At 36.0% G+C, this 59,511-nt stretch overlaps 8 protein-coding genes and 1 long non-coding RNA gene across 23 annotated transcripts; all 9 read left to right on the top strand.

Annotated features, from left to right (window-relative positions):
- The first annotated feature begins 3,956 nt into the window (after positions 1-3,956).
- Positions 3,957-6,922, top strand: LOC104727808 (putative cysteine-rich receptor-like protein kinase 16). Of its 2 annotated transcripts, none has more exons than XR_015572690.1 (8): positions 3,957-4,791; positions 4,875-4,976; positions 5,103-5,144; positions 5,221-5,345; positions 5,456-5,665; positions 5,750-5,987; positions 6,074-6,227; positions 6,328-6,922. XR_015572690.1 is itself a non-coding variant. In XM_087475741.1 (8 exons), the coding sequence occupies exons 1-8, from the start codon at positions 3,966-3,968 to the stop codon at positions 6,658-6,660; spliced, it is 1,932 nt and encodes a 643-aa protein (XP_087331867.1). In that variant the 5' UTR covers positions 3,962-3,965; the 3' UTR covers positions 6,661-6,922. The 2 variants fall into 2 exon arrangements, 1 of the variants encoding a protein (XP_087331867.1); XM_087475741.1 differs by having other exon boundaries at positions 3,962-4,791; positions 5,221-5,247.
- Positions 6,923-9,560: 2,638 nt separating this feature from the next.
- Positions 9,561-12,520, top strand: LOC104727809 (putative cysteine-rich receptor-like protein kinase 16). Of its 4 annotated transcripts, XM_087475743.1 has the most exons (9): positions 9,561-10,027; positions 10,147-10,406; positions 10,482-10,583; positions 10,705-10,746; positions 10,822-10,848; positions 11,057-11,266; positions 11,351-11,588; positions 11,675-11,828; positions 11,929-12,520. In XM_087475743.1, exons 1-9 carry the CDS (start codon positions 10,005-10,007, stop codon positions 12,259-12,261), a joined length of 1,389 nt encoding a protein of 462 aa, XP_087331869.1. In that variant the 5' UTR covers positions 9,561-10,004; the 3' UTR covers positions 12,262-12,520. The 4 variants fall into 4 exon arrangements, 3 of the variants coding, with proteins under 3 accessions (XP_087331869.1, XP_087331868.1, XP_087331870.1); XR_015572692.1 differs by having other exon boundaries at positions 9,567-10,406; positions 10,822-10,946; XM_087475742.1 differs by lacking the exon at positions 10,822-10,848 and having other exon boundaries at positions 9,567-10,406.
- A 3,007-nt stretch (positions 12,521-15,527) lies between these two features.
- LOC104722691 (uncharacterized) lies at positions 15,528-16,796 on the top strand. The gene is made up of 3 exons (XR_757237.2): positions 15,528-15,711; positions 15,863-15,975; positions 16,099-16,796. It is a non-coding gene; the product is annotated as an uncharacterized LOC104722691 (long non-coding RNA).
- Positions 16,797-22,318: 5,522 nt separating this feature from the next.
- LOC104727810 (putative cysteine-rich receptor-like protein kinase 16) lies at positions 22,319-25,355 on the top strand. Of its 2 annotated transcripts, XM_087475747.1 has the most exons (9): positions 22,401-22,860; positions 22,980-23,230; positions 23,316-23,417; positions 23,540-23,581; positions 23,666-23,790; positions 23,900-24,110; positions 24,195-24,432; positions 24,521-24,674; positions 24,776-25,355. In XM_087475747.1, the coding sequence occupies exons 1-9, from the start codon at positions 22,757-22,759 to the stop codon at positions 25,106-25,108; spliced, it is 1,560 nt and encodes a 519-aa protein (XP_087331873.1). In that variant the 5' UTR covers positions 22,401-22,756; the 3' UTR covers positions 25,109-25,355. The 2 variants fall into 2 exon arrangements, with proteins under 2 accessions (XP_087331872.1, XP_087331873.1); XM_087475746.1 differs by having other exon boundaries at positions 22,319-23,230.
- A 1,008-nt stretch (positions 25,356-26,363) lies between these two features.
- Positions 26,364-29,246, top strand: LOC104722695 (cysteine-rich receptor-like protein kinase 11). 2 transcript variants are annotated; one of them, XM_087475745.1, is made up of 6 exons: positions 26,364-27,581; positions 27,674-27,786; positions 27,875-28,085; positions 28,177-28,414; positions 28,500-28,653; positions 28,759-29,246. In XM_087475745.1, the coding sequence occupies exons 1-6, from the start codon at positions 26,612-26,614 to the stop codon at positions 29,089-29,091; spliced, it is 2,019 nt and encodes a 672-aa protein (XP_087331871.1). In that variant the 5' UTR covers positions 26,364-26,611; the 3' UTR covers positions 29,092-29,246. The 2 variants fall into 2 exon arrangements, with proteins under 2 accessions (XP_087331871.1, XP_010439199.2); XM_010440897.3 differs by lacking the exon at positions 28,500-28,653.
- A 221-nt stretch (positions 29,247-29,467) lies between these two features.
- LOC104722693 (cysteine-rich receptor-like protein kinase 15) lies at positions 29,468-32,411 on the top strand. Of its 9 annotated transcripts, none has more exons than XM_087475754.1 (7): positions 29,468-30,458; positions 30,549-30,686; positions 30,803-30,921; positions 31,026-31,236; positions 31,357-31,594; positions 31,678-31,835; positions 31,915-32,411. In XM_087475754.1, exons 1-6 carry the CDS (start codon positions 29,693-29,695, stop codon positions 31,832-31,834), a joined length of 1,629 nt encoding a protein of 542 aa, XP_087331880.1. In that variant the 5' UTR covers positions 29,468-29,692; the 3' UTR covers position 31,835; positions 31,915-32,411. The 9 variants fall into 9 exon arrangements, 5 of the variants coding, with proteins under 5 accessions (XP_087331880.1, XP_087331878.1, XP_010439195.1 ...); XM_087475752.1 differs by having other exon boundaries at positions 31,678-31,819; XR_015572695.1 differs by having other exon boundaries at positions 29,552-30,458; positions 31,026-31,198; positions 31,678-31,819.
- A 1,226-nt stretch (positions 32,412-33,637) lies between these two features.
- LOC104722692 (cysteine-rich receptor-like protein kinase 11) lies at positions 33,638-36,294 on the top strand. Its single transcript, XM_087475756.1, is given in 7 exon segments — positions 33,638-34,401; positions 34,403-34,616; positions 34,786-34,895; positions 34,981-35,191; positions 35,264-35,501; positions 35,595-35,748; positions 35,866-36,294. Coding segments are annotated over 7 exon segments (1,944 nt in total). The 5' UTR covers positions 33,638-33,675; the 3' UTR covers positions 36,157-36,294.
- A 7,028-nt stretch (positions 36,295-43,322) lies between these two features.
- LOC104722696 (cysteine-rich receptor-like protein kinase 15) lies at positions 43,323-46,206 on the top strand. The gene is made up of 7 exons (XM_010440899.3): positions 43,323-44,218; positions 44,312-44,452; positions 44,550-44,668; positions 44,760-44,970; positions 45,068-45,305; positions 45,393-45,543; positions 45,639-46,206. The coding sequence occupies exons 1-7, from the start codon at positions 43,408-43,410 to the stop codon at positions 45,930-45,932; spliced, it is 1,965 nt and encodes a 654-aa protein (XP_010439201.1). The 5' UTR covers positions 43,323-43,407; the 3' UTR covers positions 45,933-46,206.
- Positions 46,207-51,963: 5,757 nt separating this feature from the next.
- LOC104722697 (cysteine-rich receptor-like protein kinase 14) lies at positions 51,964-55,053 on the top strand. The gene is made up of 6 exons (XM_010440901.3): positions 51,964-53,056; positions 53,185-53,300; positions 53,407-53,617; positions 53,727-53,964; positions 54,070-54,223; positions 54,346-55,053. The coding sequence occupies exons 1-6, from the start codon at positions 52,111-52,113 to the stop codon at positions 54,670-54,672; spliced, it is 1,992 nt and encodes a 663-aa protein (XP_010439203.1). The 5' UTR covers positions 51,964-52,110; the 3' UTR covers positions 54,673-55,053.
- Positions 55,054-59,511: the final 4,458 nt, after the last annotated feature.

Here is a 59,511-nt window from a genome sequence, read left to right on the forward strand (position 1 = left end):
CTCCTCTGGCACTACAGAGATAGATTTCCCTGAGCCACCACAGCCTTCTACTACTATGAGTCGGGGAGCCTACGAGGAGTACCAGACATCCACCATGCGTGCCATCTGGAACGCGATTGCTCGATTGTCTCGTTGTGGCTGTGTCCGTCCCACTAGGCGCAGATCACGTTCTCCTCCCCTTGGTGGAGCGAGCGGTAGTGATGCAGATCTTGCTGATGGTGATGCTGATTCTGAGGATTGATCCTATTTCTGTTTACGGTTTCTTTTATCCTTTTTCTCTTTCACTTGGAGTCATTTTTATTTTTCCTTGAGTCAGTTTATCATTCGTTTCAGATTGAACTTGTATTGCATTATGAACCATTATTTATCATGTTTCATTTAATGTTGTGTTTGAGTGATTCTTAACAGAGCTGACTTTCATGAGAAACACACAACTAACATGCAACTAAGAAGGATTCGGAGTCGGACATGAATGATGTTGCATCGATCGATGCAATATTTGCATCGGTCGACACAACGGCTAACACTTCGGTAACATGTATTTGGTTCATTATTTCACTACTTTTTCAATTTGATTTTTCTTTCTTAGTCAATCTCAGGCTTGATAACACTGGGGACAGTGTTCTTTAAGTCTGGGGGAGGCTAGTTACTAACTAAATACTTTTTCTTTCTTAGTTTCTGTTGTGTGTCTGTCAAAACCATATTTTGAGTCAAATTTTAAAAATTTTTCTTTTTGGAATTAGGATCTCTAACTAATGGTTTCCGTTCTTTAGCTAACACTCTTATGAATCTTGATTATGCTTGATCTCAGAACTGAAGTTTAGAAAAGACTATGAGCTGTATCAACAATCCTGAAAGCCCTTATCCAAAGGATATCTGGTTTAACTAACGTTGTCTCAACTTTTATCAGGATTTTAACTGGACTTAATCTCTTACTTTGGGGTTGGAAATCAGTGGATTAGACTTCTTCTTCGGGCCATACAAGACAGTGCAATTTTTCAAAGTATGTCTCCCCTCTCTCTTCCCTTCAGTATTCAAAAAAAAAAAAAAAAAAAGAAAAAGATGAGATGATTTTGATCAGTTTAGAGAAGTAGGTAAATTACCTGTGACCTCATTATTCTATTCTTGAGTCAAATGATCACACAAAGCTTGGAAGCAAGGGGTAGGTAAATTACCGATGATCCCGGTATTTGCTTACACCTTTGATTTAAAAAAAAAAGAGAAAGAAGTAAAAAAATTTGGAAGTGAGAAAAGGGAGAGGAAAGGAGATGTATGAAGAATGTCTTGGCCTGAAGAGAGTCCATATGCCACTGATCGATACACCAAGGTAAGAACTCACATGTATTTGTTTTAATTTATGTAATGAGATGACAATGGTGAGACTAGAGATTCCTAAGGATTGTGGGATTTGAGTAAGGAATGTTGATGCTTCTCAATTGACAAAGTATATGAAGTAAGTTCTGAAGATCAAGGCGATGAAGAGTGCGAAAAATGGTTACCTGCAGTTGAGTGAATTCCATGTTTTCAAACCTCTTTCACAGGTCTAAGTTTCTGTTTTGCTTGAGGGCAAACAAAGGCTAAGTCTGGGGGAGTTGATATATCATGGTTTTTGTGGTTTTTAACCATGGTATAAGTGTGTTTGTCTTTTGATTTCTTTTCTATGTTGTTTTTGAGTCTTTATAGGTTTAGGTACTCATTGGCATGGATGGAGCACTAAGGAGCTAAAAGAGGATGATTTGGAGCATAATCAAAGCATGAAGGCTGATCAACGAAGCTAGGAGACGAGATCAAGAATATGCATCGACCGATGCACTCTCAGCATCGATCGATGCAGTTGCCACAAACCAAATGGAAGTTGTTTCCACAAGCTTTAGAAGATTCAAAATTTGCCCAAGTTTCCTTTATTTGCAATTAAGACCCAAGACGTGTTTTAGAGTATTTATAGGATTTTTATGGTCATTGTTTAGACCTAAGTTTTATTCGGCAACCAAAAAGAGATATTGGGAGCTTTGGGAGAGACAGATCTGATTTCATCTGTAGAGAGAAGATTCTTGAACTCCTTTCTTACTTCTTAATATCAATTGCTTATTATTCAGAAAAGATGTTTTGTTCTACATTGAATATGTCTGAGTAGGTTGTTTGTTAGGTTTAGGGTTTTTCATAGGAATTTTATGGTGCATTAGCTCTGATATTTTAGGATTCATTATCTTGTGTGATCTTCATCTTAGGTTGTTCTTCATATTGATTCTTGATTGATCACCTAGAATTAATATCTTAGGAAAATAAATTGATATGAGAGTATAATTGATTTTCCTGATAAAACCTTTTGATGAGCAAAATTATTTCCTGCAAAGAGATTTGATTTAATAATTTTGTGAACTTATCTAAAACCTTTTCTTAAAGCTGATTTTTAACCTTGAATTATACAAAGAGATTTGGATATTCTGGTTTTAAATTTAGATAATATTTGCAGTGAGAACTGATTTATTTTACCAAAAGTTTAGAGTTCTAGATCTGATCTTAATTGCTTGAATCCCATTAATTCATTGATTTGATATTCCATAATTTCCTGAAAAATTCCCTATGCCTAGCTCTTTGATCCTTTGAATTTACAACACTCTTTTTAATTTTGTTTCTGCATTGTTTTTAATTCAATATTTTGATTTAGCATAACTAAAAGATTGATAAGTCTATTGTGTGATCTAGAGTCTCTGTGGATTCGACCCCTAGAGTATTACAACTGCAAGGCTGTTAGTACCATTAGGGTATTACAATTTGAACATATCACATAGGAACCTAATGACTGAAATTAAATAATAATGACTATAAATATCTTTTAAAGTGAGAGTAATTAGGACTGAAATTTAATTTTATGGAAAACGGGTTGAATTCTATTATTATGGAAAACGAATTGGTAAGATGTAATGAGAAATAAATGAGTAAGCAATTATAAAATTACTTACATAAAACATCCCACCATTAGATTATATAAGATTAAAGGCCAGAAACTAAATCCAGGAATGGAAACCCATAATTTACATTTTAAGTAAAAAATTTATGAATTTATAAGAGAATTTTGGGAACACGTAAACATCTTACAATCTAACATAATTTATATTCCTTTCTTGCCTATGAATCATTTATAAGATTGAAACTCATAAATAATTTTTATACATAATTTAGAATCCGTTTTTGCCCGCGAATCATACATAAGATTGAAGCCCATTTTTATAATTTCAATATAAATTATAATCAGATTGTTCCTAAGATGAAACTACAAACTGATAAATGGTGGGTTTAGATTGGAAGGGGACTAATTGATGAAGAGAAAAAGGAAATGTTGAGAGTCTTTTTTTTTGTTTTTTGTTTTATGGGCTTTTAGTGTATTAGAAAATCCAAAGTATAAATGAATTTAGTTAATTAGGTCCAAACAACGAAAGTGTACACGCCAAGTGTCATCCCCTTAGCAAAAGTTGAGAAAAACTTTCTCATATTATATAAGATTATTTTAGTTCCACTGAAACTGTGTTAGGTATGTTACATATATAATCGATGAGAGAGAAAACTTAATCAAAGTTAACAAAACAAAGTCTTTATCATTGCTATACATATTGTAATTTTAGCTCTCTGTTTTGTAACACAAACTGGTTAATTTAGTAAACTGATTTCATATAAACAGGAAACTGATTTGTGTTTTGCTCTACGTTGAAAATTCAAAATTGGTTTCATCAAAATAAAATAAGAATTGTCAACGCAGCTATTGAGTCTTTGTTTTTTTTTTCTCTGTCTTTACCTCTTCGTCTTCTCTAGACGTTGCTCTGAAGTTTTTTGGACGATTTTTCCAATTTGTCGACTAAGGGACCAACGGGTCAAGGACAAAGTTGGAATTGTTCGACAATGCGTCATGGACGTGAATATATGCATATACAAACACACTAGCTTGCTCTCCTAAACCCAAACAACATATGATTATAAAAATGAAACACAAAAATCTATTGGCAATCTTTTGTTTTCTTCTTGTTGGTTTTCCTGTTGTGTTTGCACCATGCGGGGAAACTGGTTTCTTTAGACCCGGTGATAAGTATGATACAAACCGTCGCCTTCTCCTCTCTACTCTAGCTTCTAATGCCTCAGCTCGAGGCGACTTCTACAGTAATTTTATTGGCCAAGGCTATGATCGGGTGTATATTCTCGGGATGTGCATCATAGGTGTTGAACCAAAGGTTTGCTCCGACTGTATCGACCTTGCTTCTAAAGAGGTGATAGAAGAATGTACCAACCAGAAAGAAGGCCTCGCTTGGCCCCAAAATGGGAGTTTTTGTATGTTTCGTTACTCCAACCGTTCTTTTACTGGATCACTCGAGATGGAACCAAAGTATACCAAGTACAATGTTGGAGATATCAGATCCACGGTAACAAACTTTGATAAAGTGTGGGACGACTTAACAAGTCGTATGATAGATAGAGCAACTTCATGGTCATCTGAACGCATGAGCTATGCAGCTGAAGCAGTTACTTTGACGTCTTTCAGGAATTTATACGCAATAGTGCAATGCACACCGATCATATCTTTAACGGATTGCAACATCTGTTTAATTGTAAGTGTCAGAGAATCCCATTATTGTTGCAGTGGGAGACAGGGTGGGGTTGTTTTTCGTCCTAGCTGTGTTTTCAGGTGGGAAATATATCCCTTTTCTTCGGCCTTTAACAACCTTACTTCGGCATCTCCAGCTCAACCCCCAATATCACTCCCACCTTCAGTAGGCAACAGGACCACCAGAAGCAAGGGAGGTACGTTTCACTACTGTTTCCCCATGATTTAAAGAAGGCTTGAATCATACTTAGACAGCTGCCTGCTAATCTGTTTTTTGCAGGAATTATCGGAATCGTTATTGGTCTCGCCTTTGTGATCAGTGTGATGCTTGCTCTAGGGTTTGCTCTTCATAGGAGGAGAAGAACGTATCAAGGATTTGCTAGTGAGTTCTCCATGGTTTGGCGCTATGTTAAATTATGAGTTTTAGGATTACAAACGTTTTCAATTAGTTGTTCCTCACTTTCTCTGTTCTTACTTATCATACGGTTTTATTTCTCTTTAATTTCAGGGAGCTCAAGGACGACTTATGATACTCCATTACCAGATGATGGTAAGATGATATACACCACTCTTTCCTCTAAACCTGTTAATGTCTCCAGCATAACACTATATATGTATGCTTTCAGCTGCTGCAGATGATATTACAACTTCAGGTTCACTTCAATTCGAATTTAAAACTATTGAAGCTGCAACAAGTAATTTTCAAATGACTAACAAGTTAGGTCATGGTGGATTTGGCGAAGTCTACAAGGCATATGTTCTTAAGCTTTCTCAACTACTAGTTTGTGTTATAAACTTATACGTTGCCAAGAAAAAATATAAGAAATTCTGATAATGAGTGAAGATCATATGAATTGACAGGAACGTTCCCCAATGGAACAGAAGTTGCTGTGAAGAGGCTCTCTAAAAATTCAGGTCAAGGTGAACAAGAGTTTAAGAACGAGGTGCTTCTTGTAGCTAAGCTTCAACATAGAAATCTGGTTAGACTTGTCGGGTTTGTTGTCGAAAAAGAAGAAAGGATACTTGTGTATGAGTATGTGCCCAATAAAAGTCTTGATTACTTTCTCTTTGGTATGAAAAAAAATTCATAGGCGTATAATATCTAAAGCTTAGTTATCAATATCTATCTATTGACATTATATATCATATTTACAGACCATAAAAAGAGGGTTCAGCTGGATTGGAAAAAACGATGCAACATTATCAGGGGAATCACTCGTGGAATTTTATATCTTCATCAAGATTCACGGCTCACAATCATACATCGTGACCTCAAAGCGAGTAATATTCTCTTAGATGCTGAAATGAACCCAAAAATCGCGGATTTTGGAATGGCAAGAAATTTTAGAGTGAACCAGACAGAAGAAAATACAAGAAGAGTAGTTGGAACATTGTAAATAACTGACCACTTCAGTTATAATATGTCTGTCTTTTTTGTTTCTGATAAAACTAAAAGTGATGTGTGCTTGTGCTTTGCAGCGGTTACATGCCTCCCGAGTATGTGGCGAATGGGCAGTACTCGATGAAATCTGATGTCTATAGTTTCGGAGTATTGGTTCTGGAGATAATTGCTGGCAGAAAGAGTAGTAGCTTCCACCAAATAGATGGTTCAGTAGGCAACTTGGTAACATATGTTAGTACTAAAAAAGCCAATGCAATCATGAATATTTTTCACTTCCTATGACCAGTGGTCTTGGCCCTAAACATTGGTTTCTTGTCAAATGACTCAACAGGTTTGGAGGCTTTGGACCAACGAATCATTCTTAGAACTCGTAGACCCGGCCATGGGAGAGAATTATGATAAAGATGAAGTTATTAGATGCATCCATATCGGGTTATTGTGCGTTCAAGAAAATCCTACAGATCGTCCAACCATGTCTACAATATTTCAGATGTTCACTAATATTTCAATTATTCTGCCTGTGCCTCAACCACCTGGATTTGTCTTCAGGGCCAGATCCGAGCCAAACCAATTAGCGGAGAGATTGCAGCCTGGTCCGTCCATCACCATGTCGTTTGCTTGTTCCATTGATGATGCATCGATCACAAGTGTTAATCCTCGTTGAAAGTAGAGGTTAACAAAAATATGTATATTCTTTTGTAAGCCAAAACTCTAAGTAGTCACTCATTATTAATGTGCATAGAAATTCACTTTGGTTGGCTAAGACGGGAACTTATTCTTGAAATCATCTAAAGAAAAGGGGAAATGGGAAAGAAGTGTTGTGTATCAGTCCTCTGTTTCTGGTTTTAATGGAACTAAATGAAGAAAATAAATATTTTTGTATTTGTCAAAAAAAAAATAATAATAATAAAACAGAATTTTTATTTTTTTGTATTTTAAATTTATTGAGAACTTAATAAATAGAGATTCAAAATTTAAATCTATAATCGTCTCATATTTTTTTCACCAATCAAATAATTTATTCAAAAAGACTGTTATTATATGAGTACGTAAGATTAACGTATGTGTTTTTGTAACTATAAAAATATTAAAGTAAAGAGATATATCATAGGTTATTTAATGTGTTCATAAATAAAATTTGTTGGTTGTAGTAAAGACTAAAGAGTATATTTTACAAGTAAAATATTTTTGTGTGTACAAATACATTTTTAGTGGTAGTGTAGATAGTATATTTGTAAATGGATATATATTAGTGTATTATAGCAAAAAAAAAACAATTATTTTCTATAACTAAAATTTTATCTCTTTACTTTTATACATTGTTTTTACTTACGAAAGAATTAAATATATATTCTTTGTTAAATTTCATTTTATTTTAATCTATATTAACATTTTTGAAGTATATTTTGGTTTATGCCCTTTAAGTTTTAATTATTTAATTTTTTTTTACAACATTAACCCCTAAAACAATTCCATAAATAACATTACAGAGAAACTCAAACACTAAACTTTCTTAAATTGACCAACATATGTTACATTTATTGCCATAAAATCTTTACAACATCTATACATTCTGATTTTTCCAAAAACAACTCTACCCATTAAAGTTTTAACCCATTAAATATCCAAAACTATTTTTATGGATGCTAGAATCTCTCATATTTAAATGATATACAACAGATTTTTCATAACAAAAGTTTACAATATCCATAATTATATTAACATTAATAAATTTCCTAAACCGAAAAACCAATTATAAAATGTCACATTAAATATGTTGAAAACCCCCATATAATTTGGTTTATTTTTTATTTTTTGAGGAATTACCAAAAAAAATAAAATTCTATTAATTATCATAAACTATATATATTGACATGGAAAAATTATAAACTATATAAGTATGCTAATTTGGTAAAACAATTAACATAATTAAACTTGATAAAAAAACTTTTTTTGATTATTTTTTTTTACACAAAAATTTATTTTGATTTTGGTGAGACGGGTTGGCATTAATCCTATATTGGGAGTTAAGTGGAATTATTTTTTTTTTTAAACACTTTTGAATGTGTACCAGGAGATAAATGTATTACTGGACTATACATATACCACACGGGTTAAAACCTTGAAAACACTACAAAAATTTTATAGTTTGAATACTTATATCAAATACCTGTAAAATTTTATATTTTTAAAATTAATAAAACAATAATAAAATAACAAATAAATACAATGTAAATTTTAAATTTTTAAAATTAAAAATATTGTCCCGCTGTGTACCGCGGGTTAAATCCTAGTAACTTTGAATTCATCTACAACTATTTTCTTTAACTAAGAGGGTATCTATTTACTTTTTTTTCAACCAAACAATAAATTAAAAGGAAATTCCTCAGTTAGTTGCCCAAACTGGAGGGAAGGGGTTTATTAAAGAAACTTCAGAGATAAGAGAACGCGAAACACATGTAAGATACTCCGCCTTCGTATTTTCTGCACGCGGTATCCAGGAGATGAAGAATAATAGGAAGGACTCCAGCGAGTTAAACTCATCGATGACAAGTGATTAACTCATCGATATCGAGCAGGTTGGAGAAAGACGGGCAATCATGGACTGCACCATAGTGACTAGCTCAGCACAATCAGTCTCAAAATGTTGACAAGTGATTCCTACAGCACGTATCCGCTCCATGGCCCACAACAACTCTTCTAACTCCAAATGCAGGGGAGAGGCTCCGTCTTAGACACGAGGTAAAATACATGGACATGCGAAGATGGAGATGGAGCTGACATGACCACCGTAAAAGAGAGCGCCTCTTCCCTGGCTAACTTATCGCCCAAAGCCTTAGCAATTTTATCATTTGCCTCAATCTCTAAACCTTGAAAAACTTTTTTGTTTATGGCTTTCCAGATTACCTATAAAATTCATGGTAATTAAAGAAGTTTATCAGGATCACCCTTTTGAGAGGCACCCTTCTAGAAAAAAAATCTAAATTCGATTACACCGACTCATATGTAAAACTCTCTGACGAGACCAGAGTCGGAGATAAATCCCAAACTTCACACGAGCGAGGACATTCAAAGAAAACGTGATTAATAGTCTCAACCGTAGAGTCGCACCTTTTACACCAAATATCACATTGGATACTTCGGTGTATCTATTTACTTTTATAGATAGATTACTAAAATATTTACTTTATATTCTTTTAAATTTAATTTAATTTTTAAAAATTTAAACCCGCACATCGGGCAGGTCCTAATCTAGTTTCATATAAACAGGAATCTGATTTGTGTTTTGCTCTAGATCGAAAACTCAAAATTGGTTTCATCAAAATAAAATAATTCAATTTCTTAACAGTCTAAGAGATAAGAATTGTCAACGCAGCTATTGAGTCTTTGTTTTTTTTTCTCTGTCTTTACCTCTTCGTCTTCTCTAGACGTTGCTCTGATTTTTTTTTGGACGATTTTTCCAATTTGTCGACTAAGGGACCAACGGGTCAAGGACAAAGTTGGAATTGTTTGACAATGCGTTTTTGACGTGAATATATGCATATACAAACACACTAGCTTCCTGTCCTAAACCCAAAAAACATATGATTTTAAAAATGAAACTCAAAAATCTATTGGCAATCTTTTGTTTTCTTCTTGTAGGCTTTCCTGTTGTGTTTGCACTATGCGGGAAAACTGGTTCCTTTACACCCGGTGATAAGTATGATACAAACCGTCGCCTTCTCCTCTCTACTCTAGCTTCTAATGTCTCAGCTCGAGGCGACTTCTACAGTAATTTTATTGGCCAAGGCTATGATCGGGTATATATTCTCGGGATGTGCATCATAGGTGTTGAATCAAAGGTTTGCTCCGACTGTATCGACCTTGCTTCTAAAGAAGTGATAGAAGAATGTACCAACCAGACAGATGGCCTCGCTTGGCCCCAAAATGGGAGATTTTGTATAGTGCGTTACTCCAACCGTTCTTTTACTGGATCATTCGAGATCGAACCAAAGTATACCATGTACAATGTTGGCGATATCAGATCCTCGGTAACGAACTTTGCTGAACTGTGGGACGACTTAACAAGTCGTATGATAGATAGAGCTAGTTCATGGTCATCTGAACGAATGAACTACGCAGCTGAAGCAGTTACTTTAACGTCTTTCAGGAATTTATACGCGTTAATGCAATGCACACCGATCATATCTTTATCGGATTGCAACATCTGTTTAACTGTAAGTGTCAGAGAATCCCTAGAATGTTGCAGTGGGAGACAGGGTGGGGTTGTTTTTCGTCCTAACTGTGTTTTCAGGTGGGAAATATATCCCTTTTCTTCGGCCTTTAACAACCTTACTTCGGCATCTCCAGCTCAACCCCCAATATCACTCCCACCTTCAGTAGGCAACAGGAACACCAGAACCAAGGGAGGTAGGTTGCACTACTGTTGCCCCATGATTTAAAGAATCATACTTAGACAGCTGCTTGCTAATCTGTTTTTTGCAGGAATTATCGGAATCGTTATTGGTCTCGCCTTTGTGATCAGTGTGATGCTTGCTCTAGGGTTTGCTCTTCATAGGAGGAGAAGAACGTATCAAGGATTTGCTAGTGAGTTCTCCATGGTTTGGCGCTATGTTAAATTATGAGTTTTAGGATTACAAACGTTTTCAATTAGTTGTTCATCACTTTCTCTGTTCTTACTTATCATATGGTTTTATTTCTCTTTCAGGGAGGTCAAGGACGACTTATGATACTGCATTACCAGATGATGGTAAGATGATATACACCACTCTTTCCTCTAAACCTGTTAATGATACTGCATAACACTATATATGTATGCTTTCAGCTGCTGCAGGTGATATTACAACTTCAGGTTCACTTCAATTCGAATTTAAAACTATTGAAGCTGCAACAAGTAATTTTCAAATGACTAACAAGTTAGGTCATGGTGGATTTGGCGAAGTCTACAAGGCATATGTTCTTAAGCTTTCTCAACTACTAGTTTGTGTTATAAACTTATACGTTGCCAAGAAAAAATATAAGAAATTCTGATAATGAGTGAAGATCATATGAATTGACAGGAACGTTCCCCAATGGAACAGAAGTTGCTGTGAAGAGGCTCTCTAAAAATTCAGGTCAAGGTGAACAAGAGTTTAAGAACGAGGTGCTTCTTGTAGCTAAGCTCCAACATAAAAATCTGGTTAGACTTGTCGGGTTTGTTGTCGAAAGAGAAGAAAGGATACTTGTGTACGAGTTTGTGCCCAATAAAAGTCTCGATTACTTTCTCTTTGGTATGAAAAAAATTTGATAGGCGTATAATATCTAAAGCTTAGTTATCAATCTCTATCTACTGACACTATATATCATATTTATAGACCATAAAAAGAGGGTTCAGCTGGATTGGAAAAAACAATGCAACATTATCTGGGGAATCACTCGTGGCATTTTATATCTTCATCAAGATTCACGGCTCACAATCATACATCGTGACCTCAAAGCGAGTAACATTCTCTTAGATGCTGAAATGAACCCAAAAATCGCGGATTTTGGAATGGCAAGAAATTTTAGAGTGGACCAGACTGAAGAAAATACAGGAAGAGTAGTTGGAACATTGTAAATAACTGACCACTTCAGTTATAATATTTCTGTCCTTTTTGTTTCTGATAAAACTGAAAGTGATGTGTGCTTGTGCTTTGCAGCGGTTACATGCCTCCCGAGTATGTGGCGAATGGACAGTTCTCGATGAAAGCTGATGTCTATAGTTTCGGAGTATTGGTTCTGGAGATAATTGCTGGCAGAAAGAGTAGTAGCTTCCACCAAATAGATGGTTCAGTAAGCAACTTGGTCACATATGTAAGTACTAAAAAAGCCAATGCAATCATGAATTTTTTTCACTTCCTATAAACAGTGGTCTTGGCCCTAAACATTGGTTTCTTGTCAAATGACTCAACAGGTTTGGAGGCTTTGGAACAACGAATCATTCTTGGAGCTCGTAGACCCGGCCATGGGAGAGAATTATGATAAAGATGAAGTTATTAGATGCATCCATATCGGGTTATTGTGCGTTCAAGAAAATCCTACAGATCGTCCAACCATGTCTACAATATTTCAGATGTTCACTAATATTTCAATTATTCTGCCTGTGCCTCAACCACCTGGATATGTCTTCAGGGCCAGATCCGAGCCAAACCCATTAGCGGAGAGATTGCAGCCTGGTCCGTTCACCACCGTGTCGTTTGCTTGTTCCATTGATGATGCATCGATCACAAGTGTTAATCCTCGTTGAAAGTAGAGGTTAACAAAAATATGTATATTCTTTAGTAAGCCAAAACTCTAAGTAGTCACTCATTATTAATGTGCATAGAGATTTCACTTTGATTGGCTAAGACGCGAACATATACTTGAAATCATCTAAAGAAAAGGGGAAATGGGAAAGAAGTGTTGTGTATCAGTCCTCTGTTTCTGGTTTTAATGGAACTAAATGAAGAAAATAAATATTTTTGTATTTGTCCAAAAAAAAATAATAATATTTTTGTATTTTTGTATATTTGTATCAGTCCTCTGTTTTTGTATTTGTATCAGTCCTCTGTTTTTTTTGTATTTTAAATTTATTGTAGTATACAATTTAAAATGTTTTAAAGCATGATTCTGTTATCTTGTATATCAACATTCTATAAAATGATTTACTATGCAAGAGATACAAATATAACTATTTTTTTGAAAAATCTTTAATATACAAATACAAAATAAAGGTTAGAGATTGCTCTGCCTTAATGTTGACAAAAAAAAAAAAAAAAAGAAAAAAAAAATCGCTCTGGCTTAAAATTGGTTAAATGTAGATAATTAGATCTAGACCCTCATTTCTTATTCTCCAAATTTTTACCATCATGAATTTTCAAGTGTGTTCGTGAATTGGAATAATAATAATAGTCTATATATAATAACAATCCGAATAAATGCCACCAAAAGTTGTGTTGTTTCAATTATACTTTTTGGATATTTTTCTTAAAAAAAATCTGTAGAAAATTTTAATTGTGTATTTTACGAAAAGTTGCAATTATTCATTATAACAGTTTTTTTGTAAAGTTGAAACTGTTAATTGTAGATTTGTGTTTATTCGAATATTCGTATCTTTTAAAATCTATATATATTTGTCTATTTGAACTGTTTTCATTTTTTTGCCATTACACAAAATAATATAAATTTTCAATCTCAACGGTTTTTACAACTTTCTAAATTATTCTCTAGCATTCATTCTCAACGATTTAATAAAAGATTTTTGGAATGATGAATCTTTACAACTTTTAGTTAATTTTAAATATAAAAATTTAATAAAAATACCTAGAGTTTTTTTCCCAACAGTTAGATGGATTATATAGTGAGTTTAAATTTGACTTTTCAATATGGTAATAAAAATGTCTTCAGCTTATATGGGTTATTAGGTATAATCAAGTGAAGGCAATTGCGATTTTTCGTAGTACCTTTTCGTAAAATTTTTGTTTTAAAAAACAAAATCAAACGGTTGTATCTGTTCATTGTAGAGTTGTGTCTTTTCACTATATTTTATTTATATTTTTTCATCCCAACTTATCATTCTAATAGGTGTGTGACATCACTGACATGTGTCTATTTAAATATTCATGTCTTTTGAACTCTCTATATATTTGTCTTAGGGGTGGGCATTCGGGTAACCCGTTCGGGTTCGGGTATTACCCGTTCGGGTTCGGGTAAACAGTTTTAGAAAAATAGAACCCATTAGGTATTTTTAGATATATTGGTTCGGTTCGGTTTGGGTACTATCAGGTTCGGGTCGGTTTGGGTTACAAATTTTAGAACCCGATTAGTACCCGAACTATTAGGTACCCAAAAAAATATAATAAAAATTAAATTAAATTTAGTTAAATTTTGACTTATGTGTCAAAATATTTAAGATATTTTGATTATTTTTTATATTTAGATATAAAACTAAATGAAATATTCAAAATTATAATCATAATTTTAGGGTAATTTCATTATATTAATAATAAATATTATAAATATATTTATGTGTTCGGGATTAATGGGTACCCAAACAGGTATCGGGTATTATCCGACCCTAACCCGAACCCACGGGTATTAGAAAATAGAATCCAATAGAGTAGGCAAACCCGTACCCAATCCGAACCCGGTTTTTCGGGTCGGGTTCTGGATTGGGTATTCGGGTACGGTTTTTATGCCCATGCCTAATTTGTCTCTTCAACAGTAACTAACAAGTTCGTTGAAACAAAATTTTCATTTTAGGTTGAATCTAAATAATTAAATATTAATATCTAATATTCAACGTTATATTCTATAATCTAACTAAAATTTTAGAAATGATTATAGCAACAGAGAAATTTAATACAACTTAATATATAATCTACAGTTGCGTCTATTAATCGTAACTTTTCGTTAAAAAAATATTTTATATTTAAAAATAATAATAACTATTTGAATAAATGCGAACAATAGTTGCGACTTTTTGTAGTATTTTTTGTGAAAAAGTTGTTTTTATTTGTTCTTTTTAACTCAAATAGTTGTATTTGTTCATTGTAGAGTTATGTCATTTCACTATATTTTACTAATATTTTTTCATCACAACTTTTAACTCTAATAGGTGTGTTTTTTTTAATATTCATGTCTTTTGTACTTTCTATATATTTGTCTCTTCATCAATAAATAACAAATCATTGTTCGTTGAAACAAATTTTCCGTTTTATGTTAAATCTAAGTAATTTGAATATTAATATCTAATATTCAACGTTATTCTATAATTTAACTAAAATTTTAGAAATTTTAGAAATTTAATAAAACTTACTGTAGAATTTACAGTTGCATCTATTTCTCGTAACTTTTCGTTAAAAACTATTTTAATATTTAAAATTTCTTTTATGTTGTTTTTAAAAGTTGTGTATTTTAAATTTAATATTTCTCTGATATAGTTTCACTCATTATTAGATATTTTTTAATTATATTTATTTAATAGAAAATTACATTTACCGTTAGTTCAATATTCTTAATTAGGATCACTTGTCATAAAGATTTTTTTAATTGTAGCTCTTTATTATAATTCTTTATAAATATCTTATATATTTATAATATCAATACTTTTTGCAAAGTTGTGTCTATTTTTTGTTCTATAAGTTTTCATTTTGATGGTTGTGTTTTTAGTAACAGGTTATGTTTAATGTTTACGTATTTAAACTATTCTATTATATTCAAATGATTTCATAATGTATAATTTATTTTCTTTTTTCTAAAATACTTCCCACGCGACATCGCGGGGGGTCTGAATCCTAGTAATAATAAAGACTTTACCGAAAATACCAAACTAATAAGAGAAAGAGATCGTTTACTTTAGGTTTTTAACTTTTGAGTCTCGTTTTACAACCGCATATGTGCAATGATGATGTTTAGGGACCAAAGGTGATGTATCTGTTCCATTGATAATGATTAGTCTATTGACATGGAAATGTTCATGGACTGAGAATTGTATTGTATGCATATTTACTCGACAGGATTGCCCTTGTTGATATGGACAGAATTGAAAGTTAGGCATATTTACATTTGTTTCCGCTTCGTTTTCCAGAAAGCATTTGATAATCATGTCAAATGGAAATCTTCTCACCGATTGAGCCAGCCTTTATCATCATCATCTTAGTGCTTGCTCGACGATTTGCTCTACTTTGTTGGAGTCAAGAACTTGATTTTGATTAATGTGAGTGTTGTTCATATGCTTTTCTTTGGCCACTTAACTTTTCACATGTATATAGCTAGTCTATGGGAGTAGTTAAGAACATATATCGATTACAAAACTCTTAGTTAGTGATATGATATCAAGAGAGTGTGCATTTTATTTGATTTTGCAGCTGGTATTACAACTCGACACTTTCTCCAATTCGACTTGAAGACGATTGAAGCTGCAAATAAATTTGCAATGACTAAAAAGCTAGGTCAAGGTGGATTCGGCGAAGTTTTCTAGGTGTCATTTTTGTGGCAACTTGGTTTATTACTTCTCTTGAAAAAAATTGGAATTAAATTATCAAAGTAAGCTAATAGTGATCATATTTTCTTACTGACGTCATTTACATGGTATGTTGCCTAGTGGAACAGAAGTTGCAGTGAAGAGGCTATCAAAAACATCAGAGCAAGGCGCAGACAAGGTCAAGAACGAGGTTGTTGTTGTTGCAAAACTTCATCATAGGAATCTCGTAAGGCTTCTAGGATTTTGTTTGGAAGGCAAAGAAAAAAAAAATACTTGTTTTCCCAAACAAGAGCCTTGATTGCTTCCTATTTGATTAGTAGAATGAGCATTTGATATACATGCATGGGCTTCTATCTGATTTTTGGGATGGGCCAAAATCGAGCTGAAATACGCAGGATAGTTGGGACACGGTATATGCATATTACCCTTGATATGGTCTATCTACAGAAGCTTCAAGAATTTTTTCTTGGCCAGTAATGTACAAAAGTGTGATAGTATATATCCGAAAATGTTGCTTCTGTTTTGCTATTGCAGCGGTTACATGGCCCCAGAATATGTGATGCATGGCCTCTTCTCCACAAAATTTGATGTTTATAGTTTCGGAGTCTTAGTTTGGAGATTATGGTCCTGTTCGTTTCACTAGTTAGCATGTTCATTCAAATCATCAATTCAAAAGCTTCATCCAAATGATTCATTTGAATGTCAAATGACTCAACAAAAAAAAAATGGTTCATTTGGATGATGCATTTGAATGGAAAATGTTTGTTTGGTTATTTTACATTCTCATCTAAATGGATTTGATTAGAATAATGACTAAACTACCCATGTTTTGATCTAACAATTTTTTACTCTTAATCTTAACCATATTAATTTTAAATATTGATCTAAAATATCTTATATAATATGAGAAGGTTTTTCACAACTTTTACTAAGGATATGACACTTGGCTTAATATATTTTTGACACCTGTATTTTTTTGTTTGGACTTAATTAACTATAGTTTGGACCTAATTAACCACAAGCCCAAAAAATAAAAAAAAATAAAGCATCAACATTTCCTTCCTTCCTTCTTTAATTAGAAACATATGCAGCCCCCAAGAATCTAGAGCCACCTTATATCAATATGTGGTTGGTTTCATCTCGGAACTATACCAACATTAAATTATATTTATAGGTTTGAATTCTTTGGTTTAATTTATGTGTTTATATCTTATATAATTTTCACGGGCACAAACGGAATCAAATTTAAGTAAGATGGTGGGATGGTATTATTTAAGTAAATTAGTTTGATTTTTAAAATATTTTTTATATAAAATTAAATTTTTGAGCTTACTTTCTGGAAAATTACGTAAGATTGTGAGATGGTTTTGATCTAATTCTATAAATCTTTTGTTCGATTCACACTTATTATTTCAAACGTCATGGTAGTTTTGAATTACATCAAATTTATATATTTTAATATTAGGAATTTCAGAATAAAAAATTATGAACATAATCAGTTATGTTTTGATTTGAAATAATACCATCATTTTATGCATTGCCTTCTATCTACCACTATTTTCCTCAATTCTCATTTTTGTTTATATTACTTCTCATTTTGAACTTATTATTTTGAAAAACTTGCGAATTTATGATCATTAATATTTGATTTCAATCCCTTCCCTCTCTTAAAGGCTCAAACATTCTATAAAGTTTAGTTTTCGAAAAACAACCTATTACCATACAAACACATCGTCTTTCAGATTATTGTGAAAACCAAATCATTTACTTTCTATTCTATCCTCGATTCAATCTCAAACGAACAACAAAACACCGGTAACAATAGTATCGTTGTTCGGATCATCCGTTTTTGGAAAGTTCCTAACTTAAAAAAAAATATTATCTTACTAAGTCTTGAATATTTTTTAAAAATGTAAATTCTTTTAACTATTGTTCATCTTTTGATGATTTATGCAATCATTTTAAAATATTTATAAAAGAAAATAAATAATTTCATGTATATTTGATTTTAAAATAATTTAATATATAATGATGATGGGCGTCAGATTCTTAAAGTAAGAGTTGAAAGAAACCTTACTATATTATATCATCTAATAATAATAAAGTAAAATTTTCTTTTGGAAAGCTCTAAAAGATTGTCATTCGATGCTCTCTTCTTTCACAAATGTCATTTTGTTTCTTTTAATTTTTAGTGTAACAAATTTATTCAATTGAATTTACATAATAAACTTTTCGCTTAACAAATAATTTGATGATTAAATAGTTTAAGGATATAAGATTATAATATATATATATATATATGGGTTGTATAAGATATTGCAGAGTAGTGAAGTGACTTTAGTGCAGTGGCAAATAGTAAGTCTTTAATGCACAAATCACCATCACTCCCGCGATCGAGTCCCGCTCCCTACTAATGTAGGTATTTGGCTAATGGACCGGCCAGTTGTTGTCCAATGGTTGACAAAAAAAAATATTGCAGAGTAATAATTGGCTTTTTTATTTCCACACTTTAATATAAATAATTCACATGATCTTGATATCACATTATTTTATTCATTTTCAATCCATTTAAAATAAACTTAAGTATATTTTAATATATTATTCAAAATAACTAAATGAGAATTGAATATATTTTTTTTGATAAAGAGATAATTGTATATATTTCTGTTTAAAGAGAGAAGTGAATATATATTCAGATTCATGATTTGATTAGCTTAGCTTAGATGCCCTTTCATAGATCTATATTTATAATATATAACTCTTGAATATATATTTAAAACAATAGACAATTTTAGTTATTAATTCACAATAATATATTATTATAAAGTTGACACATTTTTTATTAACTTTTCTATTCCATCTCATCAATCCCATATTTTGTACTAACTCTCGTTTTTGTAACTTTCATAACATTTATAGTAATGCAATGAATGATTAATAATAGTATTTAGAAATATTACATATAAGAAATATATTAATATGTAATGATTGCATATCTATAACTCTCACATAGTTTGTGTGACTCCTATAACAATGAAATACTCCCTCTGTTTTCATTTTGTTGTCGTTTTAGGTTTTCAATGAAAATGTTTGGTAAATATTCCAGTTTTATCCCTAATGTTTTAAAGTTTTGACCAATGAAATATTTATAAAGTATATTAATAAAGGGTAAAACAGACAATTCAATAGACTTTTTTAAATTTGTGTGAGAAAACCTTAAACGACAAGTAAAAAACGGAAGAAAGTATAAATTACATTTACCTAATTGATATAAAGATTAGTGCATTTATTATCCAATTAAATGATAAATTTTCCATATGCTCTTAACTACAATTTCTCTTATAAATAGACAGATACACATTCTACTAACTCTCATGTCTCAAATCTGACATAATATTTTTATTTAATTAATATTATCTCCAAAATTACAAAAAAAATATCAAAAACAATGTAAACTAAATCCGTGCGTAGCACGGAGCAACTACTAGTATATACATAAATTTTCATTCAAAACCAAACAAAAACTCTAGAAATCCCAATATAAATTATTTATAACAATTTTTTATAAGATATAAAACATGTTATGCCAATGTAAATTATTTGTAAATTATTTATAACAATTTTTTATAAGCTTTTACAATAAAGACTTGTGAAGCGAAGGAGAAGCTTTGAGGTTGGAGTCTCAGCAATAGAAAGAGAAACACGATGAAGTTAGGAAAGAAGCTGAACTGCTAAAGAACACGAGCAAGAGACTTAGGATTGAAGCAGAGGAATCACTTTTGGCTTGGAATGGGAAAGAATCTGTGGAATGGGAAAGAATCTGTGTAATCATCCAACTCCCAAATGTTTCCTGCAAAACCAATGAACAAATCCAAAGTTACTAAGCGACTGCAAAAATCAGAACCAAAATCAAAAATGAGACTGCAAAAACCATAAGCGATAACACTCTCTTGTTCTTGTTCTGAAATCATTCCACTTAACCCACAATCCCAAATCCTAACTCTTTTACAAATACACATCGACAGAGACAACTTCAAGCATCTATGTCAGTTATGTATCTCAACCAGGATAAGATAACACATCAATCAAGTTTGTAAATCCTTAAGCTAAGTGACAATCCCAAATCCTACTATGGTAACATCAAACAAACACACAGAAGCTGTGTAACATCAAACAAACCACAACAACGAAGTCTCTGCTTTACTAACCACAACTTCAAGCATCAAACAAACAAACGTAACCACAAAGCTTTACTAACCGAAGTCTCTGCTTCGGATCAGAAAACACACATCTCAGAAAAAGCTGTAAAATTCACAATCGGATAAGAAGCAGAGACTCAAACAACCCCAGATACAGAGCATAAAACCGAGCACATACCTTCTAATATGGAAGTGTAGTTCCTTCTGCCATCTCAATAGTGATAGAATCACGCACATCTTCCATCATTCTATCACCAGCAGGTATGTATGGAACGTGTCCATCGTTTTCATCACCCTGATGTTCATATGATTCCACCACTTCCCAATGTAAAAAATCAATATCATCCTCTTGTGAATCTTTGATAAAATTATGGAGAGCCATTGTTGCTGTCACAATCTTAATCCATTTATTCAGCTCATACTTAGGGTGCTTTCTATCAAGAATTCTCCATTTGGCCTTCCAAACACCAAAGGTTCTCTCAATTATCGATCTCAGACCAGAATGTTTACGGTTAAACAGCTCCCTACTGTTGGTCGGTGGTCCTCCTCTGCTGAACTGGTCTAGGTGATATCTAACTCTGCGATGAGGGCCTAGGTAACCACTTCAAGTTGGATACCCTGAGTCTACTAAATAGTATTTTCCAGGCGGAGGATGAGGGAAAGAAGCTTCTTGTGTAGCACAATATGTTAGCACTTTTGTGTCATGTGCTCTCCCGGGAACTCCAATATAAGCATAAGTAAATCTCATACTGAAATTGCATATTGCAAGCAAATTCATTGTTGCTTCTGCTTTTCGACCTCTAAATGGCTCTACATTCCCTGATGGAGGACGAACTGGCACATGAGTACCATCAAGGGCACCAATGCAGTCTCTAAAATAAGGCATATACCGGCTATCATTCACTAGAAAAGGACTAACACTTGTCAAATCATCCCTTGTAGGTTTCACTATATCTGCTGCAAGTTTTAATAGAGCACTTAAAACCTCATCCAACTTCCTCTTCACTGTATCGAACTAATTCATTCAAATGCTATGTTAAATTGTCAAAAACGAACATCATTATTCATTTCCATCTAGATGAATCATCTGAGTCGAGAAACGAACAGCACTTATATGCGGTCGAAATAACAGATTCGTCCACCAGTCAGACACTACAGCTGAGAATTTGGTGACATACGTGAGTACCAAAGAACAACTCTGTTCTTAATTGATGATTACATGTTTTAACTCCCTATTCTTGATTGATAACTAAGTTAAGTTACAGGCTTGGAGGTTGTGGAGAAGCGGTTCACCATTGGAACTCGTTGATCCAACCATTTCAGAGAGTTATGAAACGAAAGAAGTGATAAGATGCATCCACATTGCGTTGCTATGTGTTCAATGCAATCCCAAAGATCGCCCCAGCTTGTCAACAATCAACATGATGCTCACTATCAGTTCCCATATTTTACCTGATCCTGAACAACCTGGATTCTTCTTTCCAACTAAAAGCAACCAAGAACGAGATGGCATCGAGTCTAGCCTGTCTACGACCAAGTCCAGTTCCCAAACTATCAATGATGTAACCATTACAGATCTTGCACCTCGTTAACGTTGAGATTACATTAAGACATTATTTTAGTTCCACTGAAACTGTGTTAAGTCTGTTATGTGTAATCTATGAGAAATATATATATATTAAACTGAATCAAAGTTTACATACAAAGTCTTTATCATTGCTGATTGCTCTCTGTTATGTAACACAAACTGGTTAATTTACTAAACCGGTATCATATAAACCGGACACTGATGGTTACGTTAGCTTTTGCATCTGCTCTGTTTTCGCTCAACACTCATATCTAGAAATTAGGTATTATTATCATGATAATAATACCTAATTTCTAGATATGAGTGTTGAGCGAAAACAGAGCAGATGCATTGCTCTGCGTTGAAAATTGGTTTCATCGAAATAAATTAACTCAATTTCTTACAATCTAAGAGTTGAGAATTGTCAACGCAGCTTTTGAGTCTTTTTTTTTTTTTTTTTTCTGTCTCTACTTCTTCGTCTTCTCTAGACTTTGATAATTGGCAGCGTTTCTCTAACTTTTTCCAGTCATGGACGATTTTTCCAATTTGTTGAAAAAGCAACCAACGAGTCAAGTACAACTTTGCAATCGTTTGACAATGCGTCATGGACGTGAATATATGCATATACAAACACACTTGCGTGCTGTCCTAAACCCAAACAACAGATGATCTTAGAAAAAAATGAAATTCAAAAATCTATTGGTAATCTTTTGTTTTCTTCTTATAGGCTTTCCTGTTGTGTTTGCACCATGCGGGATAACTGGTTTCTTTAAACCCGGTGATAGGTATGATACAAACCGTCGCCTTCTCCTCTCTACTCTAGCTTCTAATGTCACAGATCGAGGCGACTTCTTCAGCAATGCAATTGGCCAAGGCCATGATCGTGTATATATTCTCGGGACGTGCATCTCAGGTGTTGAACCAAAGGTTTGCTCCGACTGTATCGACCTTGCTTCTAAAGAGGTGATAGAAGAATGTACCAACCAGATAGAAGGCCTCGCTTGGCCCCAACATGGGAGTTTTTGTATGGTGCGTTACTCCAACCGTTCTTTTACTGGATCACTCGAGATGGAACCAAAGTATACCAAGTACAATGTTGGAGATATCGGATCCACGGTAACAAACTTTGATAAAGTGTGGGACGGCTTAACAAGTCGTATGATAGATAGAGCAACTTCATGGTCATCTGAACGCATGAGCTATGCAGCTGAAGCAGTTACTTTGACGTCTTTCAGGAATATATACGCAATAATGCAATGCACACCGATCATATCATTAGGGGACTGCAACATCTGTTTAAGTGCAAGTATCAGAGAATACCAATCATGTTGCCATGGGAGACAGGGTGGGGTTGTTTTTCGTCCTAGCTGCGTTTTCAGGTGGGATATTTATCCCTTTTCTTCAGCCTTTAACCTTACTTCGGCACCTCCAGCTCAACCCCCAATATCACCTTCATCAGGCAACAGGTCAACCAGAAACAAGGGAGGTACGTTGCTTTACTATGCCCCATGATTTTTAAAAACGCTTGATTCATACTCAGACAGCTGCCTGTATTCGGGTTTTTTTTCCAGGAATTATCGGAATCATTATTGGTCTTGCTTTTGTGATCAGTGTGCTACTTGCTCTAGGGTTTGCTCTTCATAGGAGGAGAAGAACGTACCAAGAATTTGCTAGTGAGTTCTCCATGGTTTGGCGCTATGTCAAATTTTGAGTTTTAGGATTATAAACGTTTTCAATTAGTTGTTCATCACTTTCTCTGTTCTTACTTGTCATATGGTTATATTTCTTTTTTTAGGGAGGTCAAGGACGACTTATGATACTGCATTACCAGATGATGGTAAGAGACTATACAACACTCTTTCCTCTAAACCTGTTAATGTCTCTAGGACAGGCTCCAATATAACACTATGTATGCTTTCAGCTGCTGTAGCTGATATTACAACTTCAGGTTCACTACAATTCGAATTTAAAACTATTGAAGCTGCAACAAGTAATTTTCAAATGACTAACAAGTTAGGTCATGGTGGATTTGGTGAAGTCTACAAGGCATGCATAATGTTCTTAAACTTTTCTCAACTACTAGTTTGTGTTATAAATTTAGTTGCCAAAAAAAAAAAAAAATCTGATAGTGAGTGAAGATCATATAAATTGACAGGGAACGTTCCCCAATGGAGCAGAAGTTGCGGTGAAGAGGTTGTCTAAAACGTCAGGTCAAGGTGAACAAGAATTTAAGAATGAGGTGCTTCTTGTAGCAAAGCTCCAACATAAAAATCTGGTTAGACTTCTCGGGTTTTCTGTTGAAAGAGAAGAAAGGATACTTGTGTACGAGTTTGTGCCCAATAAAAGTCTCGACTACTTTCTCTTTGGTACGAAAAAAAATTGATAGGCATATAATATCTAAGTCTTAGTTATCAATCTCTGTATAGTGATACTATATATTGTATTTGCAGACCATAAAAAGAGGGCTCAGCTGGATTGGAAAAAACGTTACAACATTATTGGGGGAATCACTCGTGGGATTTTATATCTTCATCATGATTCACGGCTCACAATCATACATCGTGATCTCAAAGCGAGTAACATTCTCTTAGATGCTGAAATGAACCCGAAAATCGCGGATTTTGGTATGGCAAGGAATTTCAGAGTGGATCAGACTGAGGACAATACAAGAAGAGTAGTTGGAACATTGTAAATAACTGTTCATTTCATTTATAATCTGTCTGTCCTTTTTTTGTTTATGACAAAACTGAAAGTGATGTGTGCTTGTCTTTTGCAGCGGTTACATGCCTCCCGAGTATGTGGTGAAAGGGCAGTTCTCGATGAAATCTGATGTGTATAGCTTTGGAGTATTGATTCTGGAGATTATTGGTGGAAAAAAGAATAGTAGCTTCAACGAACAAGATGGCTCAATTAGCAATTTGGTCACATATGTTAGTACTAAAAAAGCCTATGTAATCTTGAAATTCTTTCTATTCCTATTAACAGGTGGTCTTGGACTTAAACATTGGTTTCTTGTGAAATGACTCAACAGGTTTGGAGGCTTTGGAACAACAAATCTTTCTTGGAACTCGTAGACCCGGCCATGGGGGAGAATTATGATAAATATGAAGTTATTAGATGCATCCATATCGGGTTATTGTGCGTTCAAGAAAACCCCGCAGATCGTCCAACCATGTCTACAATATTTCAGATGCTCACTAATACTTCAATTACCCTACCTGTTCCTCAACCACCTGGATTTGTCTTTAGGGTCAGATCCGAACCAAACCCACTAGCCGAGAGATTGCAGCCTGGTCCGTCCACTTCCATGTACTTTGCTTGTTCCATTGATGATGCATCGATAACGAGTGTTAGTCCTCGTTGAAATTAGATGTTAATATTAATATGTATATTTTTTGCAAGTCAAAACTTTAAATAGTCACTCACTTTTAATTATCGTTGAAATTCATGTTTTGATTGATGGAAGCGCACATATTCTCTGAGTCATCCATCTAAAGAAAAGAAAAAAAGGGGAAAGAAGAGTTGTGTGTTAGTCCTTTGTCTCTTTTTTTTTTTTTTTTTTTTTGTGAATCAATGTCAAATTATATTCAAAGAAAAAATAGTGTTTTACATCTGCTTCCTCATAATTTTAAGTGCCATTTATGTTTTTTGTGAATCTAACCAAGGCTCTCTTCCAAAGTAGCGAACTTTATTGGTGATTCAAGATATCGAAATGAAACTATACCAAAATGAATCTACTCTTTAAGTCAAAATAGTTACGAACCCTTGTTACAGCTTTTAGACATACTCTATCATAGTTTATTTTGGTGGAGAAGAATTATGCTCTCTCGTCTTTAATTTTGATGAAAAGCCAAGCCAATTGAGAATAACCCAATGTATAGGTACTGTGCATTGGAATGAACCTGGAGGCAAAGAAATATTTGATGTATGTCCTCTATGGATTTACACCTTAACATTTGATAGTAGCGTTAAAATTTGTTTACACCAGATATGAATTCTCATTTGTTTGACCATCATTCTAATCGTCAAATTTGTTTATTTTTGACTAGGTCACGTCACACGTGGCAAAGACCCTTCATAACGAACGGAGAATAAAATTGAAGACTTTTACAAAAATAGGAAGAGAACATCATACTACACTACGCGACAACGTATTCTTCTTGGTGCCACATGTACTTCCAACAAATGTTTTCTTGTTTACTACGGCTCGATTTTAAAATTGTAAATAAGCCGAAACATTAGTGTCTACTCTATTTGATATGAAATTATGAATGTTAATTTACTAAACCGATGTCACATAAACTGGAAACATATGGTTTCTTCTATCGTTTCCGAATCAGTTTTGACTACTCCTCTGTTTCTCCTCATTCAGTTGGGGAATTAGGGTTTGACATTTTTGGTTCCATTAGCGCTCCAGGATTTAGATTGGAGATTGATGTGTTGCTCGTCTTTAATCACTGAAATTAATGAGTCCTTCGTATTTTGTCTTTATTTCAGTCTACACGTCTTTGATTGTGTGGCTCCTCTCTAGCTTTCTCTATCTAGACTTGGTCAAACGTTTCGGCTTCTCATTGCGAATCTTTTTTTTTTTTTAATCCCAAAAATACATTATTCTTTCTGCCACATATCTGATTCATATAATTGTAAAAGTCTTTGGACAAGTCCCAACTTCTCACGCTTGACTCATCCTTGGTAGCTTGTAGTATGACCTACCGTGTGTGTATGCAGGTTTAATGACCACTGTTATCAGTTTGACGAATTCAATACAAGATATTTCGGAGAAAAATCTCCATCTTCTGTTTACACCCGTAAGAAACTGACAGATACAAAGATTTTTTTTTGCTTCTGCTAAAATCTTTAAGGAATTATGAAACAGAGTATCCTCTGTTTTTTCCTCATAGTAAGCTTCAATATTTCTTCAGTTCCTGCACAAACATGTATGAACAGTGGGAATTTCACACCCAACAGCACATACGACAAAAATCGCCGACTCATCCTCTCATCTCTTCCTTCTAATGTCACGGCTCAAGTCGGTTTCTTCTACAATGGTTCCATCGGACAAGAACAGAACCAAGTCTACGCAATAGGGATGTGCATCCCAGGGTCAGCTCCAGATGACTGTTCTAATTGTATCAAGAAAGCGTCTGATGGATTGATACAGAGGTGTCCTAACAATACAGAAGCTTATTCATGGCACGGTGAGCCCACGCTTTGCCATGTGCGCTACTCCAACACTTCTTTCTCTGGATCTGCAGATATGGAACCGTCTTTACTGGTCAGCAACACTGAAGATGTCAACTCAAATCTAAGCCAATTGAGTGAAATATATAACGGAGTAATCTTTCGTATGATTAATGCAGCCTCCACAGCAAAAAGCACACCATCGTCTAGTAATAATTATTACAATGCTCCAATTTCAGCCATGTCATCTTCCGAGAATATATACGCATTGATGCAATGCACGCCTGATCTTTCTTCTGATGATTGTAAAAGTTGTCTCCAAGAAAGCACAAATGACTATCAGTTGTGCTGTTCTCAGAAGCAAGGAGGCACTGTTATGCGGCCAAGCTGCTTTTTTCGTTGGGATTTGAAAACATTCTCTAATGCTTTTGGTGATATCATGGTGGCTCCTTCTCCTCCTCTGCAGCAACCTGACAAAGGTGATATTCCACATTCCGCAGATAGTGGGAAAATCTCAACCGGAGCTTTAGTGGCAATTGTGTTTTCCATTGTAGTAGTCATCTTGATGGTCATCATCTTCTTAGTACTGCGTGCTCGGCGATCTTTTGTATATTTCTCATGGAGGAAAACAAATCAACAATTTGGTTTTGATCAATGTGAGTGTTGGTCTTAAGCTTTTCTTTTGCCCCCTTAGTTCCTAAAATATTCAGATGATGATAATTTTTGTTGATATGATTTGATTTTGCAGCTGGTATAACTGTACACTCCCTCCAAATAGATTTTAAGATAATTGAAGCTGCAACAAACAACTTTGCAAGGAGTAACAAGCTTGGTCAAGGTGGATTCGGTGAAGTTTACAAGGTGTCATATCTGTAGCTTTATTGTCTCATCACTTGATAAAAGATGGAATTACAAAATTAAAGCAACTCTCTTTGATGTAATGTAATAGGGTACGTTGCCAAATGGGACAGAAGTTGCAGTGAAGAGGCTATCCAAAGAATCAGCACAAGGTGCAGTAGAGTTTAAGAACGAGGTTGTTGTTGTTGCAAAACTCCAGCATAGAAATCTTGTTAGGCTTCTTGGGTTTTGTCTTGAAGGAGAAGAAAAGTTACTTGTTTACGAGTTTGTCCCCAACAGGAGCCTCGATTACTTCCTCTTTGGTATGTGCAATTAGTATATATTATGATATTTTGATATGATTCTCAAATTGAAATCTAAAATAGCCAATAACTCCTTTTGTATTATGTGCAGACCCTAGAAAGCAAGGGCAATTAGATTGGACAAAGCGGTACAACATTATCCGGGGTATCGCTAGAGGAGTATTATACCTTCATCAAGATTCACGGGTAACAATCGTACATCGGGACCTCAAAGCCAGCAATGTTCTCCTTGATGCTGATATGAACCCGAAAATTGCTGATTTTGGAATGGCAAGAATTTTTGGGATGGACCAAAGTGGAGCTAATACAAACAGAATAGTTGGGACACGGTATATATGCATTACTCTTGATATGATCTATGTACTGATAGGGGTCAGTAACATACTTAATATTTCATGTGATTTACTCTTGTAGCGGTTACATATCCCCAGAATACGTGACGCGAGGCGTATTCTCAACAAAATCTGATGTCTTTAGTTTTGGAGTCTTAGTTCTTGAGATTATATGTGGTCGACATAACATATTCTCCAACGAGTCGGATACTACAGCTGAGAATTTAGTCACATATGTGAGTTCCAAAGAAGAACTAAGTTCTTGGTTGATGATCCAATGACTAAACCAACAATATATTCTTATCATTGGGTTCTTGATTGATGGTTTAATTTTGTTGCAGGTTTGGAGGTTGTGGAGAAACGGGTCACCATTAGAAATCATAGATCCAACCATTTTAGAGAATATTCAAACCAATGAAGTGACACGATGCATCCACATTGCGCTCTTATGTGTTCAGAAAGAACCAAAAGAGCGTCCCAAGTTGTCGACGATCATGTTGATGCTAACTAGCAATACCCACATTTTACCTACTCCTAATCCACCTGGATTCTTGTTTCCAAATGGAAGCAACCAAGAACGAGTACCGGAGTGCATAGAGTTGAGGCAGTCTATGATAGGGTCCAATTCTCATACTGTCAATGATGTAACGGTTTCAGATGTGGATCCTCATTGAAGTTCATTGAGATGATTGTGACGTAAACCATGTTGCAGGAATATCACTTTTATTATGATATACATACTCGATCAAACTTCATGTACAGTACACTCTTTCTATCATTTCTAAATTTGTAATATGAGTACTCTGTTATGAAAATCTTCTTCTTTGTATTTTTGGCTCCAGAATCTTCATCAATATACCAAGCCATACATTTCTATTAGTATGTGTGGTGTTTTCTTCACATATTGTGTTTTTGCTTATTAAATCACTATGATAGTGATATACATGAACGTTATCATTTCTCATTATTATTATTATTTTGACCATTTTTTTCGTATTTGTCTGTCACATATAATTGTTGGCATTTTGACTATTCCAAAAGAATGGACACATGACCACAAAAATATCAAAGAGATAAGAATCGTGAATACCTGAATGTGGCTTCAAATTCAAAAAGACCTGAATGGTTTACTTTGACTTTAATTTAACTTCTTGTCATCAAACACATCGTCACAACCCCATCCTCTGTTTTTAAAGGGAAGAACAAAAATATATTCATTCTATATATGGAAGCTTCCTGATGTGAAACACAAATCTGAGTAAAAAAAAACCAATCATGTCTTCCCGCGCCTCTTTCATCTTCCTTTTCCTTTTCTCCTTCCTCACTAGCTTCAGAGTCTCAGCTCAATCAAAAAACGTTTGTTCAAATACAACAACGTATTCAAGAAACAGCACTTACTTCACCAATCTCAAAACCCTTTTATCCTCTCTCTCTTCCCCCAACGCTTCCTACTCCACCGGATTCCAAACCGCCACGGCGGGACAAGCTCCCGACAAAGTCACAGGACTTTTCCTCTGTCAGGGAGACGTCACGCCAGAGGCTTGCCGTAACTGCGTAGCCTTTTCCGTCAACGACATACTCAGTCGTTGTCCGAATGAGAAAGAAGCCGTGCTGTACTACGAGGACTGCATGCTCAGATACTCTGACCAGAATATTATATCGACCTTGAATGCTAATATAGAATGGAAATGGAGGATGTTGAACGCCAATATTTCAACCAACCAAGTAGACCGGTACGAAGATTTCGTGTGGTCCACGATGAACCAAGCTGCCGTCGAAGCAGCTAACAGTCCTAGAAAGTTCTCTACGATAAGTGCCAATTGGACTGCACTCCAGACTTTGTACGGCATGGTTCAGTGCACTCCTGATCTTAGAAGAATAGACTGCTTGAGCTGTTTGCAAGAAACCATTAATGGGATGCGTCTTAACAGAATTGGAGCGAGACTTCATTTGCCTAGTTGTAATTCGAGGTACGAGCTTTACGCGTTCTTCAATGAAACGCTCCTTAGAGCACCACCACAACAACAAGCATCACCACCTGGTGAACTCTCTTTACTTCTTTCTCCTCTATTCTCAAAATCTAACTCATCTGCCACTATCCGATCTCAAGAAAATAATCTTTGCAACGCAGGGAAAGATAGGAATTCAAAAGCTTTAGTGGCAGCCATTGTTATGCCTATTATAGTGGTTGTTCTGATTTTCATAGCTGGTTATTGTTTCTTTGCAAAGAGGACAAAGAAGACTTTGAATAATGCTCCAGCCTTTTATGGTAAAGATTCAAATGATTTTAACAGTCTTAATTAATTGGGTTTGATTATTGTCATTGAGCAGTTTTTTTTGTTTTTTTTTTGTTCTGATTACTACGACTTCTTTACTGTGCATCAGGAGATGATATGAAAACCATAAAGTTGCTGCAACTTGATTATGGAACAATACAAGCTGCAACAAATAATTATTCAGAAAAGAATAAGACTGGTCAAGGTGGATTTGGTGAGGTTTACAAGGTACTATTTACTATTAATTCTTTAACTGCGCCTAAGGTTGTGTACTTTTTATATTTTGTGTCAACACATTTGGTTAACGAGATGTTGCTGATGAAAACAAATAGGGTACATTTTCGAATGGGACTGAAGTTGCGGTGAAGAGACTGTCAAAATCATCAGGACAAGGTGAAACAGAGTTCAAGAACGAGGTTGTTGTTGTTGCAAAGCTTCAGCACAGAAATCTTGTTAGGCTTCTTGGATTTTCTATTGAAGGAGAAGAAAGGATACTGGTCTATGAGTATGTGCCTAACAAAAGCCTTGATTACTTCCTCTTTGGTCAGTAGCATTTATTGCTTTGTGTCAATGATTTTTTAGCCATATTGCTGAAACTTGTGGTTGCAAATCTTCTGATTTAACTGTAATTCAAGAACCTGGTTGTTATTGTTCTGCACACAGACGATAAAAACAAAGGTCAGCTGGACTGGACTCAACGATACAAGATTATTGGAGGGATTACTCGGGGGATTCTATATCTTCACCAAGATTCACGGCTCACAATCATACACCGTGACCTCAAAGCAAGTAATGTTCTCCTAGATGCGGATATGAATCCCAAAATAGCTGATTTTGGAATGGCAAGGATCTTTGGAATGGACCAAACCCAGGAGAACACAAGCAGAATAGTTGGTACCTTGTAAGTCTTCTACGTACTTAACTTCTCATAAGTTGAAGTGTGTCAAATTTTTGCAAATACTTGTCTTTTGTTGTGGATTCCAGCGGTTACATGTCTCCTGAATATGCGATTGATGGCCAGTACTCAATGAAATCTGATGTCTATAGCTTTGGAGTGTTACTTCTTGAGATTATTAGCGGTAGGAAGAACAGCAGCTTCTACGAGACAGACGCAGAACTTGACTTGGTTACTAAGTTTTAAGGCAATAATTTTTTTTTTTATTAGCCCTCTTACAATAAGCAATGGTTACAAAAAAAATATATTTATTGATTGATTTTTAGGCTTGGAAGCTTTGGAGTAACGGAAATGCTTTAGACCTTGTGGATCCAATTATCCTAGATAATTGTCTAAAGAGTGAAGTTGTTCAATGCATTTATATCGGTCTTTTATGTGTTCAAGAAGATCATGCAGAACGTCCGACATTTTCAACCATTTTTGTGATGCTCACTAGTAATACTGTGACTTTACCAGTGCCTCGGCAACCAGGTTTTGTCGTGCATAGTAGACCTCAAAAAGACCCGCTTGATTCATATCGATCTGTTGATGATACATCGATCACTGTGTTATATCCTCGTTGAATATTCGGTTAGCAGCTTTTGCCGCCGTAGAATTACACCAAAACAATTATTTACATATTTCTAGAGGTGGTGAAGCCAGTTTATTGTTTAGTTTTGGTTTGGCAATCTGGTTTTATATATAGAAACTGAAATTAAATAAAACCATATGTAATTCAATTTGGATGGTGTTGTCTGATGCAATTTTGAAGTTCGGTTCAGTATTTTTAGTTTGGATTGCTCTAGTTAATTATTTACAAACAACTTCTATAGCTTGCATGACAATATATAGGGAAAAAAACTTACCTATAATCAAAATATACAAAAAAAGATATTATATCTTATCGGCTTGGTTTGGATATACTACATGTGTATAAATATTTGGATGATTTTAAGAAAGTTATTATGATATAATATAAAAATCTTCTCAAATTCTACTTAAAATCATGAAATTAAAACCTTGTATTTTTAATTAAGTAAATCCTCTAATAAGCCAAGTTATTTTAACATGAATTTTGAAAAGTCTTTTAAAAACTGGAATTTTAGTGACTTTAATGGATCTCATAAATATTTTAATCAATGTTAAACAGAACTTTCTTCTACTAAAATTAGATGCAATTTACTCTTTTTTTCCTTTTTTTTTTTGTAAAACTACTTGGATCTATTACTACCTAGTAAATACTTACCGTTGTACGTGTGAAAAAAAAAATACAAATTAACATCCAAACCATGCATGATGCATGCTATGCAGAATCTCTGTTTTCGCTTAACTCAGGTATGGATCTACCTAGTAAATATTTACCATTGTACGTGTTAAAAAAAATACAAACTAACTTTTTTTTTTGGTGAGAAAAAAATACAAACTAACTACTCTTTCTTTTTTTTGTAAAACTACTACTGCCTAGTAAATGCTTAGTTTTAACTTCTTTTTTCTATGGTATAATTATTAATCATAAAAATTAGATTTTAGTTTCTTTATGTAGAGTATAGACTCCATTATTTGACTATTCCCAAAAGAGAGAAGACTTTGGTTGCAAAAAGAAAAGAAAAAAATGAAGTGATAATCATTATTTTGATTATTCAAAACAGAGGAAACTTTGGTTATAGAGAAAAAAATGTCAAAGAGATAATAATTGTGATGCAGCAAATGAGTCACCCTATTTTTTTGTCTTTTACTTCAACGTCTCTCGTCTTTAAAATACTAATTTTGTCTCTTAATGTGAATCACCTAATGAGTCTTCGTATTTTTGTCTTTGATTTGAATGCTTTTGATTATTAGACAATAACGTCTCAAACTCTCCATCTTCTTTAATTAATGGGAGCTTCACTTTCACGATGTGAACCACAAAATGTCTTTGACTGACGACCGCATATTCAAGTTTTGGGACCACCGTAATTGAGTTTGACAAATTCAACATTTGGGAGTTCGCAAGAGAATCAAATATATTATTACAAAGACAAAGCTACAAAATCCCATAAAGGAAAAATATGAAACAGAGGAGTTTGTTTTCAATCCTCTGTTTTGTCCTCTGTGTTGCTTCAGTTTCAGCACAACAACAGTGCATGAACAATGGGAATTTCACACCCAACAGTACGTACGACTCAAATCTCCGACAAATACTCTCTTATCTTCCTTCCAACGTCACCGCTGGAGACGGCTTGTTCTACAGCGGTTCCATCGGGAAAGAACCAAACCGTGTCTTCGCAAGAGGGATGTGTATCCCAGGATCAACTCCAGATGACTGTTCTGATTGTATCAAGAAAGCTTCTGATGGTTTGTTACGGAGTTGTGGTAACCAGACAGGCGCGTTTACATGGCCAGGTGATCCCATACTTTGCCATGTGCGCTACTCTAGTACTTTTTTCGACGACATATCCACAGAGCTGTACCCGCGCAAGGTTATTAACAACACTGGAGATATCAACTCAAATATTCAAAAAGAGTTCACGGCGATATGGGAAGGTTTAATGGGTCGTATGATTATTACAACCTCCAATGCAAAAAGCACACCATCGTCTAGTAGTAGCTATTACACAGCTGATGTTGCAGCCTTGACACCTTCCCAGAATATCTACGCATTAATGCAATGCACGCCAGATCTTACATCTCATTCTCGTGATTGTGAGAGTTGCCTGCGACAAAACGTAGGTGACTGCGGTCAGGAGCAAGTTTGCACTGTTATACGGGCTAGTTGCTTTTTCCGTTGGGATTTAAAAAAAATTCTCTAAGGCTTTTGAAAATATTACGTTGGCTTCTCCTCCTCCTCCACTGCAATCTGACAAGAGAGCCAAAGGAGCTATTGTGGTGTTTCTTGTTCCCATTGTTGTATGAGTAATCATCATCGTCATCTTCGTACTGCTTGCTCGACGATATGTTGGACTTTGCTGGAGGAGAAAGAAAACATATCAAGAATTCGATTTTGATCATTGTGAGTGTTATTCATATGCTTTTATTTGGCCTTTAGGTTTTAGCATGTGTAGAGTAGAGTCTATGGAACATTTATTACAACACTCTCAGATGATGATAGATTGGCTTCTTGGTGATCTGATATCAGAGGGTGTGTCTTTGATTTTTTTTTTTTGTTGTTATTTTTGCAGCTGGTATTACAACTGTAGAATCCCTGAAGTTCGATTTTAAAACAGTTAAAGTTGCAACCAAAAAATTTAGTGACAAGCTAGGTCAAGGAGGATTCGGCGAAGTTTTCAAGGTGTCATTTCTGTAGCTACTTGGTCCATTACTTGTTTTTGACAAACCTTGGATTTTACGGAATCAAAGTATCTCTTTAGTTGTAGGGTACGTTACCTAATGGAATAGAAGTTGCAGTGAAGAGGCTATCCAAAGCATCAGCACAGGGTGAAGAAGAGTTCAAAAACGAGGTTCTTGTTGTTGCAAAACTCCAGCATAGAAATCTTGTTAGGCTTTTTGGGTTTTGTCTTGAAGGAGAAGAGAAGATACTTGTTTACGAGTTTGTCCCCAACAAGAGCCTCGATTACTTCCTCTTTGGTATGCGAAATTTGCATAAATATATGTTATTCATGATATTTTGCTAGCTGATAACTATTTTTGTAAGTATAGACCCTACAAACAATGAGAAATTAGACTGGAGAAAACGGTACAACATTATCGAGGGAATTGCTCGAGGAATTCTATATCTTCATCAAGATTCACGGCTCACAATTATACACCGTGATCTCAAGGCCAGCAACATTCTCTTAGATGCTGATATGAACCCAAAAATTGCTGATTTTGGAATGGCTAGAATTTTTGGGATGGATCAAAGTGGGGCTAATACAAACAAAATAGTTGGGACACGGTAAGAACATACTATTACTACCCTTTATATGGCCTATGTAGTGAAGCTTGAATATACGGTCTACTTAATGTTGTTTGTGTTTGACTCTTGCAGTGGTTACATGCCCCCAGAATATGTAATGCAAGGCTTATTCTCAATGAAATCTGATGTCTATAGTTTTGGAGTCTTAGTTCTTGAGATTATATGTGGTCAAAATAACAGATTCTTCCAGCAGTCAGACACTACAACTGAGAATTTCGTCACATACGTGAGTACCAGAGAAGAACTAAGTGCTTTGATAAATGATCAAATAATTAAGAATAAGATCTTATCTAGCGGTGGTTTTACTTGTATGTGCTGAATTGATGATTAAATTGCGTGACAGGCTTGGAGGTTGTGGAAAAGCAAGTCGCCATTAGAGCTCGTAGATTCAAGCATTTCGTGTCAAAACAAAGAAGTGACAAGATGCATCCACATCGCGCTCCTATGTGTTCAGAAAGATCCAAAAGATCGTCCCACCTTGTCAGAAATCCTGTTGATGCTCACAAGCGACACCATCGATTTACCCGATCCTAAACCACCTGGATTCTTCTTTTCAAATAGACGCAACCAATTACGAGAGGGCCTCGAGTCTAGCCAATGTTTCTCTAGTGAAATAACATTGGAAAGAGTTTGACATTAGTTCCATTGAAACAGTAAAGTGTATGAGTTGAGATATATACTTCATCAAACGGTAATGTGTTTACAACATTAATAGCTCCTCTGTAAATGACATTTTACTATTTGTGTTTATGGGTCTAGAAAATTTGATCAATATACCAAGGTGTGAGGATATCTAACTCCGATCACTCACAATAACTCCCAATCGAACGTCAGTGAACACGAAACAAGATGAATAAAGAACAAGAAAACAAAAGAATGAAAACAGAGACACCACGAGTTCAACGAGTTCACGCCCAAACCGGAACGCTACGTCTCACCGGAGATATCACTCCGGAATCCACTAGAACATTTTTAATCAATCCGATTACAAGATCTCTCAAGCTTCTCTATTCTCACTCTCTCTCGAGATCGTAACAACCTTTTCCACTACCTTCTCTAAAGAGATAAGAACAGCTTATAAGCTAGTCAACGGCGAATAAACTTGTCAACCGTCTCACGTGCTTCTCACGTGTTTCTTCTCTTAAGCTTAAGAGATCAAAGCCTCTCTTTCACCAAGAGTCTTTTTGTTACTTAACCAATTGAAGACTAAAACCTGAGTCACTTCCTTCAATTCTCCACCTTGACTCTGGTTGCCTTCAACAGTCTTCCTTGTTCTAGTTCCAGGATTCCTCCTCCAGTACTTGAGCTTAACCACTCATAACTTCAGAGCTTAACCACTCTTGTCCTTTGAGCTTAACCGCTCTTAACCTCCCTGAACTTCACCGCTCAGTTCTCTTACCAACTCACCTCTTCAATTATCACGAACTCGGAGCATTTGCAAAGCTCCTTCAAACTTGTCCACCGGTAAAACCTTGGTAAAGATATATGCAGGATTACACTCAGTTGTTGTCTTCACCAGCTTCACGATACCCTCACTGATGATATCCTGAATAAAGTGTAACCTGATATCAATGTGCTTAGTCCTCTCATGATGCACTGAGTTCTTTGCCAATGCGATAGCACTTTGAGAATCACAATGCACCTCCACTGCACCTTGAGGAAAACCAAGTTCCTCTGCCAAACCTTTCAGCCATATAGCCTCTTTTACAGCCTCCGTCAACGCCATATACTCTACTTCTGTCGACGAGATGGCAACTACTTTCTGTAACCTCGACTTTCCAACTGATCGTGTTATCACCTACTGTAAAAACATATCCAGAAATCGATCTCCTGTTATCACCATTGTTGGCATAATCTGAATCACAATAACCTCTCAACAGAAAATCCTCATTCTTCTGATAACAGAGTTTCTTCCTCTCTGTCCCCCTCATATATCTCAGAACCCACTTTGCTGCTTGCCAGTGCTCCTTCAAGGGTCGACTCATGAATCGACTTATAACTCCCACTGGGTAAGCAAGATCAGGTCGAGTACCTATCATCGAATATATCACACTACCAACCGTATTCGCATAAGGAACAACCTTCATTCTAGCAAACTGATCTTCATACTCCTTATCAGAAGCTGTTCTTAACTGAAAATGCACTCCCATTGGAGTTGCTACTGCCTTTGACTGATCCATTTTAAAAGTCCTCAACACCTTCTTCACATTCTCTTCTTGTGACAAAGTCAAAGTTCCTGCAGCACGATCTCTAGAAATCTCCATCCCCAAGATCTTCTTAGCATCTCTGAAATCCTTCATTTCAAATTCTTCACTCAACAGCTTCTTCAACTCACAAACTTGAGCCTTGTCAACCGAAGCAATCAGTATGTCATCGACATATAGCAACAGATAGATGCGTGTATCATTCTCTAACATCTTCCAATATACACAACTATCATAGGCACTTCTTTCAAAACCAATACTCCACATGAACTCATCAAACCTAAGATTCCATTGCCTAGGTGATTGCTTCAAGCCATAAAGAGACCTTTTAAGAAAACATACCTTTTCTCGACAGCCTTGACCAACAAAACCTTCAGACTGAGCCATAACAATCTCTTCATCCAGAAAACCATGTAAGAAAGCAGTCTTTACATCCATTTGTTGCAATTCCATATCAAACTGTGCAACCATCGACAAAATGTACCTGATGGAAACATGTTTGACAACAGGTGAAAAAATCTTTGTATAATCAATACCTTCTCTCTGTGTGAAGCCCTTAGCCAAGAGTCTGGCTTTAAATCTCGGAGCTTCTACACCCGGTATTCCTGCTTTTCTGGTAAACACCCATCTGCACCCTATTACCTTCTTGTTCTTTGGTTTGTCTCCAAGATCCCAGGTATGATTCTTCTTCATAGACTTCATCTCTTCTTTCATAGTTTTGTTCCAGAACTCCCAATCAGGATCTGTAAGTGCCTCTTGATAAGATTTAGGCTCTGCTTTACTGTCGTCTTCAGTGTAATAAGCATATCCCACCATGTTAGACTCATTGTATTTTTTATTGAACTTGATTACCCTTTTGCCTCTATCCCTTACCAACTGGTAATCACTCAGGTCTTCACCATCTTCTTCTGAGTCTAACTCTTCTCGACTTCCTTGTTGATCCACTGCACTATCAGTTTGATCTGTAGCACCTAAACTCGCATCTGAACCAAGAGGAGCTCCACCTCGAACATTAACAAATCGTTCTGCTCCACCTTGATCAGTATTATCTGACTTATCTTCGACAAACTCGAGTTCAGTTCCATATGGTAGAACTCAAGTGCCATTCTTCAGATCCTTATACATGATCTCTTCCCTGAACACCACATTACGACTGATCACGCACTTACTCTCCTCCAGAAGCCACACCTTAAAACCCTTAACTCCCTCAGGATAACTCAGAAAGATTCCTCTCTTAGCTCTTGGGTTAAGTTTACCTTGGTCAGCATGTACATACGCTAAGCAGCCAAATCTCCTCAACATACTTAGATCTGGTATCGCAGAAGTCCACTTCTCTTCAGGCAAAGCAAAATCGATAACTGTAGAGGGTGATCTATTAATCATATAAACTGCGGTTGAAGCCGCTTCTGCCCAAAATCTCTTCTCTAGACCAATCTCACTCAACATGCTCCTCACCTTATCCATAATTATCCTGTTCAATCGTTCTGCGACACCATTCTGTTTGGGGGGGTGTATGCACACGTCTTATGCGTAACAATTCTTGTATCTTTACAAAACTTCTCGAACTGATGATTGCAATACTCCAAACTATTGTCAGTTCTCAACTTCTTTACCTTTCTTTCATACTGATTCTCAACCATTGTCCTCCATTCAACAAACTTCTCAAACACTTCATCCTTTTTCTTCAGAAAATAAATCCAAACTTTCCTCGAATAATCATCTATAAAAGAGATGAAGTATTGACAGTTACCTAATGATGGTGGATTGTGTGGAGAGCCCCACAAATCTGAATGCACATAACCAAGCTTCTCTTTAGTTACATGTTGGGCTGGTGCGAAGCTCACTCGATGATTTTTACCAAACACACAATCCTCACAAAACTTTAACTCGCTGATAACTTCCTTGTCCAAACATCCTTTCTTAACCAGAATGTCCATCCCTTTCTGACTCATATGGCCTAAGCGACTGTGCCATAGTGTAGTCTCATCTTTGGAGTTCTCCGAGACATTAGACTCACTTGTTTCTGCCTTTCCTTGAAGAATATACAGCTTTTTTCTCTTCTGACCTTTCAAAATTGTTGAACAACCCTTCAGAACTCTTAAAACACCATTCTGTGACTTGAACCAGCATCCCCTGTCTTCAAGAGTTCCCAAAGAAATTAGATTTCTCGACATGGTTGGCATGTATCTCACCTCTGTCAAGATAACTTGTGTCCCATCATCATTCCTTATCCTGACACTACCAATTCCCTTTACTTGAGAATAAGAATTATTCCCCATTTTCACAAGCCCTGCATCTAATTCCTTGAACTCATGGAACCAGTCTCTCCTTGGGGTAATGTGAAACGAGCAACCTGTATCAAGAACCCATTCATCAGAATTTCCTGATACAAACAGAGTAGTCTCCTCAGCCATTAATACCATTGCATGATCTGAACCTGTTCCAGCTTTAGCCAAGCTAACCTCTCCTTTTTCTGATCTAGTAGACTTCCCTTTATTCTTTTCAATCCACTTATAACATTGTTTCTTGAAGTGTCCCTCCTTACCACAAATCCAGCAGACTCTTTTACCTTCTCTAGACTTAGATCGGGACCTTCCTTTGCCCTTAGATCCGTTGTTGTTTCCCTCTGATCTACCTCGAGCAAAATATCCTTCTCCTACAGACTTATTACTTTGAGCTACTTCTCTTTCTTTATCCCTCGCAGCTACCATTACATCATCCAGCCTCAGTTTCTCTCTTCCAGTACTATACTTCAGTGTCTCAACCAAACTATCGAACCTAGCAGGTAGAGAGCTTAACAGAATAATAGCTTGTACCTCATCAAAAACTTCAATTTGTAAATGATTCAGATCCGCCACAATCTTTAAGAAATCATCAATGTTCTCATCAATCTTCTTATTGTCCTGCATCTTGAATGTGTAGAAATTGAGTTGCGAGTAAACCCGATGTGGAAGAGATGTAGGTTGGAACATCTTGTCCAACATAGCCCAAGCCTCCGCTGCCGTATCACATAGCTCAATGTTTCTCAGCACCTTATCCGCGACATTAAGAAAGATTACTTTCTTCGCCTTATCGCATCTCTCTAATCTTGCCGCCTCATCTGATTCGCGTTTCTTTTTCTTCTCTGGATCTTGTTCCTCTTATTAGCGCATCCTTCAATCCAATAACACTCAGATGTGCACGAATCCTTGTTTTCCATAAGGAGAAGTCACCGGAACCGTCAAACACCGCAATCGGAACCCAGACATCTTCGATCCAACACCGCTCAACCACCGTAAGCTCTGATACCAATTTGTGAGGATATCTAACTCTGATCACTCACAATAACTCCGAATCAAACGTCAGTGAACACGAAACAAGATGAATAAAGAACAAGAAAACAAAAGAATGAAAACAGAGACACCACGAGTTTAACGAGTTCACGCCCAAACCGGAACGCTACATCTCGCCAGAGATATCACTCCGAAATCCACTAGAACCTTTTGAATCAATTCTATTACAAGATCTCTCAAGCTTCTCTATTCTCCCTCTCTCTCACGATCTAACAAACTCGAGATCGTAACAACCTTTTCCACTACCTTCTCTAAAGAGATAAGATCAGCTTATAAGCTAGTCAACGGCAAATAAATTTGTCAACTGTCTCACGTGTTTCTTCTTTTAAGCCTCTCTTTCACCAAGAGTATTTTTGTTACTTAACCAATTAAAGACTAAAACCTGAGTCACTTCCTTTACAAGGGACTCTTTTTTATAATTGACTTAAAATTAATCCAATCTACTGAATTAACTGGTCCTGTATTTGATACGAATGTAACCCAACCCGTAACTGCGAATTGTGAAATGTACTCATAGTTTATGTGAAAGCATTACTAGGAATCTTCGTTTAAGTTGTCAGATGACTCTGTTTTAAAGTCTAGAGGCTTCATTTTGGGGTATCTAGTGGCGTGGTGTTGTTTTTCTCTGTTATTGGGCTTTTCGGTTTCTACGTTTGTAAGGCAGAGACTAGGAGGCGACGTGGAAGATTGGGAATTAGAGTATTGATCTCACCATTAGAGTGCCTACATTCTTGTTTGTTTTGGTTTGATAATGTATTGGTACTCAATAGAACCGGTTTGTTATTGCATTCAATAAACATGTTGGGAGAGAGGAACTAAAACTTGACTTAACAAATGCGTCTCCGTTTTTCTCAGTTCTGTTTTCTGGAGGTGTTTTCTTAGTTTAGAAAACAAAGTTAATTCCCTTTTCTCAATCTTTTAAGTACTAAACTAGTTTGTAGTTTTCCCACAAAACTTACTTTAAAGTTTCTTCTCCTCCAAGTTTCAACCATATGCATTTATCCTCCAAAATTTTAATGAACGTCAAAATATGGAAACTAGACATGAATGGCCTCTGTAAAAGCTTGTTTTGAAATTCACTAAATTTGTCTTTGAAGTTTCACTAAATGCCCGACAAATCAAAAACCCACCAAAGCCCTTTAAAAACTCAATTAATCCATCCAATAAACGCCTCAAACCATACACCAAACCCTACATATATATTATTCTGCACGGAACCCGTCTTGTATCTAACTCTTTCTGATCTTCAGACTTGTACCCAGGGCCGGCGCAATAGATTTTGATGCCTTAATGTTGTTTGTGTTTGAACTCTAATAATAATAGTCCAGCTTAAATTTATTTTATAAGAATACATAATAGGATTCCTTTATTAAGATAAAATACTATACATGAAAAAATAGTTAGGCTTTATTTAATGTCTTGTCAAGTTAATACAAAAACAGATAATTCGGTACGTAAAGTTCGTGTTCAACCGTGTTTGAGTTTATTTATAAACGATGTTCCTTTGCATTGATTAAGCTAATCAAATAAAGTTGTTAACAAAAAAAATAGTTATTCAAAAAGAAAAGAAAAGAGAAGGAAAAATCAAATTTGAAGATGTCACTTGTCAAACACTTCTCAAAAAATATGGAAAAAATATTAAACTTAGATTTTAAATGCTTGTATTTCTTGATTTCTACTTTAAGTTGCAAATGAGAAGGGGGAAATGCTATGTATAACCTGAATTTTTTTGAATGGCTCTCAACATATGATAGTTGAATCATTGACCTAATATAATTTAACATTTTATTCAAAATAAAATAAATCATTGACCTAAAAGTTAATGAAATATGATCCATAATCAGAGTTGATAGTTTGATAATTAATATGTTACGTCGCCCCAAAACATCCTCTGTTTCATGTTTTGAAACCCAAATAGAGCTGAAGGAAGTGGAAACATGTCTTCTTGGCTCTTGCACCTCTTTAATCTTCTAAATACGACATTTTTCTCGAGTAACAACACTTTCTTCACTAATCGCATGCAGAACTCTTTTTGTTTTTGTCCTCCCTCTCTCCCTGCAACGCCTTTTACTCCGATCCACCGGTTTAAGAAACTCTACGGTTGTAACCCAAAAAATTTCATAGTCAATTGACTATTTTATGTTTCTGATTAAATTTTCGCGGAGTCACAATTAGTAAAACAGGCGTAATAAAAAAGCAGTTGACTATGAGTCGATTGACTTTAGTCGTCGCATAAAACCATCTCTATTTTCACGTTAATCTATAGTAGCCACAAAGACAAAGAAAACAAAATATCATTATATAAATCGGAGATTCAGGATGTGTAACCCATATCTGGAAAGTTGAACAATGCTTTCTCGCGACTCTTCCCTCCTCCTTTTCCTTTTCTCCTTCCTCATTACTAGTTTCGGAGCATCTGCCTTAATACAGAGTCACTGTAGAAATCTAAGTACGACAAATTTCTCTAGAAACATCACTTTCTTGACCAATCGCAGAACTCTTTTTGCCTCTCTCTCTTCCTCCGACGCCTCATCATACTCCACTGGATTCCAAAACGCTACGGCGGGAGAAGCCCCTGACATAATAACCGGTCTTTTCCTCTGCCGGGGAGACGTTACGACGGAAGTTTGCCGTAACTGCGTTGACTTGGCTGTCAACGACACACTACGTCTGTGTCCGAATGAGAGAGAAGCCGTGATCTATTACGACGAGTGTATGCTCCGATACTCTGAACGGAATATTCTCTCGACCATTTCATACAATGCCTTGTCGATCATGTGGAACGGTAATATGTCATCTAACCCAAATCAAATATATGGGTACGAAGATTCGGTGTCGTCCGCAATGAACAAAGCTGCCATGGAAGCTGCGAACAGTTCTAGAAAGTTCTGTGCGATGAAATCAGATTCGACCGCACTCCAGACTTTGTACGTATTGACTCAGTGCACTCCTGATCTCACAAGAGTAGAGTGCTTGCGCTGTCTGCAATACTCCATCAATGCAATGCCTCTTTACAGAACTGGAGCAAGACTTCTTTACCCTAGTTGTAATTCAAGGTATGAGCTTTACGTTTTCTACAACGAAACCGCCATTACAAAACCACCACCACTGCTGCCTCCTGTATCTACTCCTCCTCCGGTGTCATCTCCTCCACGACCTGGTGAATTCTTCCTTCTTCCTCTGTTTTTCTCCCCTGCTTTATTTTTAATTTTATCCTTTTGATTTAGTTTTAGAATGATGCTTTGAAACGCAGGGAAAGGTGGGATTTCAAACGTGTTAGTGGTAGCCATTGTGGTGCCTATTACAGTGACTGTTGTGCTTTTCATTGCTGGTTATTGCTTCCTTGCAAAGAGGGCAAAGAAGACATCCGGTTCTGCTGCACCAGCCTTTGATGGTAAAAATTCGAATGAGCGACAATCTAATTTTTATGATTAATTTCATAATTAATTTCTTTGTTTTCCCCTTCTTCTACGACTTTTATTGTGCAACAGGAGATGATATTACAACGGTAGAGTCGCTGCACCTTAATTATAAAATAATTCAAGCTGCAACAAACAATTTTTCAGAAAATAATAAGATTGGTGTAGGTGGATTTGGTGAGGTTTTCAAGGTACTAACAGTTTAATACAGTTAATTCTTTAACTGCGCCTGGGGAGAAACTTTTATTTGGATAACAAGATGATACTGATGAAAACGGATAGGGTACACTTTCTAATGGGACTGATGTTGCGGTGAAGAGATTATTAAAATCATCAGGACAAGGTGACACGGAGTTCAAGAACGAGGTTGTTCTTGTTGCAAAGCTTCAGCACAGAAATCTGGTCAAGATTCTTGGATTTTCTATTGAGCAAGAAGAAAGGATATTGGTTTATGAGTATGTGCGCAACAAAAGCCTTGATTACTTCCTCTTTGGTCGGTTGCATTTATATTACTCTGTTTCAATGATTTTTTAGCCATTTTTGAAACTTGGGATTCACATTTTTAGATTTAAATTTATGTGCGCACACAGACCCTGCAAAGCAAGGTGAGCTGGACTGGACTCGACGATACATGATCATTGGAGGGATTGCTCGTGGGATTTTATATCTTCATCAAGATTCACGGCTCACAATCATACACCGTGACCTCAAAGCAGGTAACATTCTCCTGGATGAAGATATGAATCCAAAAATTGCTGATTTTGGAATGGCAAGGATCTTTGGAATGGACGAAACCCAGGCAAGCACAAGCGTAATAGTTGGTACCTTGTAAGTCGTTGTTTTCTTCTTACAAGTTGAAGCTAGCTTATTAAACATAATTTTGCCAATATACCAAAGTTTTGTTGTGGATTTCAGCGGTTACATGTCTCCGGAATATGCAATACATGGCCAGTTCTCAGTAAAATCTGATGTCTATAGCTTTGGAGTATTAGTTCTTGAGATTATAAGTGGTAAGAAGAACGACAGCTTCTACGACACAGATGGCGCACATGACTTGGTTACATATGTAAGTTTAAAGGCAAACAAGTTTATATTTACTTCTCTTCCAAATTGCAATGTAAGCAATGATGTATCAAACTAATTTGATTGACTGAAATATAGGCTTGGAAGCTTTGGAGCAAAGGAACACCATTAGACCTTGTGGATCCAATTGTTATAGATAATTGCCAAAAAAGTGAAGTGGTCCGATGCATCCATATCGGTCTTTTGTGTGTTCAAGAAGATCTTGTAGAGCGTCCGATCATGTCAACCATCTTTGTGATGCTCACTAGCAATACCGTAACTTTACCAATGCCTCAGCAACCAGGGTTTTTCGTTCATAATAGACCTGAAAGTGACCAGTGTGTTTCAGGGTCTTTTGACGATGCATCCATCACTGATCTATATCCCCGTTGAATACGGTGTTAAAAGAAAATTGTCGTTTTTTTTTTTTTTTTGCAAAAAGAAAATTGTCGCTTAAACCTAGTAATTTAGGTTTCATTTGGATTTGATAGCAATCAGTTACAAGATAGAATTATGGAAGTTAAGTGATTTGTGGTTGAGTGATTAGAGTAAATTATTGTGAGATTATAAGAATGATGAGAGTTTCCATATTTGTTAGTAATGACCAAGATTCATGACTTTTCTGTTTGTTTTTTCCTTTTAATAAAGATGAGTGTTTTTCTCTCTACTCTATCAAGCTCCATTTTAGGGAAGAACAGTTTATTGATAAATTATAAAATTCAAGTTTAACTTGATATTTTTAAAAAATATGATAAATATCTAATATATCAAAACATTTTTTAAACAAAAATACTCTAATTTAAATTTTTAAAAATAAATATATTTCAGATATTTATATCATACAACGGGTTAAATGTAATGAGTTACATATATAATAAAATAAGTTATGATCTTTAAAATGGACAATTGGCTAAATGTAAAATATATTAAGATTATATGATGAGATTGTATAAAAAATGATAAAATATATCCAAAAAATTATTTAACATATAAAAATATATAAATTTTTTTTATAAAATAAAGTTCAAGATACTGATCTAATAAAATATCGTATATGATTAACCATTCTCGTACATGAAATAATTTATTTTTGGGTGTGTTTGTGATTTAGTACGTTTGGGAAACTTAATAGGATAAGTAGTACAGTTACTATTCAAAATTGGCATATTAGTACAAAAGAGTTTTGTGTAATAGTTTGATACTAGGATTTTTGTGTCTCCTAGCAGGTTCAATTAACCTTATGTGTTGTAGTACTTAAGGTGTCAATCCAAATGGGATGTTGCTAGTCACTCAAGATGCAATCAAGATTTCACAAGTCAAGACAGTTCAAAGAATGATTTTATATCTAGCAATCCTAAAATGATCAGGATGCAAAACGGAAATATGTTCTAGGACTAGAAACGAGAATGGATGACAAGAAACGAAAATGAATGAAAACATAAACGAGTCTAAACACGAACAAAACCGCAAGATAAGAAACAATCTCAGGAATGCAATAAAAATCAGGAAGAAAGAAGTCCTAAGGATGGGAGTAATTGATGTCGGTGGAGTATCCTAGTCTATAAAGTGTTTAACATGCCCCAAGCAAACCATCCCTAAACAATGAACATCACTTCTTAGCTAATCCAATCTCTTGACAGAAGCTAATCAAACTCAACCACTTCCAAACCTAGCTCTCGCTAGAGAAACATGATCAAGCATGGCATGAAAAACAAGTTCATTCACGTCAACAAATATCCTAGACAACTAATCTCTTAGGCTAGGAACGTAAGTCTCTAGCACTAGTTGGTCAGACATTTCATCGAACACCTTTTGTATGCGGAAATGTCTAAAACCTAGTTCCAATTGATTAGAGAGAAACAAGTATTTCTAACTCTAGTCCAGAAGGGAATCATACAAATCAAAGCTTAAACACTCTACATCTTAAGATCCTCCACCTAATCTATCCCATCCTCAAGAACTACCACACTACTCAGATCCGAAAATCATCATCAAGGATACAAATCAAGAAAACATTGAACCAAGCATAATAAGATAGATAGAAATGAGAGGAACAACTTTTTTTTTTTTTTTTTTTTTTTTGTCAAACAAGTTTCATTAAAACTTAGGTCCTCAAAGAGGATAGTTGATACAAGGAGAGAATTAAAAGGTTACAAAGCTTAATAGGATTACAAAACATAGATAGATATTGGCTCCATGAGTTTTCCAAGGGAATGCAAGGCTTTGGGAGGCTAGCAGGACTTGAAAGATCTGTTGGGACCAAGGTGGAAGTGCCTTTGAAGACATGCTCCGCAACTTCCTGGATCAGCAGGTGATCAACAATGGCTCTTGCAAAATATGCAGCAGAGCTTTTAGAAAGGTTGTTCCATAGGGAACTGGGGGATAATGTTCTCGCCAACAGGAGAAAATTCAAGACCAATTGATCAAGGATTGTTAAAGATTCTAGCACAAGTCTCCTAACCAATGGTGAAGCTACCGAGACTCGTAAGTGGTATATGCAATGTCGTAACAGAGCAGGTGGATCCTACCTCTCATGAAGCCCTCGACCATGGAGGTTAAGGAGTCCCACACAAATCTTGTAGCCGATAAAGCATTGTAGAAAAAGGACAGAACTAATGGCGGTTGTAAGGGATTGGGGGATAAGATTGTTGTAAGGTTGATCCTAGCAAGAAGTAACCAAAGTCGTAACATAGCAGGTGGGTCCTCCCTCACATGCAGCACATAGCCATGGAGGTTAAGGAGTCCCGCAAAAAGCTTGTAGTCGGCTTTGGCTTGGGGCGTATATATGGTCACTAGGTTAATATCAAGGGGCGAGTGGTAAAGATACCATTTGAGGGTTTCGGTGATCTTATGGTACACATTATAAGGCTGCTCTTGATGAATGTAATGCACTAACCAATCTAGAGAGACTAATGCAACACTGAAACAATTTCTACGGCCAATCAAACTAGAGCCAAGGGAAACTTGTAGGGTTGTACTCAATCCACTACTAGGGGTTCTAAAAGACTTCCAGCACAGATATGTATCGAATTCAAGCCGAGATTCTCTATCTACCAGGGTTCTATGATGGGAATTGGGTTCAAACCTAGATCGAGAAGACAGAGAGGGATTTGGTCTGGTCTGGTTTGTGGAAATAAACTTCCTCGGGTGAAGCGGCAGATCAAGAAGGTTAAGGGCTGAACCACAATCCAAGACGACCAGGGATGCAGAGGGAGGGGAAGGGGTCGCCAGGGTTAAAGCTTTGTCCGTCAAAATCTCACTCAGTTCCAGCGTCAAAACAGAGCTCCATTCCAACATCAACCATGTAAGCCACATGGTGATGGGGTATGAACCCAAGGAGAACGGAGGTGATACGAATGACTTCAAAGAGAGGCGGTAAGATAGGCGGAAAGCAGGACGCACATGGTGCCCAGATATCTCACATTTGTTATTGGAAGGCTGGGGTCTCGAGAGAATCACCTCTTCAAGAAGAACCACCGGATGAGCTGAGGGGGAGAAGAGGGATTGAAGCTGATGTATGGCCGGAGTAGCTTGACAGACCGATGAACCTCCGGTGGATTCGAGATCAGTCCAGAGCAGAGTTTGGGAGCAGAGAAGAGAACGACGATGGCAAATCAGTGGCCCAGTGGCGCTGATCTGATTCGACGCTGCCGGGAGAAGAGTTCTCGGGGGTTGTTCTAGAGAGAAAAAACTAGGGCGAACGCCTCTTTCGTTTTATCCGAATATGTATAAATGAGAGGAACAACTTTGCAGAAGAAATCAAGTGCAAAAACTGAATAAACTCAAAGGTGTCGGAATACAAAATCTGAGAACGTTTTTGGTGGCTAGGGTAAAGCTTCAGGAAAAAGAACGAGATCAAAGATGTCCTTGACAAAGACTTAACAAAATGTATTTATAGTAAAAACATGTGAACCCCTAAAACTCAAAACGACAAGGTAAGGAGTCGGTTTGGGAATCCCCTGAAGCGTGTAAGACAGAGCGTCTTCCTGATATGTGTGATCAAGTCGGTGTGCGTCTAGTGGCTCGATTGGTATATAAAAGTGGCTCTAGTGGTGTGAGTGAAAGTGGCTCAAGCGTGGTCGGTGAAAGTGGCTCGAGCGTGGTTAGTGAAAGTGGCTCGAGCTGGGTGTATACGCATCCACTAAAACGATGATAACTCTTGAACCACACCTCCGATTGTCTTGAAATATACGGTGTTGGAAAGATGACTCAATTCCCTACAACAATGGTGAAGACAAAACATGCAAAGAATGTGCGTCGATCATATGCAAAACGGCGTCGGACCTCTAGCGTGCGTGGCGAGTGAGAGTGGCTCGGTCGGACCTCTGGAGAGCGTGGCTCGATCAGATGTGCTTCCAACGTCTCCTAAATACCTGAAATACTCAGAAATACACAATGTATGTAAGATTGATGCAAGAACAACCTAGACATGCAAAGTGTATAGAAAGGACTAGAAAATGATGCAAACCAATGAGTTATCCTAGATAAATGAATGATAAATATATGTTAAGGAGAGACAAAATATAGACATATCATAGCTCTACAGTGAGAGAAAAGAGTAACGTGGGGCATGAGTACTTTGGTTGAAATTATAGACAGGGGCTGCTATATTAGTGTGTGAGAGGAAAATTTTATTTATTTTTTATTTACTTTTTTCTCATTTTCTTGATTTTTCAATAATTGTTAATATAAATTTTTTTAGAAAAATTCTTAAATTATAAAAAAAGATTATATTTTTTTCTTTACAATTTGATATGAATTTTGTTTAATATATTTCAAATCTATACTAGTATTTTTGCATACAGTTTTTGCTCAAAAATACTTTTTGGAAAGTTTTTACATTTAATGTCATTTAATGCTTATATTCATATACAAACAATGTTAGTTAATTTTCTCTACTATCTTTATAACCAAACAGAATTAAAATATTTTAAATATGTATATATTTAATATTCTATAATTTATATAGATATTTAGAAGATTTTTTCCATATTAAAAAAAATAATTCTCCTATCATATTTTTTTATTTTAAAATTTTAAATATAGTGAATCTTTATATAATGCATAAAGTTAATAAAAATGTAAATTTTTTCCTGCATATTTGAATTTTTTAAGCAAACATATATTACTCAATTAATATAAAAAGTGTGTGTTCAACATACATATATAGTAAATTTACCGTATATAGTAAATTTTAAGAAGTTTATAATTTATAACTGATATATCTAAACTTAATAAAAAAGTTTAAAATTATGAATATTTAAACATATTAAATTTTTAAAATAACACAAACAAATTATATTACATGACGGGTTATATGACATTACATGATTGAATTGATAATACAAAAAATATAAAATATGATACTTCAATACGGGTTAAATCCTTATTTTACTATTTTAACAACACCAATATAAATTATCTCGATTCAAACTAATTTAATTAAGATTGTATTAAGTAAAAATTGTTGTGCCGGTATACCACAAATTATATACTAAACCACTAAAATTGACAAAAGATTACATTAGCAAAATTAGTATTAAAATAGTATATTAACAAAAAAACAAAAAAAAAACTTGCTCCGCGGTGTACCGCGGGTCATAACCTAGTATATTATATTATCCGTACATTATTTTAAGTGTACATATGTTTATACACCTTATTAAGTGTACAAATGTCTGTACACATTATTAAATGTACAAATTAAACAAATTACATATGTAAACTTGATAATGTGTACATATATCTGTACAATTAATAATGTGTACAAACATTTGTACCCTTAATAAAGTGTACGGATACAAAATTTGTATTAAATATATTTAAAATCATCAAACAAAATGCATCTTAAATTATAAAGAAAAAAATCTTGATTTTTATGTATCTGAAATTTTTGGAAAAACAAATTTACATTGATATATATTTTAGTTATAAGAAGTGAAGAGTAGTGTAGAAAATAATAATAATAATAATAATAATAAATAAATAAATGGAAGAATCTGATGAATAACTATATGCTGGCATGATTAGTAATTTGGTAGTTTTTGAAATGGCAAATAAGGGAGGTCAAAGTTGTGCAACAGTGTTTTGACAATTAAGTTTGAAAAAAGTACTAAATTTTTTAATTGTCTCTTTATTTTTAATTCAAGTTGGATTAAGCCTGTGATGATAAACTACTCTCCTACGTAAATAATTCTTAGGTTTTATTATACCTTAGTGTTGAACCCAAATATTGGTCCTCCTACGTTCCCAAAAAACGAAATGGAGACTTTTCAAGTGCGTTTGTGATTAAACAAGAAAATAGGAGACTTTTCTAACAATACCAAAGAAATTGTGAAGCGGCTTATGATGTGTCTTTGTGGTCCTTACTTCGTCTCTCTTGACTGAATTAATTTTATTCGTTGTTTGAATAGTTTCCGACTTTGCACTTGCCTGGAATTGTTTAACTTTGACGGTATTGACCGTATACGCAGGTTTAGGGACCGCTTCTTATCATGAGACTTTTACAGAGAAGCTATGGTTTCTGTTTAGATTCCAAGACAAAGCTATATTCATTCCATAAGGAAAAAAAATGAAACAGAGGAATTCGCACTCAATACTCTGTTTTATTATCCTCATAAGTTCAGTTTCAGCGGAACAATGCATCAACACTGGTACTTTCAGACTCAACAGTTTATACGACGCAAATCGCCGCCTCATCCTCTCTTCTCTTCCTTCCAGTGTCATGGCTCAAGATCGCTTCTTCGTCAAAGGTTCGACTGGTCAAGTTCCGAACCGTGTATATGCAAGAGCAATGTGCATCCCCGGATCAACAAAAGATGACTGCTCTGATTGTATCAAGACCGCGTCTAATGGTTTGATACAGAGTTGTCCTAACCAAACAGGCGCATTTACATGGCGAGTTGAGCCCACAGTTTGCCATGTGGGCTACTCGAACAATTCTTTCTCAGATCTTTACCCGACTAATGTGGTCAACAACAACACTGGAGATATTAACTCAAATCTAACAGAGTTCACGGCTGTATGGGAAAATTTAACTGCTCATATGATTGTTGCAGCCTCCACAGAAAGAGAGACAGCATTGTCTAGCAATAAGTATTACAAAGCTGATGCTGCGGCCTTGACACCTTCCCAGAACATATACGCATTGATGCAATGTGTGCCGGATTTGACTTCTCTTTCACATGATTGTGAAAATTGTTTGAAACAAAACGTAGCTGAGTACCAGTCATGCTGTAGACAGAAGCAAGGAGGCGTTCTTATGCGGGCAAGCTGCTTTTTCCATTGGGATTTGAAACCATTCTCCAAGGCTTTTGGAAACATCATGGTTACTTCTTCTCCTCCTCCGCTGCAACATGTCAAGACATTCCAAGGTGATATTGGACCTGTTAAGGCAATTGTTGTTCCCATTGTAGCAGTCGCCTTTATCATCATCATCATCTTAGTACTGACTGCTCGACGATCTGCTGTACTTTGCTGGAGGAGAAACCCATATCAAGGATTTGATTTTGATCAACGTGAGTGTTTTTCCATATGATTTTCTTTGGCCTGTTAGTTTTTATTTTTTAGCATGTATGTACTCTTATGAAATTATTTATGAACGTTTAATAAAACACTATAGACTGTGTTTAATTTGATTATGCAGCTGGTATTACAACTGTAGACTCCCTCCAATTAGATTTTAAGACAATAGAAGCTGCCACAGATAAATTTGCAATGAGTAACAAGCTTGGTCAAGGTGGCTTTGGCGAAGTTTTTAAGGTGTGAATTCTGTACCTACTAATTGGTTCATTACTTCTTTTGGAAAAAATTGGAATTAGATAGAAGGTAAGCTGATAATTATATTCTCCCTGATGCTTATTTGTAGGGTATGTTGCCTAATGGAACAGAAGTTGCAGTGAAGAGGCTATCGAAAGCATCAGAGCAAGGCGCACCAGAGTTCAAGAACGAGGTTGTTGTTGTCGCGAAACTTCATCATAGGAATCTTGTTAGGCTTCTCGGGTTTTGTTTGGAAGGGAAAGAAAAGATACTTGTTTTCGAGTTTGTCCCCAACAAGAGCCTCGATTACTATCTCTTTGGTTAGTGGAATAATTTTAATCATCTTTATATTGATTTGATGGGTTTCTATATGATGTTCTTCTCTGATAGAAATGTATAAGTAGCTAATGACTAGTTCTGTATGTGAAGACCCTACAAAGAAAGGGCAGTTAGACTGGACAAAACGGTACAACATTATTAGGGGAATCACTCGAGGAGTACTATATCTGCATCAAGATTCACGTCTCACAATAATACATCGTGACCTCAAAGCTGGCAATATTCTCCTAGATGTGGATATGAACCCGAAAGTTGCTGATTTTGGAATGGCGAGAATTTTTGGGATTGACCAAAGTGGAGCTAATACAAAGAGAATAGCTGGGACACGGTATATGCATATTGCCCTTTATATGGCATATGGATTGAAGCTTCAATAATCTTTTCATCCGCAGAAATGTACTTAATTTAATTAGCTTGTGTTCTATTCTTGCAGTGGTTACATGCCCCCAGAATATTTGATGCATGGCCGATTCTCAACAAAATCTGATGTCTATAGTTTCGGCGTCTTAGTTCTTGAGATTATATGTGGTCGAAATAACAGATTTGTCCACCAGTCAGACACAACAGTTGAGAATTTGGTCACATACGTGAGTACCAAAGAAGAAACTATGTTTTTGATTGATGATGAAACAATTGATTAATTACCCAACAATATGATAAAATTGTGGTTGACTGTATGTTCTTGATTGATGATTAAATTATGTTACAGGCATGGAGGTTGTGGAGAAACAAGTCACTATTAGACCTAGTGGATCCAACCATTTCAGATAATTGTCAAACGGAAGAGGTGACAAGATGCATCCACATTGCTCTGCTATGTGTTCAACACAATCCCACAGATCGCCCTAGCTTGTCGACAATCCACATGATGCTCACTCACAATTCCCTTCAGTTACCTGATCCTCAACAACCTGGATTCTTCTATCCAAATAGACGCAACCAAGAACGAGATGGTCTAGAGTCTATCCAGTCCATGAACAGGGTTATTTCCCACACTATCAATGATGTAACTGTTACAGATCTTGATCCTCGTTGAAGTTGGAACTGTTTGATCTCTTCCTTGGTTCAAGACTTCTTCTCGCCGATGAAGCATATGCAACTCTCTCTTCTCACACTTAGAAGAAAACTCTCTTTTTATTCTTCACTCTCTTCGCCAACAGCCTTCGGGCGTAGCTCTCTCTTTTTCTCTCCAAGTGAGAAATGAGAGACTATTTATAGGGAGTGTGGGCGAGCTCCTTAAGCCACACGCAGGGGCTAGGTGTCATCACCACATTACGGCCATGAATGTTTACAAGTTTTTAAGTAGTTTTTGAATTCTAGTTTCTAGTTTTTAGATTTTAGATTTTGGTTTATGGTTTTTAGATTTTGTGTTAAAAATTTATTAAAAAAAGAAAAATAGAAAAAAGAATTCAAGTCACGCTTAAAAATGAAAAATTAGTAAAACATAGATTTTGGTTTTTCTTTGAAAATTACCAAAAACCAACAAAATCTGGATTCCCTAATTTTTAGGAAATCCAATTTTTGCATAATCTTGATTGGCTTTAAAGTAGATTTTTAAAAAATCTAAAACCAAAAACACTTTTAAAATCTATAGCCATTCAAGGCCTACATCTCCAACACTTGGCACAATCGAAAGTGTGAGGTGTCAACACCACATTCTCCCTCTCATGTGTGAGTGAGGAATATTCCTCCCACTAAGCTTCTTCAAGTGATTAAACAAATAACCCACTATCTCCATTTCTTGAAATCGAGTGGAATGAGGAATATTCCTCTGCACTAACTCCAACATCCGATTAATTAAACACTAAGTGGAAAAATCCCACTAATGTTTAATTAAATAATATTTAAATCCCACTAATCTTTCCGGGATTAAAATATTTCAGCGGGTTCCTTCCTGTTTCCCGCAATCTCCAGGTTCCCGGTACCATCTGTATGGATGTCCCTTTGTTCGTTCCTGCCCTACGCATACCGCGTATGCCCGTACGCACGTCCGCTGGCCAACTGATCGGCATGTCGCACAATCCACTTTTCCTCGGACAAAACATAGCAATTTTCTTCTGCTTCCTTTTCTCTCCTTTTTCTAATCCTTTCCGGGTAAATTCCTCAAGAAATTTTTATCCCGTAGTGAGGGTCACTACAATACGTATCTTGAAAAATCATCAGTGAAGGTTATCAAATATTGATAACCACATGTTGATGGTTGTTTGATTTTTCCCAGCAAATCTGAATGAACCAGCTGCAACGGCTCCTTAGCTTTAAAATTTTAATCCTTGTAAGGCAATTGATGTGCCTTACCATATTGGCATCCTGCGCACACAATCTCATGGTTCATCTCAAGTTGTGGGAGTCCCTTCAACATCGACTTCTGCATCATAATCTTTAATTTGCTGTAATTGACATGTCCGAGTCGTGCATGGCACAAGTCGCTAGTGTCACTTCTCCTCGTTCTTTCAACATAGGCTTCTTCTGCTAACATCACATAAATAGCCCTCATTTTTGGTCCTTCTATGAACGGTGTGCCATTAATTTTTAATTCTCGATACACCTTCACATCTTCTGGACCAAATAGTACGTAGTTGCCTGCACTTGTGAGTTGGGGTACGAATAACAGGTTCTTCTTCATCCCTGGGACATGATAAACATTTCGAAGTTGAAATTCTCCATGTCCATTCTTTTGTGGTAGATTTGTCTCACCAACATGGGCTATTGGAAATTGTGTGTTTTCATTGGTTATAATAACACGATCTCCATTGTATTTTTTGATGTTCACCAATTTTGACACATCTCCTGACATATGATTTGAACATCCAGAGTCAACGATCCAATCAGTTTTGTAGTCGACTGAGTGATCGCATACAGCGGTGAGTGCAAATTCTTTTATTGAGTCTTCCTCTCGTCCATCTTCAAGATCCACTTCCTCCGCAAAGAAAGAAGTTTCAAACTCTCAATATTCTTCTCCAAGGCCTTCATTCTTTGAACTTGTGGCAGCATTTTCTTCAACTTTCTTCGACCAACAATTTCTTGCATGATGTCCCTTCTTGCCACAATGGATCACTTTGATTATTATTTTGTTGCCATCTATTCTGACCACCTTATTTATTTTGAGCTCCTCGAGCTCCCCTGATTGGAAACTTCTCTCATGGTTTCCTTGAGCATCTCGTTCTTGTCCGTTGAATCTCCTGGTACCACGTCCAGGTCTGAGTCCTCGACCGCGATCTTGACCACGTCCTCGACCGCGACCATAACCATAACCTTGGTCATTTCTCTTATTGGTGAATAAAGCTGTCTCTTCACCATTGGTTGGTCGGCTAAGTGTGGGTTTATCTAGATCCTCCTCATTCATTAGCAAATTCTCTAGATCTGCTAAAGTTAGCTCGGTAGCCCATCCCCAAGTTGCCGTAATAATACTCTTGTATTCCGGCTTCAGACCATGAATGATAATTCTTTTCATTCTTGTCTGAGTAATAGAATTTTCAGGATCTAGTTTAGAAATCTCATCACAAAGAGACTTCACTTTTGAAAAATATTGACTCATGATACTAGGATTTTTGTAGGTCCTAGCAGGTTCAATTAACCTTATGAAGTTGTAATACTTAAGGTGTCAATCCAGTTGGGAAACTTTACTATCACTCAAGATGCAATCACGATTTCACAAGTCAACCCAATTCAAAAAGAGTGTTTTTATCTAACAATCCTAGAATGATGAAAATGCAAAACGGAAATGAACTACAGAACTAGAAACGAAAATGTATGGCAAGAAGTAAACAAAAGTAAAAACAAAAACGATTCTAAGCATGAAGAAACGAAACAGTCTCAGGAATGTAATATCAATCAAGAATATAAAAGTCCTAAGGATGGGAGTAATTGATGTCGGTGGAGTATCCTAGTCTACAGAGTGTTTAACATACGACAAGCAAACTAGCCCTAAACAATGAACATCACAACTTAGCTAATCCAATCTCTTGGCAAAAGCTACTCAGACTCAACTGCTTCCATACCTAGCTCTCGCTAGAGAACATGGACGAGCAGGCATGACAAACAAGTTCATTCACGTCAACAAACATCCTAGACAACTAATCTCTTAGGCTAGGAACGTAAGTCTCTAGCACTAGTTGGTCAGACATTTCAGCAAACACCTTTTGGGTGTGGAAATGTCTCGAACCTAGTTCCAATTGATCAGAGAGGAACTAGTAATTCTAACACTAGTCCAGAAGGGAATCATACAAATCAAAGATTAAACACCCTACATCCTAAGATCCTCCACCTAGTCTATCCTATCCCCAAGAACCTTAACACTACTCAGATCCGGAAATCATCACCAAAGATACAAATCCAGAAAAAATTGAACCAAGCATAATAGATAGATAGAAATGAGAAGAACAACTTTGTAGAAGAAATCAAGTGCAAAAACTGAATAAACTCGGAGATGTCGGATTACAAGTCTCAGAGCGTTTTTTGGTGGCTAGGTCAAACCTTAGAAAAGAAAACAAGATAAAAGATAAGATGTCCCAAACCAAGACTTAACAAAATGTATATATAGTAAAAACATGTGAATCCCTAAAACTTAAAACGACAAGATAGAGCGTCGGTTCAGGAATCTCCTGAAGCGTGTGAAACCAAACATGTGCGGTCGAGTCACGTGTCGTCTCTCCCTGGGGTGCGGTCGAGTGGATTGGATCGAGTCGAGGTCATATGACTCGAGGTGGGTTGAGTGGAACGGCTCGATCCAGAGTGGTTTTGGCTCGATCTGGGTGTATACGCATCCACTAAAACGATGATAACATTTGAACCACACCTCCGATTGTCTTGAAATAAACGGCATTGGAAACATGAATTAATTCTCTACAACTTGAAATAAGTGGCTCGAGTGATGGCTCGAGTGGTGGCTCGAGTGGTGACTCGAGAGTGGCTCGAGTGAGTGGCTCGACTGGTGACTCGAGAGTGGCTCGAGTGGTGGCTCGAGTGGTGACACGAGAGTGGTCTCGAACGACAGTTCCGGGAGTGTTGTGCAGCGGATGGGTCGAGTGATGTGTTCCCGATGTCTCCTAGATACCTGAAATACTCTGAAATGCACAATGTATGCAAGGATGATGCAAGAACTACCTAGACATGCAAAGTGTATAGAACATACTAGAAAATGATGCAAAACAATGAGTTATCCTAGCTAAATGCATGATAAATATATGCTAGGGAGAGACAAAATATAGACATATCAACTCACGGTCATATTCTTCTGAGAGATAGACAAAAGGTTATTCTCAAGCCTTTGTAATTTTGCGTCATTCTTCTTCGCAAAAATTGTCGTCAATATGTCCCAAGCTTCTTTTGGTGTTCGGACACCTTTAATCCGTTGTAGAAAATCTTCTTCTATAGCCTGATAACTCTCTAATTTACACGTTTTAAGAATCCCTTTTTGTCCATATTTTGCATTGTTTTTACCCTAACCTTAGCATTTTTAGGTCATTTACTGTAGGAATCCACATTTAGGCCATTTAGGGTGTTGCATTCTTGCATTTGCATATTTTGGATGAAAAAAGGTACTTAAGAGCCAAAAATGGGGAGGAACAAGGTCGAATCCGAGCATGTACCCGAAGGAGCTATGGAGCAGGAAGAACAATCCGAACACCAACCCGATCGAGGAGGAGCTAAGAATAGAAAAAAAAATCCGAGAGCCTACCCGAAGAGTAACCCCATCGAGCAGACCCTCGGGCAGGACTGGGAAGCTAGGGTTAATGGCTTTCCATATATAAACCCCCCTCTTCTTCCTCTCGCCCTAGCACACTGCAGACCCTCAGAATAGAGAGCGAGAGCTTCTGGGAGAGAAACTGAGTGACTCAAAACTTTTTCTACACTTTGTTAGGATTTAATTTCATTT

Source organism: Camelina sativa, chromosome 11 (assembly GCF_030686135.1).
Source record: "Camelina sativa cultivar CO46 ecotype springtype chromosome 11, ASM3068613v1".
Taxonomy (NCBI): Eukaryota; Viridiplantae; Streptophyta; class Magnoliopsida; order Brassicales; family Brassicaceae; genus Camelina; species Camelina sativa.

Bases quoted from the DNA above. Each gene is read 5' to 3' on its own strand.
- LOC104727808 (XM_087475741.1), top strand. From the start codon at position 3,966: ATGATTATAAAAATGAAACACAAAAATCTATTGGCAATCTTTTGTTTT. The intron at 4,792-4,874 runs GTACGTTTCACT...TGTTTTTTGCAG, and splicing joins GACCACCAGAAGCAAGGGAG to GAATTATCGGAATCGTTATT. The intron at 5,145-5,220 runs GTAAGATGATAT...GTATGCTTTCAG, and splicing joins TACTCCATTACCAGATGATG to CTGCTGCAGATGATATTACA.
- LOC104727809 (XM_087475742.1), top strand. From the start codon at position 9,581: ATGATTTTAAAAATGAAACTCAAAAATCTATTGGCAATCTTTTGTTTT. The intron at 10,407-10,481 runs GTAGGTTGCACT...TGTTTTTTGCAG, and splicing joins GAACACCAGAACCAAGGGAG to GAATTATCGGAATCGTTATT. The intron at 10,584-10,704 runs GTGAGTTCTCCA...TTTCTCTTTCAG, and splicing joins AACGTATCAAGGATTTGCTA to GGAGGTCAAGGACGACTTAT.
- LOC104727810 (XM_087475746.1), top strand. From the start codon at position 22,426: ATGAAATTCAAAAATCTATTGGTAATCTTTTGTTTTCTTCTTATAGGC. The intron at 23,791-23,899 runs GCATGCATAATG...ATAAATTGACAG, and splicing joins GATTTGGTGAAGTCTACAAG to GGAACGTTCCCCAATGGAGC. The intron at 24,675-24,775 runs GTTAGTACTAAA...ATGACTCAACAG, and splicing joins TTAGCAATTTGGTCACATAT to GTTTGGAGGCTTTGGAACAA.
- LOC104722695 (XM_087475745.1), top strand. From the start codon at position 26,612: ATGAAACAGAGTATCCTCTGTTTTTTCCTCATAGTAAGCTTCAATATT. The intron at 28,086-28,176 runs GTATGTGCAATT...TATTATGTGCAG, and splicing joins CCTCGATTACTTCCTCTTTG to ACCCTAGAAAGCAAGGGCAA. The intron at 28,415-28,499 runs GTATATATGCAT...TTACTCTTGTAG, and splicing joins AACAGAATAGTTGGGACACG to CGGTTACATATCCCCAGAAT.
- LOC104722693 (XM_010440893.3), top strand. From the start codon at position 29,693: ATGTCTTCCCGCGCCTCTTTCATCTTCCTTTTCCTTTTCTCCTTCCTC. The intron at 30,922-31,025 runs GTACTATTTACT...GAAAACAAATAG, and splicing joins GATTTGGTGAGGTTTACAAG to GGTACATTTTCGAATGGGAC. The intron at 31,237-31,356 runs GTCAGTAGCATT...TTCTGCACACAG, and splicing joins CCTTGATTACTTCCTCTTTG to ACGATAAAAACAAAGGTCAG.
- LOC104722696 (XM_010440899.3), top strand. From the start codon at position 43,408: ATGCTTTCTCGCGACTCTTCCCTCCTCCTTTTCCTTTTCTCCTTCCTC. The intron at 44,971-45,067 runs GTCGGTTGCATT...GTGCGCACACAG, and splicing joins CCTTGATTACTTCCTCTTTG to ACCCTGCAAAGCAAGGTGAG. The intron at 45,544-45,638 runs GTAAGTTTAAAG...ACTGAAATATAG, and splicing joins CACATGACTTGGTTACATAT to GCTTGGAAGCTTTGGAGCAA.
- LOC104722697 (XM_010440901.3), top strand. From the start codon at position 52,111: ATGAAACAGAGGAATTCGCACTCAATACTCTGTTTTATTATCCTCATA. The intron at 53,057-53,184 runs GTGAGTGTTTTT...TTGATTATGCAG, and splicing joins AGGATTTGATTTTGATCAAC to CTGGTATTACAACTGTAGAC. The intron at 53,301-53,406 runs GTGTGAATTCTG...GCTTATTTGTAG, and splicing joins GCTTTGGCGAAGTTTTTAAG to GGTATGTTGCCTAATGGAAC.